We start from the raw sequence: 72,089 nt of genomic DNA, 5'->3' as shown, positions 1-72,089 counted from the left end.
TTTTTTTTGACTTCCAAGCTAAGTGTTCCTGCTCCCTTTTGGCTGCTGTTTTCATGGGCTGGAGAGGCTCTGAATGAATAGGAACAGTTTTTGATTAATTAGATTTTTGTTGCCAAGGAATTAATTTGTCCCCCCCCCCACCACCACCCAAGCCTTTCCTTTCTTGCTTAAAAAGCACACGAGAAAATGATTTTAGCAGCAGGGATAATTACAGAAAATGCGGTGTTAACTCGAACGGAATGCAAATATTTTAGGGTTTTTTATTGTTCTCCAGGACCACCAGAGTGGAAAGAAAGGAGCGAGATAATCCTCAGAAACATGAGGAGAAAGCAGATACCAGGCTGGGAATCTCAGTCACTTTCTGTGCCTGTCTCTCGGACAAGACAATTGTAAAGAGAAGCCTGGGTTATAGCGGGAGGGCTGGGGCTCACTGCAATCCCTGGGCTAGAATCATGTGGGTAAGAAAAGCCCAGCAAAGCAAGGGAAAGGCCAAGGCTCTCCCTTTCTGGCACTTTTCGTGCCTGGTTGTCATAGTGTCTCTGATGGGTGCACTTACACATCAGACCTGTTGCAGCGATACACCGATGCGTTTAAACTTGGGGAAGTTCCAAGGATACCTCCTCAAAGACATGGATGAGGGTGGCTTTGCACCAGGCCAATCTCTCATCAGCGGTCCAGGTTAGAATGGAGAGGCTGGAGGATGCTATTGTTAGTTTCCTCCGACTCTGGACTCTTCTTTTTCTTTCCTTCCTTCCTTCCTTTCTTCCTCCCTTCGTCTTTTTAGGGCACACCGGCAGCATATGGAGGTTCCCAGGCTAGGGGTCAAATCAGAGCTGTAGCCATTGGCCTATGCCACAGCCATAACAACATGGGATCTGAGCTCAGTCTGTGACCTACACCACAGCTCATGGCAATGCTGGATCCTTAACCCACTGAGTGAGGCCAGGGATCGAACCTGTGTCCTCATGGATTCTAGTCTGGTTCATTGCCAATGAACCACGACAGGAAGTCCTCTCTTACACTTTTTTAAATTTACTCCTTCATTCTGCTTGAACACTTCTTAGTACTTCCTGGGAAGGGAGTCAAGAAGATAAATTGTCTTCATTTTTGTACGTCTCAACATTCCATTATTCTGCTCTTATCACGATTAATATTTTGGAGATAGAATTCTGGGCTGAGAAGTCTTGAATGCATTTCTTCTACCACATTGCTATTTATTTTTTTATTTTATTTTTATTTTTTTGGTCTTTTTGCCTTTTCTAGGGCTGCTCCTGTGGCATATGGAGATTACCAGGCTAGGGGTTGAATCGGCGCTGTAGCCGATGGCCTACGCCACAGCCACATCAAAGCAGGATCTGAGCTGCGTCTGCAACCTACACCACAGCTCACGGCAATGCTGGATCCTTAACCCACTGAGTGAGGCCAAGGATCAAATCTGCAACCTCATGGTTCCTAGTCGGATTCGTTAACCACTGCGCCACGATGGGAACTCCCCACATTGCTATTTAAAGTGGGGTCCATGGACCAGTGTCAGCCTGCAAAATTTGTCATTCATCTGGGTGAAATAAGTGCAGAAACTGAGAGGTAGCATTTCAAAAATTTTATATTAATTTGACTGTGTTATTATATGTTTATTGAAGCTGATAATAACATGTTGGCGGCTTTTAACTTGCATAACTTTTTTTTTTTTTGGTCTTTTTGGATCATGGCGTATGGAATTTCCTGGGCTAGGGATTGTGAATGGGAACTGCAGCTGCTGGCCTATCCCACAGCCACAGCTTGTGGCAACACCGGATCCTTAACCTATTGAGCAAGGCCAGGGAGTGAACTGCATCCTCATGGATACTAGTCAGATTCTTAATCTGCAGAGCCACACCGGGAACTCCCTGCATATCTTTTCTGAATGTTGTTTTTCCCAGTAATTCTTTTCTATTTTTATAAAAGCAGCAGTCAGATTGAAGGCAAAAATCCTTCACCACATAGTTTGAGAAGCACTGTCCTAGTATATTCTTGAGAAGTCCTTGGTCAGTCTGATGTTGGTATTTTCTAAGTAGCCCCTTTTTCTCTCTGAAGCGTTTTGGGTTTTCTCTTTATCCTTAGGGTTCAGAATTTCACTAAGAGAAGTCTTAATGAGGGCCTTTTGTCACTCATTGTACTGGGCTCACAGTGGGTCCTTCAACCTAGAGAGTCATTCATTCATTCATTCATATTAATTCCTTCCCTCTCTTTTTCTCTGTTCTCTTTTCCTAAAATCCTCAGTAAATGATTCTGGGCCTCCTGCTTTGTACATTGAATCTTTATATTTTGCCCCCATGTTTTTGGTCCCTTTTTATTTTTACTTTCCTTCTTATAAGATTCTTCAATTTCATCTTCCAAGTTATTTATTTATGTAGATGATCATTTTTTTACTGTGTACTCTCGTATTTTTAATTTCAAAATCTTATTATTTGATTACCTCTTTTTCATGATCTCTTCTCGGCTTTTTGTGTGCAAGGTCAGTTTTTTTTGAGGAAACTGACTAGATGTACTTCCCTCTTTTTTTTTCTAAGCCTTTTCTTCTTGCGTTATATCTGTTTGTTTCCTTTTTTCTGTTTCCCTCTGTTCCTTTTTTCTGTTCCCTCACATTGATGACTCTTGTCAAAGATCCTGGTAGTTTGTTCATTCCTATGTACAAATGGATTAAAAAGCTGATGGATAGTTCTGTGTATGAGTATGGACATGGCAGTTTGTTGATGGGGAGAATTCACTCTTGGATGATGCGGTTGGAGGCCGGCACTTGGGGGGAACAAATATCAGCAACGTGACAGTCTTTAAAATTTTTTTAACAGCTTTATTGAGATATAATTCACATACCATACACGTCTCCCATTTATTTATTTATTTATTTATTTATTTATTTATTTATTTATTTATTTATTTATGTCTTTTTGCCTTTTCTGGGGCCGCTCCCAAGGCATATGGAGGTTCCCAGGCTAGGGGTCTAATCGGAGCTGTAGCTGCTGGCCTACACCACAGCCACAGCAACGCAGGATCCGAACCGCGTCTGTGACCTACACCATAGCTCACAGCAACACCAAATCGAATCGTTAACCCACTGAGCAAGGCCAGGGATCGAAGCCACAACCTCATGGTTCCTGGTCATATTCGTTTCTGCTGCGTCACGATGGGAACTCTGTGTTTTCTAATTCAAAGATTATTGTCTTTGACAGACCTAAAGAAGATAAGCAATTTTTTTTTTTAATACCCATACCTGCAGCATATGAAAGTTCCTAGGACAAAGATTAAATCTTAGCTGCAGCTGGGACTTACACTGCCAATACAGCAATGCTGGATCCTTCAACCCACTGTGCCAGGCTAAGCAATGTACCCACACCCCCACAGTGACCTGAGCCACTGCAGTCAGATTCTTATTAGCCCATTGTGCCACAGAGGGAACTTGAGAAGTTCAGTTGCTTTTTCTTTTTTCTTTTGAACATGGCTTTGAAGCACCCAGGCAGTAATTTCCTTTTTCATCTTGGTCTGAGGATTAATTTCAAGAAAAGGGGTTGCCAAAAATGCCACTTGATCAGCTTCAAAATTTTATTGCAACCTAAATTTACTTTAATCTGCCTTCTGTTGGTTCCAGTGAAATTAGATGTGTTTTCCTTGGTGGGGGAACCTGTTCCATCTAGGACTTTTAGAACGGCCCCAGGACTAGCCATGCCTGAGGGATACAGGGAAATTAAGGAAGGTCCAGGGCCTGGGAGTCCCCCTGTAAGGTTACAGTGAGAGCCAGGACTGCTGGATAGTGGCAAGATGAGGTCAAGGAGAGACCCTGTGGCTCGGAAGACTGCTTTCCTTGACCCTTGATTACCTCTTCAGCCTCATATCAAACCGTCCTCTCCTTTTTCATCATGTTTGGTCTAGACAGCCCTTTCTCTTTCTCAAACCCACGAAGGCTGTTCCTGCCACTGGGCCCTTGGTGTTTGCCATCACTCTATCTGATAACCTGCCTGCTCTTTGCCCAGGTCTATGCATTTACAGCTCCCTCTCTTCATTCCAAAGTGAGCTCAAAACACCTTCCTTAGGGAGTTCCCAGCGTGGCTTAGCGGTTAATGAATCTGACTAGGATCCATGAGGATGCAAGTTCGATCCCTGGCCTTGCTCAGTGGGTTAAGGATCCAGCATTTGCTGTGAGTTGTGGTGTAGGTCACAGACTCGGCTTGGATCTTGCGTGGCTGTGGCTGTGGTGTAGGCCAGTGGCTCCAGCTCTGATTCAGCCCCTAGCCTGGGAACCTCCATATGCTGCAGATCTGGCCCTAAAAAGACGAAAAAAAAAAATGGTGTAACACTGTAAATCAAGTAAAAAAAAAAAAAACCTTTATTTGTCATCTTTTATCACTCGTCATTACCAGAAAGTTTCATGCTTATTTGTTTACTGGCTTAGGATGTCCTCCTCTGTCAACTGTTAATCCTGGGGACTTTATTTGTTTTTCTACTTCTAATTCACAAGGCTTCAGCCAGGGCCTGGCTCACAAAAGGAATGCAGTACATGTGTGTCGAATTAATGAATTTGAGAACAGCTTTAGCAACTTGATAGTTCTTCTGAGTGTAATCTTTGACTATTGCTGACACACTTGAGGATCTTCAGCCTCCACTTCAGAGCAAGGGTCTGCAAACTACGGCCCCTGGGTCAAGCCTAGCCCACCACCTGTGTTTATAAATAAAGTTTTATTGGAACATGGCCATGCTCTTTCCTTATTATCTACGGCTGCTTTCATCCTATAAGAGTAGAGTAGTTGAGACAAAGACCATGTGGCCTGCAAAGCTGAACCACTTTTATGATCCTGCCCTTTACAGAAAAGATTGCTAACTGCTGCTCCAAAGGGAAGATTCCCCGGATTATGCCAGATCTTTCTTTCACATGAATTGATGCCACGATGGCAAGAGGCTTTGTTGCTTTCCAGCTTAGAGGCTTCTTTCAAGCCAGTGCCTTTAGATATGGGACTAAATCTTCCTGTTCATGAAATTGTTGGCCTTAGCAACAATTTCAGGTGGAAAACTACTTTGACCCGAATTATCTGGAGAACAGACATCCGTGTGTTTTGTCTAATTGTTAATTATCAGGGTGATGCATGGTCTGAGCCACTCTGCCTGTCTGATTTTTTTTTTATCTAGAGGAAAGGTTTAGCAACGCGCCTTGGTGGCATGAAAGATAGACTTCAACTGTAAGATTTTATTATTTTTATTATTTCCCTTTGCTTAGATCTCTATAAGAATCATGATGTTTCCAAGGCAACACATGGCTTGGGGAAATTGGAGAGAATACTCTCGAAGCAAAGGGATAACATCACAGCTAGCACAACAATGCTACCCAGCGCGCGGATGTCGGGTGTTCTGAGGGACCAAGTCATCTTGATTAGAATCTAGGCAGCGTGAGTTTCAAAGTGGAATAATCACGCAATGTTCAATAAATGGGCATTCCTCCCCCCCCCCCCCCGCCCGCCCCATAATGCAGTGGAGAAGGGAACAGGCTTAAAGCAATGCATGGGACTTGGCTCCTGGGCTTTTTTTGGGGTGCGGGATGATGGTCAGGGAAAATTTTACTACCTCTCCAGGATGAAGTAGATGCTTTTGAATTTCTTTTCTATTGTACGTGTCTATTGGGACCACAAGTTTCTTTTTCTTATCCACCCAAAATATTAGGGAGCTTTTCAAATCAAAGGATCATTTTCACTGAAATGACATTCATTTCTTAATTTAAAAAAAACCTTAAAATATTTTTTACAAAAAGAACATGTAAGTAGAAAAAGTAGAATGTATGGATATTTTAAAAATAAGCAAAAAAATCAAACCACCATTCTGAAATTAACCACTGTGTATATTTCATTATAAACCCATTCAGTCAGTCCCTTAGGGAATGGCGTACATAGTATTTTGCTGTAGTATTTAGTGTGTACATATACAACAAAATACTGTCCACACTGGTCCACGTAACCTGCTTTCTTTTTACTGAACAGGCTGTTAGGAAGATTTTTATACTCTGCTGGGGTCAGAATAGTGTGGTATCAACATCATGTGCTCTGCAGCTTGACTGCATTGTTTCAAATACTGCCTCAATCAATTGCTAGCTATATGACCTTGAATATGTTCTATAATTTCTCTGGCGCCTCAGTCTCCTCATCTGTAAAATGGACAGGATAACGATGCAATCTACTACATTGGGTTGTTCTGAGGATTAAATATGGTGACACCAAAAAAGCCCATAATACAGTGTCCAGCTCATGGGAAGCTCTGATTACATGTTAACCGTTATTATCTTTCCATGTCAATATGTGTATTTCCACATTGTAATTTTATTGTCTGCATATTGTACGATGGCACTGGAATTTGAGTGCTCTTTTCTGCCTTTCCTTTGGTTTCGTGGTTGTGTGTATGTGCTTCAATACTGCGTATGTTTTAATATGGGGCTTTAATATGCCATGGCCTTGGATCTGCACAGTGCATCTGAGCAGAGAGTACTGAGGACTCTGTTAGCCCTTGTGCTGGAGGAGCTCCTGACCATCTTATGGAAGGGGAAGAGGAAGTGGAAGACTGTGTAGTTACGGTGGTAGATAAGAGGGGATGCAGGGACCACACACGAGCTCTATGGTGCCTGGTTGCAGATCTATTACTTCTTGAGTGTGACAAGCAAGCTACTTAGCTTCTCTAAACCTTGATCTCCATATCTTTAAAATATGGAAATGAATACTTTCTTGGTATCTACATCCTTGTGTTTTGGGGAGTACTGAATTAGACCTCTGATGTGGAGAGTTTAGCATTTGCCTCATAGGAGGCAAACTCCTGGGGACTATTAGATACTATTACTAGAAATAGGGAGCCACCATCACACATGACATATCATATTCAGAGATTCTTATTACACCCATACAATCACATAGAATATCTATGGAATAGTCATTCAATAGATTATAAATTTATATTTCTTGGACTGTTGTGACTCAGCACATTAAGAACGTGACTTGTATCCACGAAGTTGCATGTTGTATCCCTGGCCTCGCTCAGTGGGTTAAGGATCTGGCATTGCTGTGAGCTGTGGTGTAGGTCACAAACTGGGCTCAGTCCCTGGTTGCTGCGGCTGTGGTGTAGGCCAGCAGCAGCAGCTCTGATTCGACCCCTAACCTGGGAACATCCATATACTGCAGGTGTGGCTGTAAAAGACAAGAAAGAAAAGAAAGAAAGAAAGAAAGAAAGAAAATCCCCCACCCTCCAAACAAACAAAACGGGGCGGTGGGGTGGCGGGGGAGAGGTGCTGGATTTTTTGCTGTGGTGAGCAGGGTTATGAATCCAACTGCAGTGACTCCCATCGATTGTCATGGTCCGAGTTCGATCCTGGGCCCAGAGAAATGGGTTAAGGGATCTGGCGTAGGTTGGGGGCTGTGGCTTGGATTCAATCCCTGGCCCAGGAATTTCCCTATGCCACAGCTGCAGCTGTAAACAACAACAACAAAATTTCTTCTTCCTTCTGTCATTATACTATTGAGTCTCAAGTGCACACCTGCTTTGTTTACTTGCTTTGCAATGTTGGAACTGGGACTCTGCAAACCCCTGTCTCCTTTGCCGGCTGGATGGACTTAAGGCTCTGCCAGTAGGGGGTGCTACATGGAGACTGGAAGGCAGGAGGAGGGAAAGGAGATGTTTTGGCTTACAGTTCCTGCCAGCCTCACCCAACTGAGCCTTGGCAGTAGCAGTTGATTTCAATATGGCAGCTGACTCTGGTTTTCATTTCTTTCTCACCCTCTCAAAACCAATCGCATTGTCCTTCCTTGGAGATCCCAGCCCCTAGCCTGTTGGCATGCTTTCCTCAGAGGTCTGGGTTCCATCTCTCCATGCTTTTAGGTCCTAGCAGCCCCAAACTTTCACCTTCCATCCTCCAGCTGTGGCAGCAATAGCTGTTTCCTGTATGCAGGAACCTCAGTATTCAGTCTTGGCTTTTTAGTTCTGGAATTCCTGGTGAACAGGACATACAACGTTGTGTCAGCCTAAGGTGTACAATGTAACAATTCAATATATGTATACATTGCAAATTGAGTACTGCAACGAGTTATGAATAATTCTTTATGCTACACTGCCTGTCAAAATTACTGATGTGGGTTCTGCTTCTTGACCAGACCCTGCCTGATACCACACACAACTCTGATTTCTCTAAAGGAATCAGTTGAGAAGGACATCTTCATTTTTTGAGTGAAGGTATTGGCTTCTCTCTGGAATGAAGGATGCTGGGATGTCGTTCTTTATCCAGACGCCCTGTGTGGACGCTGCAGGAGCACCTGGGTGGTAAGACCACGTTTGCCTGGATTGTGCCTCGTGGGCGGGGCTATCCCAGGGGGCGGGGCTAAGACTTCCAGGTGAGCGGCCCCGCTTGTGAAGCAGAGTAATCCTTGAAGACAGGCCAGGAGGAGAAGGACAGGGAAAGGAGAAGAATCTTGCAGAGAAAGGAGCTCTACGTGTGGGGGGCCGGGGGGAGGGAGCGGGGGGAGCCGAGGGCAGAAGGCCAGGTGGAAAAGTGGTCACAGAGGCTGGGGGTGGGGAGAGCAGGGAACAGCAGAGATTCTTAGTCCTCAGGAGGACGGGTCAGCCTTTCATTTATTTACACCTAGTGAAAAGGGCCTGCGCAATAGATTGGTCAACACCACTTTCCTGCTTCACTGGTTTCCAAAAGGACTCGCTGCTCCCCTGCTGAGAGGTTCTTTCCAGGAGCCGGTTTCAGGTCACTCATCCTAACCTCCTCCTCCACACGCGGTTCAGTCTGTCTGTCACTCGTTCTTACACAGACACACATTCGCACACTTGGTTCACAGGGAGCCCTGAAATCCCCCTGGCCTCAGAGGGAACCCTCCCCCACCCAGCAGTGGTCCTGCTCAGAGCCCATCTGACCAGTGGGGCTTCAAGAGAGCAGCAGAGGAAGCTGCCCTTGCCCTCTGACCCTGGGCTGTCTGGAAGAACACATGACCAGGATGTCTTTAGGGGTTTCAAACTGCCCTGGTGCTGCCGATGGGGGGCGGGGGGTGGGGGAGGGATGGGGGAGTGTGGGGGGAGAGCCTGAGGGACTCTGGTGGGGGGAACAGTCAGATGATTAACCCCCCCGCCACCAGACTGCCTGGTGTCAGGTGTTGTGAGTCAAAGCAGCGAAGCTCCTGCCCTTGACGTGGAAATGAATTCTTGGCTAAAAAATGAAATATGCTCTTCCCTGCTTTTGAAAAGATTTAAGAGGACGAAGAAAAGCATCTAGGGCCTCTTCTAAGATTCTTTGAAATACCCTTTTTATTTTGGAATGATTTGGGGGTTACAGAGAAGTTGCCAGGATGGTTCAAAGTGTTCTCAGCATCTCCTCTCTTACTTGCCCCTATTGTTAACTTTTCTTTCTTTTCTTTTTCTTTTTCTTTTTTTTTTTTTTTTGTCTTTTTGCCGTTTCTTGGGCTGCTCCCGCGGCATATGGAGGTTCCCAGGCTAGGGGTCGAATCGGAGCTGTAGCTGCCAGCCTATGCCAGAGCCACAGCAACGCGGGATCCGAGGGATCCGAGCCGTGTTTGCGACCTACACCACAGCTCACGGCAACGCCGGATTGTTAACCCACTGAGCAAGGGCAGGGACCGAACCCGAAACCTCATGGTTCCTAGTCGGATTCGTTAACCACTGAGCCACGACGGGAACTCCTGTTGTTAACATTTCATGTCACTCTGGTACATTCACCAGAACTAAGGCATCAGCACCGGCACATCACTATCACTGAACTTCAGAATTTATGCAGATTTCACTAGTTTTTCCACTAATGTCTCTTTTCTGTTCCAGAATCTCATTCAGGACACCATAATACATTTGGTCATTGTGCCTCTCTAGTCTCCTCTGGCCTGTGACGATTTCTCAGTCTTGCCTTGTTCTGGATGACCTTGGCTGTTTTGAGGTATTTAATAGAACGTTCCTCAATCTGGCCTTGTCTGATGTTTTTCTCATGACTGGGGTTATGGGTGTGGGAGGGGGTGGGTGACCATCAAGATGAAGTGTCCTTCTCATCACATCTACTGACCCTCCGAATCCCCTCATGCCCCTTTGCCCTCAACCTTTTCCCTATCCCAGCCCCTGGCAACTATTGATCTTTTTTTTTTTTTTTTAACCTCTATTTTGCCTTTTCCAGAATATCATATAAATTGAATCATATGATATGTGGCTTTATATATGTCTTTTGTCCTTTTAGGGCCACACCCGCAGCATATGGAGGTTCCCAGGCTAGGAGTCTAATCAGAGCTATTGCCGCTGGTCTACGCCAGAGCCACAGCAACACCAGATCTGAGCTGCATCTGCGATCTACACCACAGCTCATGGCAACACCAGATCCTTAATCCGTTGAGCGAGGTCAGGGATCGAACCCGAAATCTCATGGTTCTTAGGTGGATTTGTTTCCACTACACCATGACGGGAACTCCAAGACTTTACTTTTTTTTTCAGTTTAAAAAGCAGCACTATAATGGAGTTCCTGCCGTGGCTCAGTGGTTAGCGAATCTGACTAGGAACCATGAGGTTGCGGGTTTGATCCCTGGCCTTGCTCAGTGGGTTAAGGATCTGGCGATGCCGTGAGCTGTGGTGTAGGTCGCAGATGTGGCTTGGATCCCACGTTGCTGTGGCTCTGGCGTAGGCCAGCAGCTACAGCTCCGATTAGACCCCTAGGCTGGGAACCTCTATATGCTGCGGGAGTGACCCTTGAAAAGGCAAAAAGATGACAAAAAAAAAAAGGCAGCACTATTAAGGTATAATTGACAAATAATATACTGTACCTTCTTAGAGTACACAATTTGATGTTTTGATATATATATATATACACTGATGATATCACCACAATCAAGATAGGACAGATGTCACCCTAAAAGTATCCTCATGTACCCTCATAATCTTTCCCTTCCTTCTTTGATCCTAATAGATTTATATATTATCTTATATATAATCTTTCCCAATATCTTTGTTATTTACTTGGACAATAATATTTATATCTTACTGTCCTAAAGTGAGGTGGCCCAGTGGCCCAGCATGGTCTCTGGGTTGGATACCTGGGTTCGTATTTTAACCTTAGGCTCTTTCATCAGATCGCTGTGCCTCATCTTTCTTGCCTATGAGATTGGGAAGATCATAGGACCTGCCACATAGGGCGGCTATGAGGATTAGTTGGGTTTATCCAACATAAAGCACAATCTTGTTATACAATAAGCACTTAATAAATGTCAGCTCTCATCATCAGCATCACTATTATTGAGAGCCCCCGAAGGGCAGAAACTGTAGCTCTTACTGGACTTTTTATGACCTGGTGCCCAGCACCATGGTAGACCTACGGAAGGGGCTTGGATAGTTGCTGGATTTTTGACTCAGTGACCCCTTCTCTGAGTAAAAAGTCCCTGTGACTACTTAACATACTGGCTTGTGTTTTGCAGTCAGACCAAACAAAATCAAAACAAACCCGACTCCCCCTACTAAAAAGCTGTGACACTTCTGTCTGGGTAAATATAGCCATGACATGTCTGTTTCCATGGTTTAGAATATCACCAGTGGAAATCTACAGTGGAAAATTGAGTACAAGATTTTCATCACATGATAGGCTTTGCTCATATTCGGATATGCCCCTGGCTTAGAAGCTGGGCAGCTGAACCCCACATGGTGAGGAGGAGCTTGTCATAATGGAGTTTGCACAGAAGGCAGGAAAGGATTCAGATCTTTAATGAGCATCTACTTCAGTGGTGTGCTAGAGGTGGCTTGATTGGTCTGTTTGCAGGAATTTTGCAAGCTTGTTAGTAAATGCAACCATTCTAAAAATTTAACTTACATAGAATTTCAACTAAATAAATTGTGTTAAAAACAAAGGTAATAAATACTCAGTTGTACTCAGTGGAGAATATGTTTTCATCTATTATTTTACTACTATCTCTGCTCTTGCGGTTATTACATTTATTGCATCTGTGTGGTGAATATTCTATATAATGGTGTGCTATTCCCCTCTCTTGCCATCTGTGTCCAGTGATGTCACATTGGTAGTTTGAAAATGGCTCTGGCAGGATTATTTACATCACATATATTGGCAAGCACTTCAAATCAGGGCCTTTTAATCTCAGAGAGTTGATTGTTAAGCATTTACCAGCCCACCACTGGTATTTCTTACTAGGCATGAAAGTTGAATAGTTTTGGTCCCAAGAAGCAGGAGCTCCCTCAAACTAAAGAGAGCAAAGATTTATGCTAAGAGTATTTATTGTGACAGAATGGAGACACAATATCATGGAGATTTAGGAATTCCTGTGTAAAGTAAGTTAGACAGAGAAAGGCAAATACTTCATTACATCACTACATGTGGAATCTAAAAAAAAAAAGGTCAAACTCATAGAAATTGAGAATAGAAAAGTGGTTGCCTGGGGCTAGGGGTTGGGGGAAATAGGGAGAGGTTGGTAAAAGGGTACCAACTTTCACTTCTAAGATGAACTAGATCTAATGTATACTGTGGTTATAACACTGTGGTTGATAACACTGTGTTGCATGATTGAAATTGGCTTAGAGAGTGGAAAAGTTCTCACCAAAGGAAAAAAAAAATGTATGTGAAGTGATGGATGTATTCACTCCATGAAGGGAATCCTTTCAAAATGAGTGTGTGTGTGTGTGATTTTGAATATCTTACCATTATATGTGTCAATTATACTTCAGTAAAGAAGAAAATGAATGAATTAGCTGTTACCACAATGACAAAAATAAAGCAAGACTGACAAAGTTTGGTGATGATGTGGTGCTCCAAATTTCATGCATTGCTGGAGTAACTGAAAATTTTTACAACTGCTTAGAGAACGATTCAACAGTATCTCCTAAAGCTTGTTCTATACATATCCCTGTGATCCAGAAGTTCCAGTCCTGTAAATACCCAACAGAAATGAGTGCTTTTTTTCCATGGCAGGGCAGGTACAAGAGTCTTCCCGGCAGCGATAGTTGTAATGGTTCCAAACTGGAAACTCCCTAGGGTCCATTCACAATAATGTAGATAGCTAAGTTGTGATAATGTCACACAACAGAAAAGAATGTATTGCTGCCACACACTGCAGTGTGAATAAATCTCAAAAATATTATGCTCCGTGAGAGAGGCCTTATTTGAAAGAGTGTATGCTATATGCTATCCAAGAGCGGGCAAAACTTGGGATTTGCCGTTGTGGCTCAGTGGAAATGAATCCAGCTAGTATCCTTGAAGATGAGGGTTCAATCCCTGGCCTCCATCAGTGGGTTAAGGATCTGGCATTGCTGTGGCTGTGGCTCTGGTATAGGCTGGGAGCTGCCGCTCCAATTCTACCCCTAGCCTGGGAACTTCCCCATGCCTCAAGGTAAGGCCCTAAAAAGAAAAAAAAAAAAACCAAAACAAAAACAAAACAAAACAAAACAAAAAACCCTTCAAAACCAAAAAAAACCCCCCAAAAAACAAACAAAAAAAACAAACCAAAAAACAGCCTAAACTAAACTATGGTTAGAAGTCAGAATAGTAGCTGGGAAGGTGTTGACTGGGAAGTGGTGTACGAAAGCCTTATGGGACTGAGATGCTTCCTTTCTTGATTTGGGTGGCGGCTACCCAGATCTAAACATTTATAAACATTCTTTGAACATAAGACATGGACACTTTCGGAGTTCCCGTTGTGGCTCAGTGGTTAACGAATCCAGCTAGGAACCATGAGGTTGCGGGTTCGATCCCTGGCCTTGCTCAGTGGGTTAAGGATCCGGCGTTGCCGTGAGCTGTGGTGTAGGTCACAGACGTGGCTCGGATCCCGTGTTGCTGTGGTTCTGGTGTAGGCCAGCGGCTACAGCTCCGATTCGACCCCTAGCCTGGGAACCTCCATGCACCACAGGAGCAGCCCAAGAAATGGCAAAAAGACAAAACAAAACAAAACAAAACAAGAAAAAGATATGGACACTTTACTGTGTGTAAACCTCAACAAAAAGTAAAGAAAAAGAAAAAGAGAAAAAAAAAAAAAGAATGAGGTGTGATCATTGCCCTGAGAAGTTCATAGCCCATTGGTAGGGGGTAGGGAGTGACTGATCAAAAACACGGAGGTGTAGTTGAGAAAGGTAAGTGCTAATTAAAATATGTATGAGGTGCCATCGGCACTTCAAAGGAAGGGGCAGCAGATTCTGCTGGGGGAAAAGAAAGGAATTCACATGCCAAAGTAGCTAGTCTGGGCCAGGTGCTTTAACTAAGTCACTTCACTTAGTCCAGCATATGCTCTCCCCACATCTTTGAATGGGCTTTTGAGTGATATGTAGGTATTTCACCACAAAGTAATGAAAATAATTACATCAGGACTGTGGGACTGTTTATAACAAAACCCTTTTGTAATGGTGTGTTAGTGTCCAGAGGCTGCTGTCACAAATTAACACAAACATGGGGGCTTAATGTAACAGAAATGTATTCTGTAACAGTTTTGGAGGCCAGAAGTTTGGAATCTGGTGGTTTTTGTGAAAAATCCAATTCCTTACCTCTACCAGCTTCTGGCAGCTGCCTTGACACTCCTGGGCTTGTGGACGCATTGTTGCCTTCTCTGCCTCTGTGGTCACGCTGCTTTCTCCTCCGTGTCTCCTTCACAAGGATACTTGCGATGGCATTTAGGGCCCACAAGGTAATCCAGGACTAGCTCCTCATCTCAAGATCCTTAATTTAATCACATTGGCAAGGACTCTTTTTCCAAATAAGGCAACATTGACAGGTTCCGAGGATTTGACATTGGCCTCCCACAAATGGCTAAATTGAATTAATAATATATACCAGTTTATTAAAAATGAGGAGGTATTTGTTTGCCCAACATAGGGCGAAGGGAAGACTGTGTCTATAGGGAAATCCTGGAATGTGTTTGATAAGGATTCCAACATCTATCTCTGCATACCTGCCCTGGACCCCAAGCCCCTTGGTAGGAAGAGCACAGGTACCCATACATACGGACAACTATTTTTTCAGTTGCACAGTGGCTTAGTCTAGGAACCTCTGGACATCTGGAGCCACCTACACCCCGCCATTCACAGGCCACACTGTGCTTCTCCAAAGGGAAATTATTTTATTTTATTTTGCTTTATAGGCACATAGAAATTCCCAGGCTAGGGGTCAGATAGGAGCTACAGCTGCCGGTCTATGCCACAGCCACAGCAACGCAGGACCCGAGCCACATCTGCAGTCTACACCACAGCTCATGGCAATGCCAGATCCTTAACCCACTGAGCGAGGCCAGGGATCAGACCCGCAAGCTCATGGTTCCTTCAGATTCTTTTCTGCTGTGCCACCACCGGAACTCCAAAGGGAAAGTATTTTAAACTATCATATGTATCCTGAACTTTTTTTTAAGCCACATTCCTTTTCTTCAAACTCAAGCACATTGTGTATAATTGATAAAGAGTGAAAGCCTAGAGTCCCATTCTTCTTGATGTTCTTTGTCTCCTCTCCAAAGAGTCTATTTGAATATTATTATTGTCTCAGATCAGGGGTTGGCAAACTTTCCCACTAATGAGCCAGATCGTAAGTATTTAGGGCTTTCCAGTTCTTATGGTCTCTGTTGCAATGACTCAGCTCTGCCATGGTAGCCTCAAAGCAGCTGTAAACAATACAAAACAAATGACATTTAACTATAATAAAAAACAAAAAGAAACAAACAATCCTTCCCCCCAAAACCAAGACATAAGAAACGAATGGCATGGTTGGGCTCCTATCACATTTTGTGGACCCTGAACTTTGAATTTCATATAATTTTCAAATCATGAGTCATTATTCTTCTAGTTAAAAGATGTAAAAACTGTTCTTAGCTCATGGGCTGTGCAAAAAAGGTAACGGGCTGGATTTAGCCTGAAGGCTATAGTTTGCTAACCCCTATCTTGGGTAATAGCATCCGACCTGGGGACGTTTTCTTGAGATTTCAAATCCCAGAACCTCAGGATGGGAAAGGACTGCAGAGGCGAAAGGGCCTTAAATTCTGACCATAATATCCAGTCGCCATCCGATGCCTCCCTGAGTTATCAGCCAGTGCCTTCTTGAACTCCTGCAGCTGCGGGGAACACCGCCTCCTGGGCCAGCTCATTCTGCCTCCCAGACAGCGCTGATTGCTAGAGTTCTTCCCCACACAGAGCCACACCTGTCTCCAGTGAGAACCTCTACAGGATACAGTTGAAACTGTGAAGCACAGTATTAACACATCAGGTTAATTTCATGCTCTACTTGTCTTAGGCTGATATTAACGAAAATTAAATTTTGTGCTAATCAGCCTTAGCGTTCAGTGTGCATGACGCAAATTTGTGACTTCTGGCAAGGGTGGTTAAATCATATTTATGCTATTTGTGTGGTGCCTGAATAACAGGGAAATGCTATTACCAACAATTAAACCTCTAGGTTGACAGATGTCACCATGAGCAGACATAGCCCAGTGCACGTGGAGATTCTCCTTAGCAAGTTACAGGCGGAAAGGATACAGTCGAAGGAGTCAAAGCTAACTTTCACTTTCCTCCTTTCTTTTGGGTGGCTGATTTTCTACATTTGACCAATGCAGGTGATTTTACTATACATCTTTCTTTGTCTCCTTCTCCGCCTTTACTTGGCTTTGAAAAGTAAAATTTTACAGACAAGCAAGAAGGAATGTTTTCTTCTTTCCTGGGTACCGCAGCTAGAGTTCTTTTGAGCACCTGCAAAATATTCTTGTGAGTTGCAGCTGGCTTATTGGGTGAGAGCCTGTGAGAACTTAGGGCGTGGTCTCATTTTGATCTGTGGGGCTGGAGAAAGGCGTGGATGAGAGAAACTGGCTTGACTTGTTGGAGAGTGTCTTCCCTCTGAAGGGAAAATATGCTTGCCCAGCCGGTGTCCAGGGCATCTGGCATTTGACCTGTGTGTCCTCTGTGGCAAGCCAGTGACTAGCAGAAGCGCTGTGTGGACGCTGTCTCACCAGTCTGTCTTATCCCCTGGAGAAGGTAAGAGCCACTAAGCACAATGGCTCCAGATAGATCTCTTGTCTTCAACGAGAAAGCATCAGGGGAATTGAAAGTCCTTAGGATCTTGGGTAAATGTTTCACCTAGAAGTCACTGAGTGTGCTCAGAGATTCTTCAAGGGGTTCCACACATTCTCTGTCTAAAGACGAGTGTTTGCTCCTGGTTATTAAGCTGTAAGATCAGCCTTGGGCCAGGGTGAGGGTGGGAATGGGGGCAGTAAGGCTTACACATCTCCTGTGGGTAGGGTGACCAGACTTTGTGGTTTTCTTGGTTTTCATGGGACGTGGACCTTTGAGTGCTCCAACTAGAACAGTCGCAGCTCAGCTGGCATGGTTGGTCACCAGTGGTCAGGTCAACTCATTGGTAAGGTCAGACTGGCAGTGAAAAGAGCGAAAGGTTTTAACATTGGTTGGTTAAAGAGCCAGTCTCCTGTGGCCCTGGAGGGGTGTGGAGGTCCCCACTTCTACCCTACCTTCTGCCTTGGCCACCTGCTTTTTTATGCCAGGACCTCCAGGTCCTTTTCACAATCCAGCAACTGGAGGGATCATGCCTGGTGCAGAGATGCCTCCAGGACTGTTTGATTGGGTCTGATTTGAAATATCCGCATTTTCCAGTATCAGCTAATGTGCTGTTCCCAAAGCCCTAGCTGTAACCTCATCCTTTCTCGTCCACCTGGGAAGGCACATCCGAATACCTGTGACAAATATTACATGTTGGTAATTTGTATATGGAGACTTGTACCACTTACCCCTTTCCTAGTAGTAGCACATGATAATATGAACAAACACATTTATAGTGTTCTGGCTATTTAATATCTGTTTACTCATTTAGTTGTCACCGCAACCCCATGAGGAATGTGCTTTTGTTATCCCCATTTTACAGATGAGAAAACTGAGCCCTGGAGAGGTTACATAATTGATGCACTTTGCCTAGTTATGCTGCATGTGAGTAAGTGGAAGTGGTCAGAGACAGCCTCCTGGGGTCCTCAGACTCGCCCAAAGCATGGAGGGATGTGGACTGTACCCCAGGCATAGAGAACCAGTGGGCTTTGGGCTAGAGCCCCTGGAGTGGATATTCACGTGAACAGATGCCCAGGGACAGCCCAGTGGGGAGAGGTGATGACTGTGATCAGACCCCTCTTTCCCCTAATCCCTGGTACCCCCAACAAAATGAAGTAAAACAAAACAAATGAAGAATATAAAGGAGAAGGGAAACCGCAGATGAAATAAAATTTCCATGACATTAGATTTTTGCCACTTGGGACTAGAAGAACTCAGGTTGTATTTCTTGGAACAATTTCTCCTTAATCTTCCCTGCCCTGCAGGGTCCCTTGGGAAGGGAAACACAGGTTTACCCAGAACTGGGCCCTGGGGTCTCTGCTCTCAGATGCTTGACCTATCCTGTCTGGGGCCTGGCCTGGGTCACAGGTCAGGCGGGGGGGTAGACGGGGGATGGGCCCCCTTCTCAGGGGTCTCCGCACATTGGAACCCTTTCCTTCTCCCTCCTCTCACAACAGTGTGTGAAATTATCTAGTCAGGGGTGTGGTAAGGAGAGGCTCAGACCTGTCACAGTTTCTTTCAGATCTGTCATTTCCAAAATAAATTTACACCCTCACTCTTTCAGGACTCAGGCTTCTGACACTCAAAAGCCCCGGTCTTATAACTCAAGAGCCTTGAAAGCTTTTGCAGCCTTGAGCATCTTAGATCTGGCTCTATGGTTCTTCGTTGTGCTGTCATCACCCAACCAAGAGGCGACAGGGGCCGTGTGGTCCAGTTTAGCTGCTCCAAGGAAGTAACCAGAAATACTGGGGGGAGGAAATCAGTTAATATCATTCACATGCCACTTATTTGCTATTTCCAGGCTCAGTAGTGCTTTTAGGTATCAACTTTCGGGTACTTTACCTTTAGTAAATTTCCTAAATGAAATATCGAATACATTTCAAGGACAGAAACCCAGTGCTGCACTATTGCAACTGCGATGTGCTCAGACCACTTGGAAAAAGCTGATGTAGGGCAGGCACAGAGCAGGAATTCTGGCCCGCATCTTCTTGACTGCAGGGCCAAGCTCTTGAGCTCCAAACCCCAAGATGTAAAACAGGTTTCATCTTGTGCACCAGCTCTTATCAACAACTAGGACTGGCTACATGGTGTGCAGCTGTGTTAAAAAGGATGCTGAGGCCGAGTCTGTGCTCAGGAGTGAAGAAATGAAATGATTGGTTGATAACGTCTGAGAATGGAAGGAAGGGCAACACTCCTGCCATGTTCATTGTAGGCCTTGTTCAAAACCAGTCTCTCTGGAAAATGTAGTGAGGATTCCCCAAATGTGTAAAGCACAGCCTGGTTTCCCAGTTATGTCAAAGCCTCAGAATACAGGGGCACTTGAGCCATTAACATCCCAAAGCAGCAAGCACGGGCAGGGCAGGACTGGCTCTGAGACTGCTGTCTGCAGATCTCCAGAGCTTTTTTGTTAGTTAATTTTGCCTTAAAAAAAAAAAAAGGGAGTTCCCGTTGTGGCTCAGTGGTTAACGAATCCGACTAGGAACCATGAGGTTGCAGGTTCAATTCCTGGCCTCGCTCAGTGGGTTAAGGATCCGGCATTGCCATGAGCTGTTGTGTAGGTTACAGACGCAGCTCGGATCCCATGTTGCTGTGGCTCTGGCGTAGGCCGGTGGCTACAGCTCTCATTCGACCCCTAGCCTGGGATCCTCCATATGCCGCGGGAGCAGCCCAAGAAATGGCAAAAAGACAAAAAAAAAAAAAAGTTTGGAGTTGCCTTTCGTCTCCATAAAAGTGTGTGTAGCCCTCTGGGCCAAGTGGGCAACTGGCTCTTCAGGCTCTGAACCAACAGGGGGCAGCAGAGAGCAGAGACAAGCCTGTCTGTCTTGGGCAGCCCCTGACCCATCAGAACTCCTCGGATCGTCTCTTCCCCTGGTAAGCGAATCCTGTGGACTCACACAAAGATTGGTATCCACACACGTGGTGTGGCCCAAGAGCAGAACAAGAAAGGCCAGAGGGTGGGAGACTTTGTGGGGTTCAGATGGAGAAAAGCCTTTGCTGGATGCCAAGCTCTGCTGAGCATAGGAAGAATGAGAAAGAATGAAAGAGACAGTTACCACTTACCCAGTCCCCGTAGGGTCCTAGGCTCCCTGTGAAGGCTCATTCCTTTCATTCTATCAAAGACTACTTGAGGTAGACAGACCTCTCCTTAGAGATGAGAAAACAGGGGCCCAGAGGGGCTAAGTGACTTGTCTAGGATCACATGGTTAAGGAGGGGCTGAGCTAAAATTTGGACTCTTTCTTGTCTGCTGAGGCCCCCATGTTATGGTGCCCTTCCAGGAAGATGTCTCTGGTGTTAGGATGTCTGTGGATCCAAGAGAAGACAAGGGGTTCTCCTGGTACAGCTTCCCCTCTCCTGATGACTGTGGATGCTCCACCACATTTTGCCAACTCATTGGCTCATGGTTCCATGAACCATCCCAGGCAGGGCCAGGGTGAGAAGGTGGACCCCTCTGAGACGGCCTATGAATGGTGGTGATGGAGCAAAGTCACTCAGGGCGATGGCGTCGTCATGGAGTCTGGTGAGTTGCACATCTACCCAGAGAAGCCCTCCAGCTGGGTGAGTGAGGGAGCAGAGCGCCAGCTTGTATGCAGGCTCAAGGCAGCACTTGGCCCTGGGCCAGCCATCTCTTAGAATTTTTCCAGGTCAGTAGATTCTTCAAAAGCATCATTTTAAATGGCTAGATGATAATTTCTGGTGTGGACATTTAAGCATGTGTTGACTATGGCTATGGTTTTGGACATTGAGGGATTATACAGATTCATGTGATGGTCCATTTATCAAGCAATGAGGGTTCTTGATTCCTTGTTACTGGCTGAATGAGCAGCTATGAATGTCTAGTGTCTTGTGGAGAATTCTTGTCATTGCCCTCTTAGGTCTGAACATAGCACCATGGCACCTCTCTCTAAATTTCTGGGTGAGAAGCCAACTGGGGAGGGCACCCAAGGTAAGCAGAAGGGACAACTGTTCTCATGGTAGCCACCTGTGTGGCCTCCTGCAGGGAACTTTATCTGTATTCCTGTCCTCCTCTGTAAGATGCTGGTTACCCGGCCCATGGATTTCCCAGGAGCAAATGAGAAAGCTGTACACAGAAACACTTTAAAAGTGATTCCAAAATCTATCACCCCATCCTCTTTCCCCTCCAGTTCCTATTCCAGAACAGTCCTAGATGAGAACAAAGAATTAAGTACTGAAGTTGAAAATATTTTATTTTTTGCTTTTTAGGGCCATACCTCCAGCATATGGAAGTTCCCAGGCTAGGGGTCAAATCAGAGCTACAGTTGCAGGTCTACACCACAGCCATGGCAATGTGGGATCCAAGCCACATCTGTTACCTACACTGCAGCTCATGGCAACACCGGATCCTTAACCCAGAGAGCGAGGCCAGGGATCAAACCCACATCATCATGGATACTAGTTGGCTTCATTACCACTGAGTCATAGGAGGAACTCCTAAAGTTGAAAACATTTTAGACTGGCCTCAAAGACTGAATTTTGGGGCCAGTTCAATATTACCAGCACCTTAGAGCTTATTGAGTAAGTAAATTGAAAAGAGCACGGGGACTTGATTCCCAGCAGCATCTCCCAACTATCGATCTTTGCTCAGGCTTTTCCCTGGATCCTCTTCCCCTCTGCGTTGGCCTTTAGGACCCAGTTTCCAAGAAGCTTTTTGGGAACCTTCATCAAGATGGAATTCAATTTTTTTTTCAGGCATTGTATGTGGCTGTGGCCTTCACCACCAGCTGCTTTCCATTGAGGCTCTGGGGCTCTTTTGGTCTTTGAGCCACACAGCTTGTTTGCCCAGTGTTTGCGTTGTGGTTCTCAGCCCTGGCTGTACGCTGGGCTCAGCTGGCGGTGTGGAAACCAAGGTCAGTGTAATTGACAAGCTCACCAGGGGATGTAAATGCACAGCCAGGGGTGGGAGGCATGGGGGGGTTCTCTTCCGGCCCCTCACGTAGTTTTTCTTGCAGTCTGTTCTTGTAACCCACAGGCCCCCTTCACTCACAACCCCAAGGGAGAGGTGAGTTTCCACTAAGATACGACCTTTGCTCTGACTTGATGGCTTCAGCAGGATGTGGCAAACCTAATGCACAGGGTTCTCCGGCTCCTGAATTTCTGTTCCAACCTTTATGCCAAATGGCAGCTTGGGCTGGAGTGAGTGACAGATGTGTCCTGACATCTGTAAGCACAGGATGAGTCCTCGAGCTGCCCAGAGGAGCAAGGAGCATCTTGCATCCAAAGTGCCCTGTGGCCAGTGTTTGCTGTCAAACTCTATGAGATGTGGTTATTTAGCTGCTGCTGTCCTGGGGTCAACAAGACCCCTCTCTTGGGATCCCAGGGCCATGGGGTCACTTCCAATCAACAGCAAAGAAATCTGGTTTCCACAGCAAATGGGCATCATTTGCCTGCTGTGGTTAGTACATCAAGTTTGCTTTGTCCTGGGGCCTTGGTGAAGAAGACACAGAACTTGGATCAGTGGGTACTTTGAGCCCCTCATTCTTGGGGTGTTACCCTCCTCGCTTTCTGAGTGCTTGATCCTAAAGCCTGTTCGAGGCTGGCATTCAAGGCCTTCTACTAAAGAACCTCAACTTACTTCATCGAGACCGAAAATGCTCCTTAGAGATCTCCTAGCCGAGTGGTTGTTGCCTAGGGTCCTTTGGGGTAGGGTGGATGGTGCCAGAACCACCCCTGATATTTTATGCCAAAATACATGTTTTTCTCCCCCTGAGGAACAAGTCCATAACCATTAGGCTATCCGAGGGACCATAACCCTCGATGGTTAAAGAACCATGGGTATCAATTCCTTTATTTTCCAGAGAAAGAGATTAAAGCCCAGAGAGGTGGTGACTTGCCCAGGGTCACACAGAGCTGGTCCTCAGTGCCCGGCCCCCAGGCTCCTGGGTGCCCCTGCCAGACAGTCCTGGCTCAGCCCCCAAAGTTCACAGCCCCCTCAGTGATTTCTGCTTGCTGATTGGAGTGGGGCCTTTTCTGAGCTGATCTTCTCAGTGGTTCTGGTCAGCGCTGGTGGAAGCCTCCACAGGCCCCTGGCCCCTGCGGCCTGGGCTGGCTGACACGGCTGTCCTGGTGCTTTCTCTCGCTTTGTTCTTCTTGGACTCCTGAGGTCTGGTCACGCAGTGGTCCGTGAGGGTGGCGGACGGTGCTCCTGTGAGGGCCTTTTCATCCAACTGTCATGTGTGTCTCATGCAAATATTTTCTTTTTTTTCTTTTTACAAGCTGCACCTTCGGCATATGGGAGTTCCCGGGCTAGGGGTCCAATTGGGGCTGCAGCTGGAGCCTACACCACAGCCACAGGAACGCGGGATCTGAGCCACATCTGTGACCTATGCTGCAGCTTGTGGCAATGATGGATCCTTAACCCACTGAGTGGGGCCAGGTATTGAACCCACATCCTCATGGACACTATGTCAGGTTCTTAACCTGCTGAGCCACACTGGGAATTCCTCATGCATGTATTTTCTTACTAAGATGCTGTTTCCCGTCTCTGTCTCTTGGCCTCTAATTTAGGGAGTTAGCTAGGGCTTCAAGGTATTTGTAATTTTCAAATTATTTTTTATTTTAATTTTTTCATGTTTTGGTCAGATGCCTCTCTCTTGATCACTAAGGCGCTTAGCATGTTGATGCTTCGTTTAATTTACGACTCTAATACCAGCTGAACTGTATCTAGTCACATTACAGCAGGAACACTCAGGGATAAAGTACCAGTTCTTGGCTATATTATTTTGATGGTTAAATAATATAATATATACGAATGTGCAATCGATGAGCTCTGACTGAATAGTAACTATTTTTATTGTTGCTAGTGTTGTGGCTTTATTCTTACAAAGACTGCAAGTTCCTTGAGGGCAGGCATTAAGTCTTAAGCTGTCATCTCCCCAGCAGCGCAGTGCTGGGTGTTTCAAAGCTGTCTCGTGAATTCCTGTGCGTTGATCTTAAATGTACTTTATGCCAGGTGAAGACTAGAGGAGGAGAGGCCTGGGAGCACATGGTTACATGAAAGCTTCAGCTGGTCAGACTGTACATGGTGTCTGCTTTGAGAAGAGTGTGAGAGTGTGACTTCCCTCGTGAAGCATGTAGATCAGTTTTTCTCAGTCCCTGGGGCACAGCTGACTTGGCTCAAGGCCACGCTGCTCACTGTGACTGTGATTCCAGTAGAGAAGGAGCCAAAGTCTTAGCTAAGGCTCCACTGGCAGGGTCTTCACTGTGGTCACCGTGATGGAGCTTTTGAATAGACTCTGAGTTACGGGGCGTACACTCTGGCCAGGCTGAACGCTTGGACACCTGGCAACTTCTGACCTTGAACCCAAGACCTGGGAGGCCCTTCCTCCACGGAGCACAAAGGTGGGAACTCTGGCCAGTGGCGCTGACCCCTCTCTTGCCCCCAGGACCAGACCCTCTAGCTATGTATTTACGGCTCTAAAACAAGGGTCTCTTGGGTCCTTTCTTCCCTGCTCATGTTCCTCAGGTGGACGGCCTGGGGAAACCCCACATACACAACACTCTCCTGCAAACTCTGTGCCCTCCTCCCCCCTGGCCCAGTCCCCAGTGCCAGCTGTCATCATTTCCTGCTCCTTGCTTGGGACTTTCCTTCTCACTCCTCTCTGAGCCAAGTCCGACCCCCTCCCAGATCTTCCCACCGGCTCTTTCATAGACTTGCCAGCAGGGAGCCAGGTCTGCAGAGACACATCCTGGGGGTGCAGGCAAACTTGAGGCCAAACTTCTTGGTCAGGATGATGGATTTTGGCATTAGATACATCTGGGATCAAAATCCAGTTCTGCTCACTGGCTGAATGAACTTGGGCAGAAACTTCTTCTTTTCCAGCCCTTCTTTCTTCTGTAAAATGGGCGTGTGTGGGGGTAATACCTGTCTCCTGGGATCGTGGAGAGACTTCATAGATGTCAGATGAGAAGAGTGTCTCGGGCCCATAGACAACCCATAGTAAATGGAAGCATTTTCATGCCAAGTCTTTAGATCAATGGTACTTCTCATCATCTATGTGCTCAGGCCCCCATCTGTATAGGACTCCCAAGGATGCAGGGATGTCATTGGTACCCTGACTTTCCTGGCATCATTCCATGGAAAGCATGCGGGGATTATGGTGTGAGGATCAGCCAAGAGGCTACCCTCCTTACCCCCATTTCAGGGAGGCTGGGGATGGAGGCATGTGGGTTTAGAAGTCAAGCAGACCGGGAGTTCTGTCATGGCTCAGTGGAAACAAATCTGACTAGTATCCATGAGGATGTAAGTTCAATCTCTGGCCTCGCTCCGTGGGTTAAGGGTCTGGTGTTGCCATGAGCTGTGGTGTAGGTCACAGACGTGGCTTGGATCTGGCATTGCTATGGCTGTGGTGTAGGCCAGCAACTGTAGCTCTGATTCAGCCCATAGCCTGGGAACCTCCAGGTGCAGTAGGTGTGGCCCTAAAAAGACAAAAAAAAAAAAAAAAAAAAAGTCAAGCAGACCTGGCTTCCTACCCTGTGCCAGTGTCTAAGCTCAGTCCCCTGTAAGTGCAGGTGGAATGCTGTGTGAGCCTCAGTCCCCCGATCTATACAATGGGGAATAGTGCCTATCGGGGTGACATGGACTCTAAATGAATGAGCTGATACGTCCGAGTGAGCAGAAGCCAAGCTAGATCCTAGAAGCAGACTGCCTGGGTTCACATCCCAGCTCTGTCACTTACCAGTTGTGTAGTTTGAAATAAATCACATCTTGGTTTGAGTTACTCTAATGGAAAAGTAGGGATATGTTCATCTCTATCTCCTATCACTTCAATATGTTTTCATATGTAAAATATTCGAAATATTGTTTGGCAAGAAGTAAATACTCAGTACCTATTACCTCCTGTTTTATGATGCTGGGACCACTGGGACAGTGCCTGGCATAGGTTAGGTTGCTCAATAGTGAACTTCTATTCATTCCCCGTCCTGAGGAGGGATTATGGTACCTAAGAGCCCACCCTCAGCAGTTTCGATTGCTTAGAGTCTGAGAATCATATGGAACTACCCTAATTTGGGGGTAATAACACCCAGTGGATTGTTCAGTTCAGTTATATATTTGCTGTTCTGTGCCAGATGCCGCTCTTACCAGCGATGCGAATTGAATGAGATGTGATCATTGCCTTAGGCTCACAGCTTAGTGGGGATTCATTTGGTTGTGCATTTTGTCACTTACACGTGTGTTTAAAGCCCACCACAAGCCTGAGACAATTGTGCACAGAACACAATATGTATTGTGATTGAAGCTATGGAGGCCCAGGGGAAGGCGCAGAGAAGTTTTCCTTTGAGGTGCTATCTGGGCTGAGCCTTGAAGGCTGAACCCAGACTGGTCGAGCCTGGGCAAGGCAGTGAGTCACAGCAAGGGTAGAAAGGACGTGCCAAAAAAGCAGGACAACTAGAACAAAAGCCTGTGGGCTTGGAAGTGTAAGTCCTTCATTTGATGTCACTAATCGAGCAGTCACTATGTGCCAGTGCTGTGCCAGGTACTGGACGTTGGAGGGAGGTCAGAGCCCATCTCTGCTCTCCAAGGGCTCACCGTCTATTGGGGGACACACTCAGTTGTCCAGGCGAGGAGGCCATGCATCTCTCCCTGTGACCTCCCTGCTCCCTCCCAAGCCTATCCATCGTCAAATGAGTTGGATGGCTTGTTCAGTGTTGACTGGCCCTCAATCACCAAGGATGGATGTGGGGGCATCTATGAAATTCAGGGAAAGCACTAGGTGTGGGGAGGAGCAATCAAGAATGTCATGATGCAGAAAGAGGGATCAAGTGAAAGGCTGTGGAGGTTTGAGCCAGCCTTGCACAGAGAAGCTGGCCGCAGCCTTTATCCCCAGGTGGCACAAGGTGTGCACTCTATTGTTTGGTGGGGGTCGTTGATGCCATTCATGGGTCCAAAAGGGTCGTCTGTCCACGAGCCTACACTCAGCCTGTGGACCAAAGAAGGCCCCACCTCGAACCCATCCCTTCTAACTCAACAGACCTGGCTATGGAGAGGAGCTCAGGTAGTGAGCTCTAGGGTAATGGACAAACCCCCTGTCAGCCACCAGTCCCAACCAGCGTAGGTCTTCATTTGGAGTTAGCAAAAGACAAACAGCACATCAGAATGACAAGGAGAATCAGCAGCTCAAAGGAGGGGGGTCAGGCTGAGGATTCAGAGCCAGTGTTTCTGATTGAAATGATTGATGTAGGAAACAAGAAAAAAAATGTTCATGTCTAATGAAAGTCTCAGAAGTATGTTTACATTTTTAAAAATGTTATTTTTAGGTCTTTTTAGAGGTATTTAAAAGGTACTGAATCGATAAGTTAAGGCTGACAAAAATAGAGGGAAACAGCTCATAGGAAAGGGTTCCAAGGAAAAAAAATAAATAAGAAAAAAATCAACAGTGACTGGTAGAAGGGGCTGTAGCTGAAAATAGGATTAGTGAGTTAGAAGACAACTTGGAGAAATTTTCCAGGATGCAGAGCACAAAGACGAGGGATGGAAATGATGAGGGTAAATGATAAAAACCATATAAAACAGAGCTAGCAGGTCCAAGATCCACAAATGCGAATATTAAAGTCAAGAGCAGAGTGGATAAAGAAGAAACAATATTCCAGGAAACAAAACAGTTCTTCTAATAGAAGCAATACATGAATCTAGATTTTAAAAAATCTCAGTTTCTTCAAGGCATAAACGCGCATTCATCTGAAAGTTCAGATTTCTAAACAAGAGGAAAATCCTTCAGCCTTTTAAACAGGAAAAGTAAATCAGCTACAAAGGAGAAAGGGTCCCGCTATTACTGGATTTCTCAGTGGCAGCACTAAATGCCAGAATGTGAGTTAGAGGAGACAAGATGGAGACTCTACATATAACCCTTCAAATGATCAAATTATTATTCTTATGTGAAGGATAAGAAAGGGGTACACTAGACAGTCTCAGAAAGTACACCACCCACACGACCTTTAAAAAACAATTCCTTGGAGTTCCTGTTGTGGCTCAGTGGTTAACAAATCCGACCAGGAACCATGAGGCTGCGGGTTCGATCCCTGGCCTTGCTCAGTGGGTTAAGGATCCGGTGTTGCCGTGACCTGTGGTGTAGGTCGCAGACACAGCTCAGATCCCGTGTCACTGTGGCTCTGGCATAGGCTACCTACAGCTCCATTTCAACCCCTAGCCTGGGAACCTCCATATTGCCACGGGAGCGGCCCAAGAGATGGCAAAAAAGACCAAAAACAAACAAACAAAAAAACTCCTTAAGGAAGCTCTTCGGCCAACTGAAAAAAGAATTAGCACAAGACACTCAACAAAGAGAAGGATGAATGTCTGTGACACAACAGTGCATGATGACACCCACAGGTAGAGCTAGGGTCTAACGCAGCGGCTGAGAAAGCAGGCCCCGGTGGGCGACAGGCCTGGGTTCAAGTCCTGACTCTTGTCCTGTTGTGGTTGGAGATGTTTGGTCCTTGTGGTGACCGGAGAGTCAGACATGGCCAGGCCCTGTCCCCTGCTACCCAGACACAGAGGACTGGGAGTCAAAGCCTAACCTTGTGAATATTTGTTCAAGGGCCCTGCACAGGCAGGCAGAGAGAACCTTCTGGCAAAAGCTGAATTGTGTTTATATACAATTATATATTGGCAAGGGAGAGGAAGAGCGAGAAATCTGCTGCATGGACCATATCCTAACTGTTTAGAAAGTACAAAGATGATAGAGAAAAAGAAAGCCATGCTGAGATTTTCCTGAGGATGGAAAGCTCCCATCAGAGGCAAGAAGCAGAAGCGAGAACTCTCTAATATCTATTGACCTCTATAGAGCAGTGACTGCAGCAAAACCTTTCCCGTGGAAGATTCTGTACTTTGCCCCATCAGGTCACCAATTCACAGTCCCCTTGGTGGGCACGAGGCTGACAAGGGAGTGGGCAGAGCTTGGATCCATGGGTACAGGGGGCCAAAGTGTCCCCTGGCTCTGGATTCCCCTCTTTTCATTCTGTTTGTTTGTTTGGTTGGTTTTTTAATTATGTCTTAATTCACTGGTCTCAACAGCCAAGTGCAGGGTCAGCCAAAGCTGTCCTCACCAGGAGGGCCCTGGGCTCACCTTTGGGGGCTGTTTACCTGAAATTTACCTCTGTTCCTTTCTATCTTCCTGGGACCAGATGGGCAGGGCAGCTTCTAAAATAGGTCATGGCTGAGCATTCCTTAACTGGGGGTCGCTCTTTCTCAGGAGCACTTCAGGTAATTGTACATTATCCCCAAATTTGCTCTTATCTTCTCTTTTCCATTGTGGATTATGCCTGGCTATGTCATTTACTCTAGTGCAAAAAGACATATATATGCAAATTATATATCTAGTGCAAAGATATATAATTTGACATGTATATCAAATTAATATAATACAAAACATTTCAAATTTGAACATGAATTTTTCCATCATTAAGATCCCTTTGAGAAGTTCGATTTCAGAATGAAATTCCTGTTGCAGGTAAAATCCCAAAGGAAAAACGTCCATCATTTCTTCTTCTGCAATTTCTTTTTCTGCCCATTCTCATCCAGATAGGTTCCCTCTCAGGACCTCAGATACCATCTAGGTTTCTTATTTTCTCACTTTAGCCTCTCATTATTATTTTTTACTGCAACCACTGAACACCTCTGCTGTACCTCCAAAGTAAAATTCAAATTTCTCCCATGTTCCAGTTTTCTTTTCTAGTCCTAGAGGTTCAGCAGGGTAGCTCCTTTAAAGTGAGAGAGTAGACTGACTTGGCAGAGGGCTTAACCATCAGTCTCAGATATGCCTACTAATTCTGTTACTTTCTACTATAATCCTTTTAACAAACCACCAAATTCGTGAGGTCCTATACTATCCTGTTTTTTAACATTTAAAGAACTGGCCTCCAATAACTCCATATTACTACAAATGGAGATGCAAATCGTTCTATATAGAACAGGAGCAAATCAGATCCAGAAAAGTATTAAAAGTACAACATACCATGATCGAGTAAGGTTTTGGTCCAGGAAAGCCAATATGGCTCAGCATTAGGAGATATGTTAATGAATTCATTTTACTAATAGATGAGAAAAACCACATGACTTCCTCCACGAGCACTGGAATACATTTCAGAAAATTGAACATTTTTGCCTAGTTACAACTTTTAGTAAGCTCTGAAGAGGAGGAAAGTTTTGAAAGAGTATAAAAAGTAAACAGCACATTTAGTGGTAGAATAATAGGGGTCTCTCTCCTAATGACAAGGACTGAACAAGGATCAGACTAATCATTCTTGGATTAGTCAAGATGGTATTGGAGTCTTAGCCAAAGCAAAAGGATAAGAGAAATGAAGGCTACAAATAATGGAGGAAAAGAGACAAAATTATAATTATTTGAACATGCTAAGATTGGGTGGCTAAACTATTAAGAAGATTGACTATTAAGAATTTTTTAGTTGAGGAGTTCCCTTTGTGGCCCAGTGGTAACGAACCTGACTAGTATCCATGAGGGTGCAGGTTTGATCCCTGGCCTTACTCAGTGGGTTAAGGATCCGGTGTTGCCGTGAGCTGTGGTATAGGTCGCAGACACAGCTTGGATCCCGAGTTGGCTGTGGCTGTGGCTTAGGCCAGCAGCTGCAGCTCTGATTTGACCCAGAGCCTGGGAACTTCCATATGTCACATGTATGGCCCTAAAAAAAAAAAGTAAAAAATAAATAAATAAATAAAAGGATTTTTTAGTTGAGCTGCCAGATACAAGAGAAATGTATAAAATACCAGTAACTGTCATGTGTGTTAGTAATATCTAATTAGGCAGCACAATGGGTAAAAATTGTCATATATGACAATAAAATATCTATAAAGCACATAGGAATCGAAATAGCTGGAAAATTTCAAGACCAGTATGAAGAAAATCATAAATCTTCACTTGTGTACGCAAGAGAAGATGCAAATAAATGGCAGACTACTTTTCAGCATGGGAAAGCTCAACATTATGAAGATAATAACTTTCAAATTAGTGCACACATTTAACATAATATAAAGAAACCAGTGGCATATTTTTGATGAAATCAGATACTTTTTTTCTAGAATTAATCTGGAATAATAAATATAAAAAGACAGCTGAGGAGTTCCCCTGTGGCTCAGTGGGTTAAGGATCTGAAATTGTCAGGGTAGCAGCCCGGGTTTGCTCCCTGACCTGGGAAATTTCATATGCCATAGGTGCAGTCTCCTCCCCTGCCCCAAAATAGACAGCTGAGAAATACTGAGAAAGAAAAGCATTATGTGGGAATACTTACTGTACTACATACTAACACAAACTATGAGGGTCCAGAGATTAAGACAGTAAAATACTGGTGCAAGTGGAAATTTATGAGGACAGAGTAGGGAATACATTGGACTTCAGCAAATAATGAAAGTGGCATTTTAAATCAGTGGTGACAGTAGGTAAATTAAATATTATTGTGATAGTCAATTACCCATTTAGAAAAAAATAAGAAAAAACCAGGAGGGAATTTGGAGAGAGATTTTTTTTTTTTGTCTTTTTGCCATTTCCGGGCCATTCCCGTGGCATATGGAGGTTCCCAGGCAAGGGGTCCAATCGGAGCTGTAGCCACCAGCCTACGCCAGAGCCACAGCAACACGGGATCCGAGCTGCGTCTGCGACCTACACCACAGCTCACGGCAATGCCGGATCGTTAACCCACTGAGCAAGAGCAGGGATCGAACCTGCAACCTCATGGTTGCTAGTTAGATTCGTTAACCACTAAGCCACGACGGGAACTCCTGGAGAGTGATTTTTTTTATACTATGGATGAGGGGAAACTTCTTTAGCTTATAACAAAGTCCCTAAGCTGATGTAAAATACTGACAGAGTTGATAACATAAAAAATTAGAATGTACAAAAAAAAGACAACATAAACAAAGGTAAAAGATGAGTGACAGACCACAAGAAATATATTTGTGAGTATAACAAAGAATCTCCAGGCAGGATATCAAAGATTCCTGCTAATCAGTTAGAAAACTGCTAACGACCTGTTGGAAAATTGCCCAAAGATATTCGATCAGTTAAGGAAATGTTTACTGATGTAACAGATACACCCTCACATCTCGTGGGAAATCCAAAATGATTATTCACATTTGCCTGGCAACTTTCCTCTAAGCAGAGAAACTTGGGAAGTTACATGGAGCTTCCAAGGCCAAAAAAAAAAAAAAAAAATGTCTACCGCTGATAAGACAAGTTCCTTGCTCAAAATGGACCTTTTATTTCGGTAGGAGGAGATAGACTAAGGAAAAAACAAGGAAATACCTTTAAAAGCAAGGTCATTTCAAAGAGTGGCAAGTTCTCAAGATGGGGAACCCTAAGGTGATTAGTCAAAGTCTCTGAGGATGTGACATTTGAGTTGTGACATACATGAAGACTAAGAGCCACCCATGTGAGAATCTGAGGGAAAAGCATTTCAGGCAGAGGTACAGCAAGAAAAACTGTGAGGTGGGAATGCGCTTGGCTTACTTGAGTTGTACAAAGAAGATTGGTTTGGAGAAATGAGAGAGGAGAAAGTAGTGGAATCACAACTGCGGGACGGCCGAGTTGTGTAGGGCCCTACAGACAAAGGAAAGGAGTTTGGCTATTGTCCTATGTTTGATGAGAATTCAAGATGTCACAGTTTCAGTGGTATCTGCACAATACTACCACTTCCTTCACTGTATTCAAAGAAAAGGAGGCAATGCAAATAGATTTTCCCCAGTTTTACTGAGATATTATTGACATAGAGCATTGTGTAAGTTTGAGATGTATGGTAGAATGATTTAATTTGTATATGTTGTGAAATGATTTAATTAGCACCCATCATCTCAGATAGATATAAAAAAAAAAAAAGAAAAAAAGATTTTTTTCCCCTTGTGATGAGAACTCTTTAAGTATTTCATATATACCCTACAGCAGTGTTGACTGGTCATTATGTTGTCTATGGGGAAGGACTTACTTGTCTTATAACTGGAAGCTCGTACCTTTGACCACCTTCCTCTGAATCCCCATCTCCCACACTCTGCCTCATTTTATCTCTTTTTTCTAGGGGTTTTTGTTTTTTAGATTCCATAAGTAAGTGAGATTATGCAGTATCTATCTTTCTCTGAGAATGCCCTCCAGGTCTATCCATGTTGTCACAAATGGCAGAATTTCCTTCTCTTTATTATGACTGAATAGCATGCCATTGCTTAAGTGTGTGCATGTATATTTACACACACACACACACACACACACACACTCACTCACTCTGCATTTTCTTTATCCCTTCATCTCTTCATGGAAACACTTACATTGTTTCCACGACTTGGCTACTGTAAATAATGCTGCTATGAATGCAGGACTTGTCATTTCCTTAAGGTAAGGAACCAACATATACACACGACTGAATAGCACAGGGAAATCTACTCAATAGTTTGTAATAACCTATATGGGAAAAAGAATGGATAGATTTATACATATGACTGATTCACTTCGCTGTATACCTGAAACTAATACAACATTGCAAATCAAATATATTTCAATAAAATACAATTTAAAAAGAGTTAAGTACCCAGAAGTGGAATTGCTGGTTCCTATAGTAGTTCTATTTTTAAAATTTTTGAGGCGCTTCCATGTGACTGCACCAGTTTACATTCCCACCAACTGTTCCCTTTTCTCCACATTCCTGGCAGCCTTTCTTTCTTTTCTTTTCTTTTTTTTTAAATACTAGCCATTCTAACAGGCATGAGGTGATATTTGTGTTTCCCTAATGATTTGTGATATTTAGCCCCTCTTCATGTACCTGTTGGCCATTCATATATCTTTGGAAAAAATTAACAGATTTTGAAAATGCTCTCTAAGGACCTTTCTGAACCAAATCTGTGTTCATTCTCCATCTCCTCTTTAGGCTGAGCTTTGCTGACTAAAGTCATTTCATGAGATTTTAGTGGAGTGGAGTGTGTAAATGTTATGCAGCATGAATTACGGGTCTGTAGACATTCATTATATTACCTTAGATTCTATTAGCAAAGTTCCCTTTATGAGCAGCCCCCAAATGATTTATCCTATGTTAGCTTCTTAAGAAGTCTTTCAAATCCTGTGACCTATCAGTGGCTGTTGAAATTGCCACTGATAGGTCACAGAGATGTCCATTTTGGTGACCAGGAGGTCTGGTCGTGGTTACAGAATGTGCCTTTGATTTGTCATTAAGATGCAAACCAGGACATTTGACAGAGCACCTAATACAGTGCCTGGCACACAGCCCATGCTCAGTGCTGGCTGAGGGAAGCAAGTATCTGTTCTCCAAGTGGCCTTTCTTCCCGGGCATGATGTGGATATGCTCCTGGAGGATGGGCTGTATCCTGATACCTGTAACAACGCTGGGCCTGTGGTAGGAAACTTGGTCAATATCTCTGAATGGGTGAATGGTGAGATTTTCTGGACTTGAACCACATTTTCACATGGAATAGACCATCCTTCTATGTGGGCTCTTGGTGTGACAACATTTCTTTAGAAAAGTGTAATTCCCTGGGACGGACCAAGGATAAGGGCTGGTGACCTGGCACACAGGTGCCTGGCCGATCTGGTGCCATCCAACCTCATCTCTGACCTCCAGCTGCACCCTCTCCCACTCCAGCCCCAGTGCTGCCACCACTCGTGGCTTCTCCTAGGCCTTCTCCTCAAGGCTTGTGCTAGAGCTATTCCTCTGCATGAGAAAGGCCTTACCTGTACCCCAACCTCACCTCACTGAAGGGTCTCATGAACTGCTACTTACCCTTCGAACCCTGACTCAGATGTCACTTCTTCCAGGAAGTTCCTCTGTCTCCTCTCCCCCCACTACTGTATCAGTTTCCCCTGTCCTGTACTCTTGTGTGCTGTTTTTCAGTGATTATCAATGTTTATAGTATTAATTAAATTAATCTGTTATTTATTTATTTATTTTTGCTTTTTAGGGCTGCACCTGTGGCATATGGAAGTTCCCAGGCTAGGGGTCAAATCAGAGCTACAGCTGCCAGACTATGCCACAGCCACAGGTGTGGCCCTAAAAAAAATGCTACAGGTATGACCCTAAAAAAAAATAATTTTTTTTTAAAGAAAAGACCAAAAAAAAAAAATTTGGCATTTCTAGCAAGTCTTAGGAACAGCTGAACCTGCTGGCCTTGGGTCTACATATTGAGAACCACTAAAATCAGGGCATATTCTCTACATGGCAGGGGAGACGGGTTGATGGAATTTGATTGTTGGGGGTGGTCAAGGAGGTTATGATATTTGTACAGGGTCTTGAAGGGGGAGCAGGGTTTTTCAGGATGGAGGAGGGGCTTCCATGCAGGAAGAAGAGCATGAGCAGAGGTGTGGACAGGCAACTGTGTGCATTGGCCACGAGCCTCTGTGGAAAGGGTTGGGAGTTGGGAGTGCTGGGGCTGCCATGTAGCAAGCCTCCTGCTTCTTCATCCTTTGTTCTTGATCCATATGGGGAGAGGCAGCCTGGGGAGGAGAAGACAGACCAGAAGAAGCTCTCCAGTTTGAATCTTGGCCTCACTGCATACGACCTATAGGACTTTCAACAAGTAATTTCCTTTTCTCAGCCTCAGTTTCTTCATCTGTGAAAGGGGACTGCTGATAATAGGAACTGCTTAATTGAGTTCTTATGGATGGGAAGAGTCTAGCTTCATGTTGGCTCATGGTGGATACTGAGGAGTGGGTGCTACCCTCCCTCTGTGGGTCAGGCTGGTGCAGAAGAGGCAGGTCTGGGGCCCGCACTAGAGCAGTTTGTGTATCTGCCTCCCTCACCAGGCTGGGTCCCCCTGGTGACACTTCATCTGGGTCCTCCCATCCCCTCGCAGGGCCAGAGCCTGGATGGAGCCCAGACACTCAGGACATGGGACCTGGGCAGGGCTCTCTGCTTCCATGTGGGGCTCTGGTGACCTGGGAGGCTGTAAGACACTTGGAAGGGGAGCAGGATGAGGAAGGCAGATAAGCTGGAGGCAGCCTCTTCCTGTGCCCTAGCATGATTTCAAGCAGGTGTCCCAGCTTCAGCCTTCAGGCTGTATGTCCCTCTCTCATAGGACACTGAAGGGAGGAGAGTTGCCATGATGTCCTTGTAAGAGCTTCTCCAGACCAAAAGGGCCATGACCTGGGTGCTTGCGACCTGTGATCCTAAGAGGGCAGGGGTCACACCATGAGCACTGTCCTTGGAGTCAGAAGGTTTGGGTATGAGTCTCTTCTATTGCCATTCCTTGGGACCTTGGTTGTGTGACCTTGGGCCGGTTGCTTAGCCTCTCTGGGCTTGTGGCGTCATATGTTAGGTGAAGATGGTGATGTCTTTTCTCTTTATCTCTTTTTGTATGTGTCTTTTTAGGGCCACACCCATGGCACATGGAGGTTCCCAGGCTAGGGGCTGAATTGGAGCGGTAGCCGCATCTGTGACCTACACCACAGCTCAGAGCAATGCAGAATCCTTGACCCATGGAGTGAGGTTAGGGATCGAACCCACATCCTCATAGATACTAGTTGGCTATGTTTCTGCTGCTCCACAGCAGGAACTCCATGCCTTCTCTCTTTGAATGCTGAAGGCTGGGTCACATGTTGTCCTTAGGGGAGAGGACCATCCCTGGGAAGGAGGCTTAGAAAGAAGACGTCATCTTCCTTCTTCCCTCCCACTGCCACTATTTATTGTTCCAGGTACTGTGCTTGGTGCAGAGGACACATCGGTCAGCAGGACAGACTAGGGCCTGTGTTCATAGTGCTTAATCTAGGTGGAGTTAGAGGTCAAGAAAGTTACACTAGGTGAGAGATCAGTTCCATGTTCAAGGAGACCGTAGGTAATTATACCATGACTTTCCAAAGTCCATGAGTCTACAAAATTAGAGATGGCCACAGCCTGGGCACAGTGCAGCCTAAGAATACAGTGTTTCTTTGAAGATGCGAGTAAAGACTCCTCTGCCCGTTCATTTATTCCACAACTATTTAGTGAGTGCCTGCTGTGTACCAGGCATGGTGCTAGACTCTGGAGTTTCAGGGTGCAGTCGTAAGCAAAGCAAAGAGCTGCCCTCCTGACGTCTACATTTAGTGCGGGAAGACAGCAAATAAAAACTCCAATGTGGAGTTCCCGTCGTGGCGCAGTGGTTAACGAATCTGACTAGGAACCATGAGGTTGCGGGTTCAGTCCCTGCCCTTGCTCAGTGGGTTAATGATCCAGCATTGCCGTGAGCTGTGGTGTAGGTTGCAGACGCGGCTCGGATCCAGCGTTGCTGTGGCTCTGGCGTAGGCCGGTGGCTGTAGCTCCGATTCGACCCCTCGCCTGGGAACCTCCATATGCCATGGGAGCAGCCCAAGAAATGGCAAAAAGACCAAAAAAAACCAAAAACAAAAACAAAAACTCCAGTGTAATTCATCAGGTGGTGATAAGAACTATGAAAAAAACTAAGGTAGGTGGGAGGATGGAAGCCACATCTTCCTTTCTCCTGTCTGTCCCATGTTGGGGGAACACCTGCCCTTGTGTGGAATATTCCTCCAGGGAGGAGGGGCTGCTTCAGTGTCGGGGATTTGGGAATGAAGAGTAGGGCGTGTGAGGTCCTGCTCATTCTCCCTTCCTTCCTGTGGGGCATGAGCCTGCTCTCAGTAAGCACCAGTCCACTCTGCTCCTCCAGCCTTACCTTTTAGGGTCCCAGCTGTCTGGTGCAGCAAAGCCAGCTGGGTGGGTCTATCTGGCTTGTCTGTAGGTTGATACCCAGAGGCCCACTTGCCCATGGGTATAAGCTTCCTTTTCTTTCTTTCTTTTTTCTTTTTCATTTTTGGCCGCCCCAAAATGCGGCATATAGAGTTCCCAGGCCAGGGATCAGGTCTGAGCTGCATTTGTGGCAACACTGGATCCTTAACCCACTGTGCCAGGCTGGGGATCAAACCCAAGTCCCAGCACTCCCAAGATGCTGCTGATCCCATTGTGGCACAGCAGGAGCTCCTAAGCTTCCTTTCCTTTTTTTTTTTTTTTTTTGGTCTTTTTGCTATTTCTTGGGCCACTTCCATGGCATATGGAGGTTCCCAGTCTAGGGGTCGAATCGGAGCTACAGCCACTGGCCTACGCCAGAGCCACAGCAACGCTGGATCCGAGCCGCGTCTGCAACCTACACCACAGCTCACGGCAACGCCGGATCGTTAACCCACTGAGCAAGGGCAGGGACCAAACCTGCAACCTCATGGTTCCTAGTCGGATTCGTTAACCACTGCACCACGACAGGAACTCCATAAGCTTCCTTTCCTAATGTCAGTTCTAATGGAAATAAAGGTGACATTTTGTTCTCCCATCTGCCTTGCCTTTTTTTTCTTTTTTTCTTATTTCACTATTAGATTAGAACTAACATGGAATAGAAAGATGCTTTTTAATGTCTCCTCAAACTTCCAGCAAAGAGCGTCAAAGAGTGATAAAAGGGGTGAGGAGGACCTCTCTGAGGAAGTGAGAGAGAAAGCCGTGTGGGAGAAGAGCATTCCAGGGAGGTGAGACAGCTTGTGCAAAGGCCCTGAGGCAGGCATTTTCTTGGTGTGTGTGGAATAGCAAGGGAGCCAATATGGCTGGAGCGTAGTGAAAACTGAAGAGACAGAAATTAAAGAATCCTGGGCTTTTTGCCTCAGACAGTCATTTTCTGGATTGGATAAAACCAGCAGCCAAAGGGCCTGGTATAGCTCAAATAAGGAATCAGTGCTTCATCCTGAAAGCCCAGAGGCTATTGTTCTGACCAACCTGCAAGTCTCTTCCATCCCTGCTTAGTGCCAGGATTCCTCTTCGAGTGTCAAGGGCTGGAGAGGTGTGCCAGGGACCAGCCTGGAAGATGCATAATGTCTCTTGGGAGAGACAGGCTGGAAGGCAGGATTCACAAGACAGAAAACAGAGGTGACCCTCAAGTTGAAAGGCTTGAACCTAGCTGGGTGATTGATTACCAGGAGGCTGCCCTGATTTTGTTCTCTAATTACGGTGTTTATTCGATGCATCATATTGGGCCTGAAACCCTTAATACCAGCCGGTGCTGTTCATTGTTACAATGTCCTAAGTAAGCTTTGATTTATATGCTAATTTTATTCCAAGTGTGTTCAAAAGGGGGAAAGTTATTAGACTTTAGTTTGAGATTACATTTTAATCCTGGGTCTGCCGGGCGAGCACCATGTTTATTCTGTCGCCTTTTGTTTCCAGGATGTTGGTGGCAATTGTGATTATTTCCTTGGAGGGGAAAGATGATGAAGTGGTAAGGAGCTGTTTAGAGTCGGCGGGGCTTCTGCTAATTGGAATTATGTAACCTCTTGCCTTTGCCTTGACAGCTTTGCAACGAGGCTTGCTTGCTTTGACTGCCCAGATGGTTAGGAGGGACAACTGGGGTCTGCCTTGGGGATGTCACAGAATGGTAAACATTTGGGAAGGAGTCCATTACATGAGGGAGTGATTGAATTTTGGAATGTGAGTGGAAATTGGGCCTTACGACACGAGTCCCTGAAATTTGTAAGGGTCACGCAAAAACTCTGGGAAGGGGAGCAGCTGGTCTTTGCTATAGAAAGAACACATTTTGTGTGTGTGTGTGTGTGTGTGTGTGTGTGTTTATCATTTATCCTAAATAGATGTCACTTGAATTTTTTTGTTCAAGGATTAAAAAGTCTTGCCGTGAACTGTGGGTCTATTTCTAGACCTTGGGAAGTTTATGCAGCTTCATAAATACCCAGAAATAATGTGTAAAATAGTAAATGTGTCTACACATGTGCATTTTTCTGGGGAAGGGTCCAAAGTCTTCATTGAATTATCTGGAGAACTGACACTCCAAAATGTCAAGAATCACAGTTTGGGGAAGCATTAGGCTTAGATGTAGAAGTAATTTTCCTGAGATTGGCTGAGTGGCCTAAAGAAACCAGTTACCCAGAATAACTGATAAAATATATATAAAATAGATAAATGGTAAAGTCCTACTGTATAACACAGGGAACTATATTCAATATCTTGTGATAACCTATAATGGAAAAGAATCTGAAAAAATAAAACAATCCATCTGGTCTATGTTTAACTAACTAATACTGTAAATTGGCTATACTTCAATTTAAAAAAGCACATCTACCTAGTGGCCCCCTCTCCCTGCCTATCCAAATCCTATCTGCCTAGGTATGGATGGTACCCAAGGTGAGAGAGCCACAGGGTCATGCTGAATTGGGAGGGATGTTGACCTGAGCTTGTCCTTTGCTGAGTGGCACGGGCGAGGACCCAGAGTCTTTGCTCTGAGTGACCCGAAAGTCCTTTTTGTCTCAACTCTAGAGGAAAGAGTTGCTTATACATTGGAGGAGGGCTTCTGAGTGAACATTCAGAGATACTCATTATTCAGAACTCTTTGTGACCTGGAGCTTGCGTGTTTCCTGTGGTTCTTCAGTAAATGGTCCTTTGCTCGGTCTTCTGTCCTTCTGATTGAGTTTTATGGTTGTTTTCATTCCCCTTCCCCACCTCCCACCCTGCCAGCCAACAGTGACCATCAGGAACCTTTAACTGGAGCATGTTTATTTCACATTCTTCCACAGTGTCTAGCACATTGTCTGTGGCTCATTTGACTTTATTCTAAAAAATTAAACTTAGGGCTTCTGAATTCAAAAGTAATTATATGAGTTCCTGTCATGGCTCCGTGGTTAATGAATCTGACGTTCATCCATGAGGACGCGGGTTTGATCCCTGGCCTTGCTCCATGGGTTAAGGATCTGGCATGGCTATGAGCTATGGTGTATGCTGCAGATGTGGCTAGGACTGATGTTGCTGTGGCTGTGGTGTAGGCTGACAGCTACTGCTCCAATTGGACCCCTAGCCTGAGAACCTCTATAGGCTGCAGGTTTGGCCCTAAAAAGACACACATACACACACACAAAGTAATTATAGCCACTAACATTGATCGAGCACTTATGTGCTAAGCATTTTATCAGCCTCATCTCAGCTCCTACTCCCTCAGATCCTCTGGGTAGGTCCTCTTATTATCTCCATATATAGATGGAGTGACTGAGTCGTCTCAGAGAGGTTAAGAGCTATCTTGGGGTCACATATCTAGTATATGGTTAGCTGGCATCAAACCTGGGTCTGGTAGTTCCCATTGTGGCTCAGTGGTTAACAAATCCGACTAGGAACCATGAGGTTGCGGGTTCAATCCCTGCCCTTGCTCAGTGGGTTAAGGATCTGGCGTTGCCGTGAGCTGTGGTGTAGGTCACAGACGCAGCTCGGATCCAGCGTTGCTGTGGCTCTGGTGTAGGCCGGTGGCTACAGCTCCGATTCAACCCCTAGCCTGGGAACCTCCATATGCCGCAGGAGCGGCCCAAGAAATAGCAAAAAAAGACCAAAAAAACAAAAAAAAAACAAACAAAAAAACCCCCAAAAAACCTGGGTCTGCCAGGCTCCAAGTTCGTGGTCAGGATCGCTATACTGAACTACCCCTGTTGGGCCATATTACTTTTTTAGTGTCTCCATTTCAAAGTTTTCTGCAGAGACCATTCCTCCATCCCTGCGGATCTGAGGACATGGAGTATGATCAGCTCCTCTACCCCAGGATTGTACCTTTTAAGTGGACACCAAGGACTGGTTTGTGTGAGAGCCAGGCTATGCTTTTAACCTCAGTGGGAGATGACCCCCAGGTTGGACAAACCTGCCCCCATAGTCTCTGGATGCCTGGGCTCTGCACCCTGTTCAGCTCTGTATAATCAAAGCCTTCTGTGCGACCTAGTTTAATTATGATGTGGCTTTAAGAAGGTCCTAACACTAGCTTCTGATGTGTGAATCTTAGCACCTCTGCCATTCTTTGCTGCTTGCCTGTATTTTTAACTTTACACCTTGGGTTCTGTCAGCTTTGTCTAGAGTGAAAATGCCCCCATTCACCTCGTGCTGCTCCAGAGGAAGAATCTTACCACTTTCCACAGATGTTGACTCTGGGATGGAGGATATACCTGGTTTATTAAGGCTTCCAGGTAACCCTTATGAATTTTCTTTGAAAATAGATCACCTAGATTTTTTAAACAGTCACATATTATCTCTCCACCCCATCGTAAGGAATTCATTTTTCCTATTCCTTTCCTTGTCTTTATCTACTTGTATATAAATTTTACTTAGTCATGGTGATGGCATGCATTCATTTCATGTTTATACCTAATGTAATGAGTAGGATTTTTACAAATTACATAAAAATATGCAAAGATGATCATCTTATTTTTCTATAACTTAAACTCTATTCTGTGTGCCCTTTATATCTGATGGCTAAAATGAAGAAACAAAAATCCTATGTAATTTAATCAATACTACAGAAACTTAATCATCCAGAGTTTTCCTAAAGCCCTTTATGGGTAAATTCAGTTAATTTAGGATCTTCGACTTCCCTCCGTCCCCCTGGGGTGGTGATACGTTTCCAGGGGTCTCATATTGCATCAAGACCTCAGTTGTGGGTGAGGGAGACTTCTGATACTGATTATTCAAAGTTCAGTTACGACAGCATAAACCACATGTAATATAAGAAATTGTATACATCAACTATGGAAGGACTGAGAAGTCAAACAAGGGACAGTGATTAGCTGCAAGGAAGCTACTATCACTTTTAGGGCTGGGGGTGGCGGGGGATACATTGAGATGGCAGTGCTGCTGAGCCCAGGAGCCAGGACCCTCTAGCTAGAACCGTGGCGAAGGCTTCCATAGGACTGTACGGGAGAGGCCATTTGAAGGGAGCTAGAGTCAAAGGAGATAGCCCACAGAGGAGGTGAAGCTTCACCTGAGGCAGGCAGACAGAGAGGAAGAAATACCTTGGCTTGGCTCTTGCTCCGGCCCTTTGCTTTCCCGGTGCTTCTCATTGGCCAAACCAGTTGACAAAGGAGCCTGGGAAATGTAGTTCCCTGTGACAGCAGAGATGGGTACTCCTAGGGTGGGAAATGGATCTGAGAATACACAGGTAAATGACCAGGCCTGACATCATCTGGTCTATGTTGGCATCAGCTGAGGAAGAAGCAAGCTCTTTCTGCTTTTTGGTGGCTGGCCTCCATTCATGCTGCCCTCCTCTAAGTTGTCCATGGACCAGCTGCAGCCTCCGGTCATTGCTGAACAGACTCTTTACTTCCTTGTCAGCTTCCACCCCCCTGAGACCTCATCAGATCCATTGGACCCCCTCTCAACACTTGTCCATCCCTCTTGGAGTTTATGGAAAAATTTGGAGACATTATCGTGGGGGCAGGGTCAGAGTATACTCAGGGGGTCACCCAATCTTGTTTTGTCCAGTACTGTTCTGCTGCCATTCCTGCTCCATGGTGTGAAACCATTGAGGTGGGCTTGGTGGGCGCAATCTCTCTGAGGTTCCCTAAGGAAGTGAGGCGTGGGTCTCCTCACCTCTCAAATTTCTCCAACCCTATTTTATTTTATAATGATTTTTATTTTTTTCCAATACAGCTGGTTTACAATGTTCTGTCAGATTTCTACTGTACAGCAAGGTGACCCAGTCACACATACAAGTAAACATTCCTTTTTCTCACGTTATCATGCTCTATCATAAGTGACTATACAGCAGGATCTCATTGCTTATACATTGCAAAGGCAATCATTTTCATCTATTAACCCCAAATTCCCAGTCCAGTGCACTCCCTCCCCCTTGGCAGCCACAGGTCTATTCTCCAAGTCCATGATTTTCTTTTCTGTGGAAAGTTTAATTTGTGCCATATATTAGATTCCAGATATGTGATGTCATATAGTATTTGTTTTTCTCTTTCTGACTTACTTCACTCTGTATGAGAGTCTCTAGTTCCATCCATGTTGCTGCAAATGGCATGATTTTGTTCTTTTTTATGGCTGAGTAGTATTCCATTATGTATATATATCATATCTTCTTAATCCAATCATCTGTCTATGGACATTTAGGTTGTTTCCATGTCTTGGCTATTGTCCAACCTTATTTTAAAAAATTATTTCTACTGCTTCCAAGGCTTGGTCTTGGGGGCGAAAGGAGGGGAGGGGTAGTATAGGTAAGGGCATGGCTCTTCTTTCTCAGAATACCCATCATTTCTTACCGCAGTTCCAAGTCTCTAAGGAATTGTAAAGGAAAAAAACCCAAAAATTTAGTTAACATCTCAACATGTTATTTGGCCACATTTATATGGATAAGTATTAAAAGAACCTTAATTTATATAACCATTCCCTTATTGGGCATCTGGATGGTTTTCAGTGTTTACTACTGATCCAATCAATGGCGGCTCTCTTTTAAGAAGTTGGTAGAAGATGCCCACTTGAGCCTGAGGCTTTATCTGCTGCTGACCCCCTAATGCACCTTGGAGCAGGTAGGCAGAGGGGCTTGAGGCTCTTCAGCCCTATTCATGGCAAAAAGTGGGCCTTCTGCTCCTTGGCTTCCTTTCTGTGCTTGCCCTTCCTACCTCTGGGTCTTGGCTTGGATCCTAAATCCTGGCTAGAAATGTGACATCTTCTTTTGCAACTCCGGTTCTTGTCTCACACTGTCTCTTTGGTTCTTGCCCTCTGATTGTACCCCTCTTGGTCATCCTGGGTTACTTCCTCAGAGGAAGGAAGAACATAAGAGGTGGGCTTTAATTTCTAAGGTCCATGTTCCAACCCCAAGCTACAGATAATCTCTCCAAAGTTTATTATTACAACTATGTTTAATGTCAAAGTAATTTTAAAAAGGAATATCTGGGAGTCCTCTGGTGGTCTAGTGGTTAGGATTTGGGCTTTAACCATTGCAGCCTGGGTTCAATCCCTGGTCTAGGAACTGAGATCCCACATCAAGCCATGGTTCACAGCAGCCACAAACAAACAAACAAACAAAAAGGAATATCTGATCATTTTAGAAGACATGGAAAACACAAGAACAGATGGAAAAAAATTAAAGTTACCCCAAAGTTTATCACTCAAAGATAAGCATCACAGAGTCCATAAGGGAAAGGACTTGGCTGATCTTGTTCACTTCTATAACCTCAGGGCCCGGGCACTTAGTAACGGCTCAATAAATAATGCTAAATTAAGTGATAACCTTTCACATAATTTTTTCCATCTGTTTTATACAAATGGATTTATATATCACCTACAGTTTTGTAACATGTTTTGTGTAACAATACACCATTAACAATTTCCCAAATCAATAAATGTTCTTTTACATTATTTTAATAGTAGTATGGTATTCAGTTGTGAAAGTAAACTATAATGAATTTAGCTAGTTACCTAATGTTGTGTATTTAGTATGTGTTTGGTTTTTTTTCTCTAACTTTTTTATTCTTCCAAACAGCTTTTTTGTCTTATACATACTTAGGGACACAATTGTCCCAAAGAGCATGTATACACCTTTTTAAGGCTTTTCATGCATTCTGCCTCTAGGAGGCTTGCACATTTCCAGCACAATGAATTGCACTAGAATATACATTCCATGAAGCAAGGATTTTGTCCATTAATTTATTATGCCACATCGACTCTAGCCTAGAGCAATGCCTAGAACAGATTATGATCTTAACCATTTGTTGAATTTGTTTCCCTGTGTCCTTATCAACAGTGTTTACTATTATTTTAACAAGTGTCTTTCAGTCTGATGGCAAACACAGGAATTCCCACATTTAAAAATCATAAACTGATCCCACCTTCTATCCCCAAATGCTTAGTTAAGTCTGCTGGAGTTGGACCTAAATATTTAAACACTGTTCTCAGAACAAAAGCTAATCAGAAATAAGGTCTTACAGAGCTGAAATCTCTGGGTTTAGACTCTCTGAAGCTCAGGGTACCATTACCTGGACCTGCTTACAAGTCACGTAGAGCCAAGCATCCGTGCCCAGGGGAGGTTTCTGCAGGTAAAGGAAAGTGAAGAGATTCATGGCAGCAGCATGCATGCTGATATATTTCTCCATGAAGGATACATTTTTTTTTTTTAACACAAAGCTAACCTGCTGACCCAGAAAGAAGGGAGTTTTTTATTTTCTTTGAGGATTTGGAATATGTGGGTTTCTATCACTCAACCCCAGGGAGGAAGACGATGACAGAGAGTGGTGCCATCACCAGGTTTCAAAGATGCCTTGAAGAAGGATTTACGTGAGCAAGTGGGCCCTGGGGGCTCAGTGTGCTTGCGTGTGTATATGAGTGTGAGCTCCAGTTAGGAGGCAGCCAGGAACTCATACAACAGAATATAAGCGGGGCTTTCCCTCTGTATATCCTTGCTCAGCCTGCTGGGCTCTGAGTAGTTAGACCACTGGACACATCGTGAGATGAAAGGAATTTGCATTGATTTCCAGACCACTTTCATCTGATGCCACAGGCCAAAAAAAAAAAAAAAAAAAAAATCTAATGGGGCCCCCTTTCAATGGAGAAACAAGAATCTGGAAATGCAAATATTCCCAATGTGCTATGCAAAGTAGCCAAGCCGGGGGCCCCACACCTGCCTTGGAAAGGTCGCCATCCTCGCACAGGAAGCGAGGGCGGGAAGCCTCATCATCAAAGCCAAGTGCCTTCCCTTTGAAGAATTTAGAGAAACAAAGTGTCAATGGAGAGTCACACACCCATGAAACAAACACTATTCAGATAGAGGGTAACTGAAACTCTTTTTTCCAAATACAAGAGGGCACACCCATTCTCTTTTAGGTAGTAGAATCTCTAGATTTGAATGTAGTGGCATCTGGGACTCCCCACCTTCTCCTGGTGGCAGGGCTGTGTGTTTCCACCGTTGCCTGATCCCGTGTCCTCACCCCTTCTTGCTTGCTTTACTGCAGCCACCTCCTGTCTGCATTCTTCCCTGCCCCAGTTCACTCTTCACCCTGGTCACCAGAGACATCTCTCTCAACAGCTCGCCTGGCCACAGCGTTCCTGCTTTTTCTGCTTCAAATCCTTCAGTGGCTCCCTATGGGTTCTGGGAGACCATCACTTCCATACCACTGGCTGGTCCCTTTACTTTACGTCTCCTTCCTGGACCCTCTAGATCTCTTTTTCCTTGATTTGTCCTTGCTCTTGGCTTCCAGAGAATCTCCTTCTTTTTTCTTTTTTCTTTTGTGTTTACTAGGGCATAGTAGATTTACAGTGTTGTATCAACTTCTGCTGTATAGCATAGTGACCCAGTCACACACACCACACACACACACACATTCTCTTTCTCATACTATCTTCCATCATGTTCTGTCTCAAGAGACTGGATATAGTTCCCTGTGCTGTACACAGGACCTTGTCATTTATCCATTCTAAGTGTATTAGTTTGCATCTATTAACCCTAGACTCCCCATCCATCCGATTTCCTCCCCCCTTGACAACCACAAGTCTGTTCTCTATGTCCATAAATCTGTTTCTGTTTTGTAGGTAGGTTCACGTGTGCCGTATTTTATTTTATTTCAATTTTTTTTGGTCTTTTGTCTATTTAGGGCTACACCTGCAGCATGTGGAGGTTCCCAGGCTAGGGGTCTAATCGGAGCTATAGCCGCCAGCCTACGCCAGAGCCACAGCAACGCGGGATCCAAGGGATCCGAGCCGCGTCTGCGACCTACACCACAGCTCACGGCAACGCCAGATCCTTAACCCACTGAGCGAGGCCAGGGATCGAACCCTCAACCTCATTGTTCCTAGTCGGATTTGTTAACCACTGAGCCACGACGGGAACTCCTTATTTTATTTCAATTTTTTAAATGATTTTTATTTTTTTCCATTATAGCTGGATTAGTGCTCTGTCAATTTTTTACAGCAAAGTGACCCAGTCACACGTACATATATACATTCTCATATTTTAGATTCCACTTCTAATTTATTGGCACACCTTTCCCATTAGCATAAGAATTGTTTTACAAACAACGCCTGTGAAACAACTAACATCGATGTTATTCACTGTTTTTTAGATGAGAAGAAAGCCTCAAAGCAATTATAGTTCTTTCCCCAGATCACAGAAGTGGTAAACGGAAGATCTGGAGCTGAAGTCAGGCAGTGCAGTGCGTTTTCTCTGGGCTTCACTAGATAAAATGTCAGTGTCAGCATCAGCAGCTACAGGAATATCTACTCCCATTTTTCAACATCCGAGTTCAAGATTCCTTCTCAATAATGTCTGACCTAAAACCCAGGAAGGATTTCAACAGGGGTTCACATCTGGGCTTCGAGGGCCAGACTACCTGAGGTTGAGTCCCAACTCCCCACCTTACCAGCTGTGTGATCTTGGAAAACACATCTACCCTCTCTGTGCCTGTGTCCTTTGCTGCAAAATATTGATAATAATAGTATTGATTTTATGGTATAGGTGGGGATTCAGTGAGTTCTTATATAAAACTTAGAGTAGTGCCTGGAACAATACATGATGTGGCAGTGCTGGCCAAGATCATCGCTGGCCCTGCTCCTTGTTGGCTATTGCATGCAGCACCTTCTGAGAAAGATGGACCCACCACAGCCCTCTGCTGTGGCACCAGGTGGCCCTGACTTAATGAAATGTGCCCACTCCCCCTAACCTGCCCAGCATGAGGAGATGAGCTGGGCCCATCACATCCTTATCCTGCCACCTGAACTAGACTGACTCAGTTAGTGGCGGGCGCTGGGGCTGTAGGGAGCCTGAGTCTGTGTGAGATGGCAGGTGAGCCGAGGTCCAAGGAAACTCCAAGGGTGAATAAAGGGTCTCACTGGAAGAGAGGAGAGTGGAGCAATGTTCAAGGAGAAGCTTGCACCATGAGAGATTCAGAAGGGGAGTGTTTCCTAAAGCCACAAGGCTTCTGCTGACTCTCCTGCCCCCTTGATGCCTCCCTTCCAAATATATTCTAAATCTGTCCTCTTATCTCCATCTCCACCCTAAGCCACTGTCAGGTCTTACCTTCTAACTGCCTGCTCAGCTTCCTCTCTCACCCCATGCCATCCAGTCTTGATAAGCAACCTTGTGAAAACATATTCTCTTAAAACCCACCTGGGTCTTCCTGTTGCCTGTAGAACAAACTTCTCTGACGGAACCTCTTAACACTCTCCTCATCGTTTGCCACCCTCTAGCCACACTGGTTTCTTGAATACATCTAACTCATCGTGGCCTCAGGGCCTTTGCACTTGCCATTTGCTCTGTCTCTGAGGTACTTCACTTGGCTGGTTCCTTTAGGTCTCATTTGAATGGTCCTCTGCTCAGAGAGGCTTCCCCTGGGTACCTTGAGAAATGCCTCTCTCCCCAGCCTCTGTCACTGTTCATCATGTCATCCTGTTTTACTTCTTCTGTTGCACTCAACCCTATCTAAAATTATCCAGATTATTCATTTGTTTCTCTGTTTAATGACTGGCTCCCCTGCTAGAATATAAATTCTTTGATGAAAGAACCCTATCTGTCATGTTCACTGTGGTATTTCCAGTAGTGGGGATGGGATGTTGCATCAGTACAACACAGCTATTCAAGGAATAGTCAGATTTGTTTTAAAATTTTACTTTCAACTCCATTTCTAGTACATATATGGCCCTCTTCCTTCAGAGAGCTGGAAAACCAACACTACTAAAATCAGCTTATAGCTTGGATCTTGTTACCCATTCTAACTTCCCCAGAATGTTCCATTCCCAGCCCCTTTCTCTATGTTTGCCTCCTCCACAGCCCAACTGATGTGCTCCTGGCTCCTGTGGGTGTTTCTCGGCAGGCCTGTTTTTATGAAGTCCTCCCATGCTCGCAGAAGTGCCAGCCCCTTAGGGCTGGAGAACCACAGCCAACGCACCCACTGCTTCCACCTCTTGCCAGCTGACAGTAAACTCCCTCCCCAGCTCTCATCTATTTCAGACAATGCGGCATTGTGTTGACTCATTCCCAGTTGGATAAACAGGCTCCTGCCATCTACTCTAACTGCTCAAACGTGGTGGTGCTGAGCCAAGGATGATGAGGGAAGAGTTTGAGGAGAACCTGCAGGGGGCAGGAGGGAGCGAGATCTAGAAGGTCACAGCCCATCCATCTCTCCCGCCCCCGCCACCCCTGCCATGACCATGCTGCGGATGAGGATGCTGAAGTGTGTCCACTGAGGGAGGAGGTTGCAAAAGGGACAACACAAAATGAGCACTGTAGGCTGTCTGGGGAGTGGGAATGGTAGAGATGAGGGGTCATGAATTTTCTTTACACCTAAACCTCTACGTTTACTATAATCTGGCATTTATTTGTTTCAAGAGTGAAATTTCAGCTGCTTCCAAAAGATCTAGGACGTGTTACATTTAATAGGATCAGCAAATTGATTGTTTTCAAAACGGTGGAAGAGACTCATCAGTTCTTCGTGCTGCACTGCCCTGTGGACAGGGTCCGTGCATGGCCTGGCCTTCACTGTATCTCCAGATGCTGGCACAATTCTGGAACAGATTTCTCGGATGAATGAGCCCTGGGCCCCTACTTTGAGAACTTACTATAGCCTCAGATCTACGTTACATGTTAAGAAGAAGAAGAAGAAGAAATAAATATTGTCTATTCTCTCTTTCAACTTTTGATTTGGTCATAAAAGATCTGCCACTAACCAACCACCTTGGTGACTGAAGGCAGGATGATTAACCCCTCTGAGCCTGTTTTCTCTTCTTCCTACCTTCAGAAAACAGGGATAATAACAGTTCCTACTTTGTAGAATTCTTGTGGGACTTGAATGAAGTCAAGTGTTTAAAGCAATGAGCACATCTTAGAGTTGCTCAATAAATTGTAATTCACAGTTCAATCAGCATAAAATATTGGCTGCCTAGATCAGAGTCATTTTCGACGATTGAACATTTTTAGTAGCCCTGGGTTTGTCCATTCGATTCCATTTAGCCGATTTGTATGAAAGCTTTCTAGCATACTAAAACCTTCCCTGCCTTATTAGATCTCTGTTGGATTCAGAGTCAGCATTACGAGGAATCTGAGTAGTTTAATGAATGGATGAGATGCGTAAGATGGATTGCCCATTCACTAAATGGTCCCAGATTGCCAGGGCCTTTGTTTTGGTTTTCATAGTTTATTGGGCTCCTCTCTTGCTGACAGATTGTTCTCTGTCCTTCTTAGAGTTGTCAGTTTGTAGGGATCAGCACCTTGCTCTGATTTGCTGTGGGCTGGGGAACGAAATAAGCAGCCCCATTAACAGTGTGAGTCAACCAAGAGCACAGAGGCTTTGTAGGAGGACTGGAGAATTTGGCTCCTTTCTCACAGACCCTTGTGTCCTCTCTTTTGACTTCTCAGAGACCTTCTGATGCTTCATGTGTTCTCATGAATGAGATCATAGGGCCCAGGCATCTAAGTTCTTGGCATGCCTGGGCTCTTCAATACAATTTATCAACCAAATGAATGATGGAGCAAGAAAATAGCATCATGGTATAAGATATAATATACCAAACTTAAGGGATGTGCATGGAGGGATGAGGTGAGGGAGCCAAGAGTGAGTTTAGATTGCCCTGTTGGAGGAGACAGATTGAGCTAAGTCTTAGAAGAGGAAATGTGGCAGGTAAGGATGAAGCTGGTATCACACAGGGATATGGAAAAGAGGGGCATACACTCCCCAGTCCCTGCTGTCTCCATAGGCTTGTTTTTGCCCCAGACAGATATGAACATTACGCTGCAATCACACTGACCTTTTTGCTCCACAAGCGCGCCGAGCTTCATTGTTCTTGCCCTCTGCCTCATAGCCTTTGCTCTAGAAGCTGCCTCTGCCTGGTGTGTTCTTCCTCTTGACCCTTGTGTGGTTGTAGCCTCCTTATGATTCTGACCTCAGTTGACTTTTCTTCTCAAAGAAGTTACCCATAGCTACCCACCTAGTCATTCTCTGTCACCCCCAGGGAGTTCCCACTGTGGCTCAGAGGGTTAAAAACCTGACTAGTGCCCATGAGGATGCGGGTTCGATGCCGGCCTCCTTCAGTGGGTTCTGGATCTGGTGTTGCTATGAGCTGTCGTGTGGATCACAGATGTGGCTTGGATCTGTTGTTGCTGTGGCTGTGGTGTAGGCTGGCAGCTGCATCTCTAATTCGACCCCTAGCCGCCTGGGAACTTCCATGTGCGGCAGGTGCAGCCCTAAAGAGAAAAAAAAAAAAAAAGGAGTTCCTGTTGTGGCGCAGTGGTTAACGAATCCGACTAGGAACCATGAGGTTGCGGGTTCGATCCCTGCCCTTGCTCAGTGGGTTGATGATCCAGCGTTGCCGTGAGCTGCGGTGTAGTTTGCAGACACGGCTCGGATCCCGTGTTGCTGTGGCCCTGGTGTAGGCCAGTGGCTACAGCTCCAATTCGACCCCTAGCCTGGGAATCTCCATATGCCGTGGGAGCAGCCCAAGAGATAGCAAAAAAAAAAAAAAAAAAAAAAGTCAGCCCTGGCTACCCGTGTAGTCATTATCTATCACCTCATTCTATTTTCTGTCCTTGCAGAGCCCTAATTATTCTCTCAAACTATCTGGACTAAACGTTTTTTAAATTTTCCATCTTCCTCACTCTCACCATGAGAGCAGGGACCTTTCCTACCTTGTTCACTGCTGTGGCTCAGAATCTTTTTTTAAAATAAATTTTATTAGAGTATAGTTAACAGACTTACAATGTATTAGTTTCAGGAGTACAACAAAGTAAATCAGCTATATATATGTGTGTGTATATATACATATGTATATATATACATACATCCATTCTTTTTTCCCACATAGATACAGAATAGTGATTAGATTTCCCTGTGCTATACAGTAGGTCCTTGTTAGTTGCCCTGTTTTATATAGAGTAGAGTATCTGTGTTAATCCCAACCTCCTAACTTATCCCTACCCCCCATTGTTTCCCCTTTGGAAACTTTATGTTTAATTTCAAAGTCTGTGAGTTTGCTTCTGTTTTATAAATAAGTTCTTTCGTATCATTTTATTAGATTCCACATATTAGTGATAGCATTTGGTTTCTGTCTTTCTCCATCTGACTTATTTCACCTAGAGTATGATAATCTCCAGGTTCATCATGCTGCTGCAAATGACATTATTTTGTTCTTTTTTATGGCTGAGTAATATTCTCAGAATGTTTCATGGCAATAAAATCTGTGGCAGGGTTGAGTGAATGATAAAGGAATGAATGATTAGTCAGGGAGAGAAACCTGAAAAGAGATGGCTATGCTGTCACAGATGCTAGAAAAGAGAAGAGTACACAATGCTATGGGATGCCAGAAAAGAGAACAACCAATTCTGATCAGGATTTTGGGGGAAAATTCTTAGAGTTGGGTCCCCAAAGATAATGAAAATTCACCAGTCCAAAAAGAAAAAGTGGAAAGGGACAGTTCTCATTTTCTTTCCTGCTCTGCTGGCCAAATGGCCCTAAGTTCAATTCACAGACAACTAAAGATGAGAGAGAAGAATCTTTTTTGCACTTACAGTGCCACCTCTCTGATGTCCCCCATGTGTAAGACACTGTCTCGCTGAATCTACCAGAACTGCCTGCTGCCCAGAGCCTAAGTCCAGAAACTTTGCCCTCTAGCCTTCTCAAGACTGGATGAAAGAAGTTCCTTAATTATAGAAAAATAGAACATGCTTTAAAGTGTTTCACAATTCACTTGCTTCGGGGATCCCGTAGCTCTGAATGAGGGCAACATGGGCCCTGTAGAAAACAAGAAAACTGGGGTGCAGGAGGATCAGTATTAGGACTCAAGCTGTTATGTAAGTACCTTTGCATGGCTTCGCTTCACTGTGTGCTACGAATGTCTGACGTTGCCCTACCATGGAAAGGTATCTTTAGTATTTGCTACTGCTGATAGATCCCTGATCTGACCCTAAGGTCAGTGACCAATCAGAATCCTTCATGAGAATTTGAACTACGTCCCAGAGGGTATTATTGGGTATTTGCAGCCATGCTAGGCCACGAAGGCGAGTGAGCAGAAAGGGAGGTAAGAGCAGGTGCAGCCCGTCCTGACAGGACAGAGGGAACAGCTGCAGTCCCTAGGCTTAGAGTTCTAGTCCCTGGGATTCCTGGCTATATTCTGTTTCCTGCTTTTATATATTGGTAAAATAGAAATAACCCTTTCTTCAGGTGATGGAGAAGATTAGGGGTTGAGAACCTAACTGGATGATTGGATATGATATTTAAAAATTTGTGCATTCTTAATTGAGGCAAAAATGGTCTTGCAGATGGCAGTAGGTGTTAAGGCCTTTGCTGTTGCAACTCTCATTTGGGATTCCTCTGTGTGTGTGTGTGTGTGTTTGTGTGTGTATGAGAGAGAGAGAGATCAGAACTTCTCTGTCTTTGGATCCTAGTGTATAGGTGGGAACTGGGGCAGGAGGCATAGTGGCAGGAGAGTAAGGGAACTATTGTAGGAAATGTTCCCTGTGAAGCCCACCTCCAGCAGGTGAGAAAGACTGTTGTGTAGAGCGGTGGATCAAAAACACCTGTGAAAATAAGTCAACATCCACTTGGCCCAGACTTGGGAAAACAAACACACATACATCAACAATGTGTAGGCTCATAATCAGGCTACAAATACAGCCACCTGGTTGCTTCCTCTCTTTGGATTTGCCTGGCAAATCATCATTCTAGGAAGGGGCAGCATTAGTCACTGTTCTCTAGGGAAACAAAGGATAGGATAAGTATCTATATACTGGTATATCTTCATCTATATAGCTCTTTCTCTTATCCTCTCCCATAGATAGATAGATAGATAGGGATTTATTTGAAGGAATTGGCTCATGTGCTTGTGGGGTCTGGCAAGTCCAAAATCTGGAGGGTAGGATGGCAGGCTCGAGATCCAGGGAAGACTGATGTTTCAGTCATGAGCCCAAAGGTAGCCTGGGGGCAGGAACCTTCTTCCTGAGTTGGGGGTGATAGTGGTGGTGGTTAGGGGGAATTTCAATCTTTTCATTTAAGGCCTCCCACTAAATGGATAAGACCCATCCACGTTATGGAAGGTGATCTGTTTTATTCAAAGACTACTGATTTAAATGTTAATAACCTCTAAAAAATGGTTTTGTAGCAATATCTAGATTAGTATTTGACCCAAACCGGGTACCATAGCCTAGTCAAGTTGACACATAAAACTCACCATTACAGGGGCAAACTGGATTTATTGTAAAAGCCCTTCTCTGCAAGGTCCTTCTTGCTTACGAAGCATATTCTCACCTGTGATCACATCTGATCCTCAGAACATCTCTGTCGGGGGGACTATTAGCTTCCCTATTTTAGAGCAGAGGGAATGGAGGCTCAGAGATAAGATCATACCGCTGAGAAAAAGCAGAGAGGAGATTCCAGCCCACATTGTGTGGCTCAGGTCTGTGTGTTGTTCTAATTCTATCACACTCTCTACAACTGGGTACATGATGTTACTCTCCTACTGGTCTCCTGCTGGTTGTATTCCTTGCACGACCTCAGAGAGACTTGCAAGAATTGGCTACGGAAGTGGTATGGTTTTCATTTTTCAGTTCTGTCTCGTGGCCAGTCTCAATGGGCTCCTGTGGGACAGGAACCAGGAGTGTAACATGTGCCTATGTATTGGAGTGAGCACTGAGCACACTTCACACATAGGTACCCTTCCAACCCAACTGCAGTTGCCTCACCCCTGCCATCCTGCAGCTGAGTCTTCTTACCGCAGTAAGAGGAGGCTCCTGCTCCCTCGCCATCACCAGACCTGGGAATTGCACCTCTCTTCCTGAGCTTGAATCTCCTCCCGGCCCTCCACCAGGGACCCAGCACCAGGACTGGCCTTCTCTTTTGGTCTGTGTCTTGAGCTCCTGGGTCCACAGAACTCTGACAATGCTGGGTGCATTTGGTCCTAATCAGGTGGTGCTGAGACTTGCCTGTGGCTATGGACAGATCCTACAGCCTGGTGGCATCTGTAGGCTTTGGAAAGGCCAGGCCACCCTCCTGCCAGAACCAGTAAGACTCCTTGCCTTCTCGCTTTGGATGCCCCATGTGATGGAGCAAATTTTGATTGAAGGATGAAATAGGAAGGGTCCACCCTAGTGTCTCTCCAGACATGCCTGTTTCCCGTTTTACTCCATTTTGGGGGGACTGACCTCAGTTGAAGAGATGAGAAAATATTTTGTTTTTACCAGTTCAGCTCTTATACGCAAATAGTGCTGGGATCCTGAGGTTCTTCCCACCTGGGCACTTGTATACCAGACTGACACCTGGCAGAGGGGTAAAGGGGCACAGCTGAGCACAATCCTCTAGGATTTCAAAATGGCCCTGGGGAAAGACAGAAGATGAATGCAGAACATCCTGAAGAAGGGTCACCAGGGGAATAGAATGTGTGGCCTTCTAGTTTCTGAAGGCCTGCCTATTAGTTAGCTGTGGAGCCTTGCTCTGTGTGCCCAAGAGAGCCGAAATGGGTCTTGGTTTGGAGGCAGGATCAGTTCCATGTTGGAAAGAACTCTGCAAGAGAGAAGGCACACTGAGCATTGCCTTGGGAGATTGCAAGTGGTCCATGGAGAGATGTGTTCAAGGCTGGACAGCTCCCCGTCCGAAGGATTTCTGGTTCTAGTGGAAGGCTGAAGTAGGTGCCAGGGGGCATTTTCCGACTCAGGTTTTCCAGCGATGTGCGATTCCCTTAAAGTATCAGTTACATCTGTCCCGCAGAAGAATGGTCCTGACAAAGGGGCCAGATGATTCTCTCCGGCCCCCGGGACCACATCTTTCAGTAGCAGCAGCTCCAGAGATCCCTGAGTCCTCGTCCGGTCCCTTAGCCTGGGAAGAGGCTCCGGACCCGGGAAGGGGACCGGAATGGCGAGGCCGCCCATTGGCTGTGAGGCGCCATGTGAACGGTGCTGGTTGGTTGGTGGGAGGGAGGAGGAGGCGGTTTCCTGGGTAACGGGAGGGCAAGGAGCGGCTGCAGCGGCGCCGGCCGAGGCTGAGCAGCGCGGGCCGGAGCGCGGGTGCGAGACCGGCTGTAGGCGGCGGCTCCGCTAAGCCGCGTGGGCTCAGGTAGGAGCTTCCCACGCCGTTGCCCCCGGGCAGGGCTGGGCCTGGCTGCCGGGCGTCTGAACCCGCCGGGGGAAAGTTTGCCGCGCCACGGGACGAGCAGGGAGGAGAGGACTTGGGGATGCTCTGTGCTGGCCTCCGGGGGCCGGGCTGGGCGGGGACTGCTGGCTGGGAGAGGACTGGCCCCGCGCGGAGCGGCTCGGGGGCCACACCTCCGCTCCGGGACCCTGCCGGAGGGCCCGGGCCTCCTTGGATGCGTGGCTGCAGCACAGAAACCTGGCGGGAGGACGCATAGCGACCAATGCACGCCGACGGCCGGCGGGCCCTTGTTCAGAGATACGCTGGGAAAGTCTTCTCCGGCAGATGCGGGCTGGGGCGCGCGGCGCGGTGCTCCGAGGCGGTTCCTCCAGCTCCGGGGCTCACTTTCTCCTACACTGCACACGCCCCCATGCAGAGTGGGTGTGTGTCTCTCTGGGTGTGCGTGCCCGAGGCTGAGTATATCTTGTGCGTGTTGTGTTTCTGTTGTCTTCTGTTTGTGTGTCTCTGTGGCTGATTCCTCCTCTGCGTGATTGGATCTCTGGGTGTAGCCTCACGTCTGGGCCCCTCAGTGTTTGCTGTTGGCGTGGGTGTCTGTGAACGCCTCTCCGAGTGCTTGTGTCTGAGTATCGCTGTTTGTGGATCCTTCTGTCGGCTTCTCCGTGTATTTTCGGGTTTGTGTCTCTTTTCTCTGCATGCCTGTCTGTGTATCTAAGTATGTGCATGTGTGTTTGTGCCTCTGCTTTATAGAACCTCTGTCTCTGAATGTAAATCTGGTACCTGTCTGCGCGTGTCCCGTCCCTCTCTGGGTGGGTGTGCATCCTCGTGTGTGATCTCAGCTTCTGTAGGTATGTGTGTGTGTGCATAAGTCTGCGTGTATGGACCTTTGCGAGTATCTACTATGCCTGTGTCATCTGTGTTTGTCTCTTCACTGTCCATTTCAGTGTGTGTGGGTGGGTGTGTGTGTGTGTGTGTAGGTGGATCAGAGCCAGGAGCAACTAGGCCGGGCTTCGCTCTCTCCCACGCTCCGGGTAGCCGCGGGTGGCGAGGCGAGGGCGAGGGCGAGGGCGGCGGGCGGGGAGGGGGCGCCCAAGCGCTCGGAGCCACGGCGCCTCCAGGGTGTGCGCTCCGCTGAGCCGGCTCCTTTCTTGCCGGTAAAGGGACTCCAGCGGCGGCGGCAGCAGCAGCTCGCGCCGCCCAGCTGGGGCCCTAGTGACTTATTTTTGTGTGTAATCCTTTCTTTTCTTCAGGGAGGAGGCGGGAGCACGTTCCGCTCGCTCGCGGTGCGCAAATAAAGGCGCCCGGGTTGGCGGATGGGTCAGCCCTCTCTGGCAGCTTAAGCAGGAGTGGCTGACTTGGCCGGCTCCCTTTGGGAGCAAAAAAGCCCCCAGATTAGAAAAAACAAAAACAAAAACAAAAACCCGGCCCGGAAACCGCCATGCCTCCCTGGCGCTGTTTCTTACATAACTTATTTATTGATTGATTAATGAAAGGCTTCATTTCCGAGAAGCTCCTCTTTTCCCCTATTGGCACTGAAGACTAATTAAAAATGCTGTGTTGGTGATGAGTGTTAATTAGACCATTCCATAGACGGATACACCCTGGTTTCCGAAGCTTAACTCCAGTTATAAGATGAAACAGGTGGGGCTGCCCTTTCTCACCCCGCTAACCTTTAATTCAGGTTTGAAACCAGTTTCCCCAGTCTTGGAGCCACCTGGGGGGCAGAAGCTGTGTGTGTGTGGCGGGGGGGGGGGGGGGGGGGGGGGGAGTGAGGGGGAGGCCAAAGGGATTCTGCCCAGTTTTGCAAACTTCGGAGAATTTGAGGAGGTTTCACCAAAACAAATGAAATGGGTTCACAATTCCAACCCCCAGGCAGAAGGAAGGAATTTATTGTACCTGGGAAGGACTGGCCTGTGGCTTGCTTGGCACCTGGGATCCCAAATTGGCACTTACTGGGGAATGGTGTTTTATCTTGGAAAGGGACCACAATGGGCCTTTCCAAAGGATGCGTCTGCATCTGAGACTAAACCCTTGACTGGCTCTCCATGTTCTGGGCTGTTCCTCCAAACCAGGCTTTAAATTTTTTTTTTTTCCCTCTGGGAATTGCCCAGAAGGCAGGAAGGATTTGGGCCAATGTGGAACAGGAAGTTGAAGGCTTAGTTGTTGGACTAAGCAGGAGGAAGCCCCAGCAGTGTGTTCAGGATGGCTTCAATATGGCTGGACTTGCCTTCTGGGCTTTGAGGACACGCTGGGCTTGCCTACTGTGCTCACCCACCCATCTTAGGGTGCAGTCTGGCCCGGCCTTTCTCCCCATTTCCTTGCACTGCTCCTGGCTGACTTGGGGCACCGGGAAGAGAAGCTGCTGCTAAGTGGCTGCATATAGGGATCAATCCAGCAAGCATATTGACTTTTCAACTATCTGGAAAATATTCTCTTCGTCCTGCCTCTCAGCTCTTATTTTTTAAATTAAAGTGTGTTTAAAACTTCCTGAGATTTCTCTGGGCAGTGAGAAATCAGAGCTCTTACATCAGGATTTGCTCTCATGAAGTCTGCTCGCTCCAGTCAGGAAATGGATTGGATATGGCAGCAAGCTGAGAGGAACATCTTTGCTTCTGCTCTTTTCGCGGGTACCCCTCTTACCCTGGATCCAGCACAAGGACAGTGACAGCCCCAGAACTGGTGGAGACTGGCTCCCTGAAAAAAACAAAAGGCTCCCCACTGATGGGGAGGTATTTCCGTGGCGACAACGTCTGTCCCCGTGTGCACTTGGGGCGTGTGCACCCGCTGGCGTGATGGGATGTGACAGGGTCTCACCCAGGAGAGCTAGGGCCTGGTGCAGACTGCAGAGCTGCTCTCAGAGCTGAGAATGAAGCAGCCCCTCTGGAGAAGGCCCTTCCAAGTAGGAGACCCTTTTGGCAGTGGCTGTTTTTCTTTAATTATTATTCATGAGGAAAGCCAGGGGCTGTAAAAAGTGTGGACTCTGGACTCAGGCTGCTTGTGAAAATCCAAATAACAGTGATCCTGCCAAAGAGGTGTGGCTCAGAGCAAGGACTTTGCGGTCAGATGTGGGTTCAAATCCCAGCCCCACAACTTCCTAGCTGTGCGACTTGAGGCAAGTTGCTTGACCTCCCTCATCATCAGTTGTCTCATCTCTAACACAAGGTTAAAAATCCCTCATTGGAGCAAGATAGTTAACACATAGCAAGCCCTTGATAGAGACTTGTTGAATGAATGAATATGTAAAGCAGTAGACAGAGCCCGGCACAGAGCAAGCATTCCATACATGTTAGCAATTGTTACCTTCTGATCACCTACTCTTTGTCACTGAGTCATCTGGATCTTTCCACTCCTATGTGCTCTCATTATCCCCACTTTATAGATGAAAACACCGAGGCTCAGAGAGGGTAAGCTCCTTGCTCAAGGTCTCACAGTGAGTTAAGTTGCAGAGTTGAGGTTCAAACCTAGATCTGTCTGAGTCTTTGAGTTTGAAGTCTCAGTTTCAATTCAGAAAAAGGTAATACTTGGAGCCAGTTGGCCAGAGTTTATTCGCATTGAGATCTGGAGCTATATAGAATAGGTCTGAGAGGTTTTACCTTTGCCAGGAATCTCTGGATGGGGCTGTGGAGACAGTGTGGTGGGCAACCAGAGCACTTTCTCTGGAAGCTCGGCTATTTCCTGGGCCAGCAGAGGGCTTCACCGATGCTGCCTCTTAGGTCTGCCACCCGTGGGTGTACCAGATGCTTCTCTTCTGGACATTCTGCTCTCTGAATTCTTGGCAAATTCAGAACATTCATGACTTGGCCATTCACTTGAAGAAGTCCCCTCTGGCCGAGTGTTTCATGTGGTGCAGGACAAGCCTTCAGCCTTTCTGTAGCTTCTCTCCCAGGAGAGGCTGTTCTCTTCCTCCTCGCAAGCCCTTGATGGCTGAATCCCTCATCTGCCTTTTAACCTGCTTTGGCATTGAGCCGTGCGGAAGCCTTTTGTGATAGGGGATGGCTTCGGCCTCCTTCCAGAGTAGCCACCGGTCAGGACAGCTGCAAGGGAGGGTCTGAGGGCTTCTGTCTGATGCCCGCTGCGGCCGGATCTGGCCACAGCTCTCCCGGAGGCTGGCGCGGCCTGAATTGTGGAATGGCTAGTGTGTTGATTAGAAACGCTGGCAAGAGACTAGTGCCTTTTAATAAAAGAGCTTCCACCCCTCCTTCTTTTTTCTTTCTTTCCTGGTGGTGCTAGTGTTATGAGAAAAGGCATTCATAATTATTTATTGATGCATCTCCATGGGGATAGTCTAATATGTTCCCACCCCTCGGACGGTTCCCGGAAGGGTGCATCCCATGCAAGATGTTTTCCTTGGTGCAGAGGTCCCTCCTCCCTCCCCGTCCCCCATCCCTCTGAGCTTCTGTGACGTCAGCCTGGAGGTGACTGGGTGCCTTCTCTGCCTGCAGGTTCCAGGGCAGAGAATGCAGCTCTGTCGCAAAGTCGCCTTCTAGCCTTCCGATGATCGAGGCTGCTCTTTTCACTTCCCCAGTGGACCTTGCTGTCTCTCCTGCCACATGCTGCCTCTGCAGCTATAATTGGGGGGGGGGGAATGTTGATGCGTTTTTGCTTCATAGGCCATTGCTTGCTTGTCTTATTATACCTGGGCGCCTTATTGCTGTGATGATGATGATGCAGCCCACAGAGGTGTAAGAGAGAGCTCATTTCTATCTCTCGTGTGCTTATTTCAAGAACAGGCTCCTCTGTGTGTCTCTCCCCAGCAGGAGTGGGGAGCCCACGCGGCCCCAGGGTGCCTGTCCATGGATGCGCTCGGAGGATGGAGAGGCTTGGAGGAAGATTGCTGCCCTGCTGCTCGGTTTGGGCTCCAGATGGTGGGCAAGGAAGCTCAAACCTGTCCTTCTCCTCCACACAAGGCAGTTCTGACTGTTGACCATTTTCTCCTCAGGTATGGGTCTTACTCTGTGGAAGAAGATGACAGCCCTGGAAGGGAGCAGCCTCGGTGATGAACGCTCACAGGAACTGTGAGAGGTGGCTTTGCGAGCAGCTTTGCGGTGATTTATGGGAGTCAGGGGCTGCCGGAGAGGGATGTGGATGCTATCAGCTCGGTGGATTAAATGCCCATTTTCATCGTTATTGACATATAAATTATCAGTGCCAAGGAGACAGTGAGGGAAAGGATTGCTGGGGCAGTGATGTGGCACGTGCCCCAGGATATGGACTCATCTCTGCCCCAATCTGTCCTCTGGGCTCTCAGGAAGCCAGTCTTGGAACTGAAGTAAAACCCCAGGTCCCAGCTCTCACGATGCTGGCAGCAGCCGCTCTCATTGCTAAGGCAGTGATGGTGAGAGAGTGGATTTTAAGAAGCCGGGAAGATCTTTGAAAAGGCAGCGTGGATTTCCTCAGCTAGCAGGAGCCGTGTCTAGCCGTGTGCATGCATCCCTCTTGCCTGGGTTATTTCATTCCTCTGTGGATCTGGAAGCATCGCTGACGGAGAGAGGGGATTTTATTCCTGGGAAATGGAATCGGTTTCTGAGTCCAGCCAACAGCAGAAGAGAAAACTGGTTACCCACGGGTTGGAAGATCAAAAGAGGGTAAGTGAGAACTTTGTTGCTTGGCTTCTGGCGCCCGGAATTGCTAGGCACCCAGGTGGTCGCCAGCGTGTTGATGTTGTTGTCATTAATTGTGCTTGTTTGTCTTTCTCTGGTTAAGGAGGCAAGGTGGTGGCTCTTGATTTGCCCGGTCCTAGTCCTGGACTTGAAGCCTTGACTTGTTGGTGTTCAAGGTGGGAGAGAAAGTAGGGGAAAAAAAAATCAACCCTGGGAGTTAGAAAGGCAAAGATTTATATGCCTTAACAAAGTGTGTTTGTGTTCTCTTGGTCAAATATGAGCTTATTTGTCCTGAAGCCCCCTTTGGGATTCATACACTGTTAGCACCTTTTGGAAACCGTACTCTTGACAGCAGTGGTTTCGTTTGACTTATTCTCCGTGTGGTCTGCTGGCTCTTGTGTTTATGGATCAAAAACATATTCTGCTCCACTCTTTGGCCCCATCTGTGTGAATGTCAAAACCATTTAAAAAGGCCCGTTGAGTGTAGGTCATTTGCTGTCATCGGTCTGAAAGCCGAAGTCACCCAGGACCCACATCTACCAGTTAAAGTTCAACTTGTCTTCAAAAGGCAAACACATGGAGAGTAGCTCTGAGTGGCTGGTTGTCCAAGAAGAAAGTTAAAACGATGTTTCCTTCCTCTCAAGGGAATTGCTAGGCACCCCCTGCCCCCGCCCCAGGGGGGTGGGTGACTGAAGTGAAATACAGCTCAAGGGGAGCCAGAGTCTGTGTCAATCTGAAAATAATTTCTGGTAATTCCATTGAAATATGGTGGATGGTTGAAAAAACTTGGGGTATCCGTTCTGTGTGAGGTGGAATATTCCCTCTCGAGTCTCAAAGATCATCTCTTCTTAGTGTGAAATACCTATGGAGGCGAAGACTAGCCTTATAACTCTTCCCTATAATTTTCGATGGTTATGTGTGTGAGTGTGTGTGTGTGTGAGAGAGAGAGAGAGAGAGAGAGAGAGGATTTTGTATGGGGCTTTGCTCTGACCTTCAAAATATAAAAATAAATGGAAATAAACTATATTTAAAAAACACAGATGTTGACTCTATTCTTAAATGTTTCTGCTCCTGAAGCTGCACTTACTGTAATACAGGAAGACTGCCCCACTATCTGAGGCACCCAGAGGAGTGAAATTTTTTTTGTGGTGTTTGATTTTTTCTGTGTATATCCTCCTAGACCTGTCTGCTCCTGTTTCTACAGGAGCTGTCTGAGTGATGGGAAAGAAACCAATAATTGATGTGAGCAGATCCTGGGATGGACTGCCTTTTACTAAGTGTGAGCCAAGGTTGATATCAGACACTTAGCGGAGGAACATTTGGGACCTCTGACACTGTAGAAAATTTTAATTGGGCTGGTACACCGAGATAATGTGCAATTATGACGGCCTCTCCTTGGCTAGGTGTGGATGTCTGCATTTCCCATCTGTTCTTGGCTCTGGCTGTGTTGGGTCCACATGTACTATGGAGCCTCTGGAAGTAGAATATAACCCCAAGTGAGGCTCTGTGGCAGCTGGGGTAACATCAATTGGTCATGCTCAGCTGACATTCATTTTAACTTGAACTCTAGCCGTCATGGTGATTATTAAATTTATAATGATATATGTAAGATCCATTTTAATGACTCTCCATGCTTGAGTGAGCCCTCACTTGTGCTGGCAAAATAAGGCTTAATAGAGTATTACATTTCATCTCCTACTGAATTTTCTGGGCAGTGGTTGAAACTTTGCTCAGGAGGAATTAGATTGCTTTTTCTGATAGGCATTGTGATATAGCTCCGTATTGCTCAAGTACTGTTGGGGACAGGGGCGGGTGGGGGGTCAGGTGGGGGCTTCTAGAAATACCGCCACTGCAACAGCTTCTGTTGGCGGCCACAGCTTCTGTTGGTGCATGCATGTGTGTGTTTGTGGGTAAACACACACCCCATTGGTGTCAAGTGTGAAGCTAAACAAGCCTCCCGGCATGCAGCCTGGAATGTCTTGTCCACGGAGCTGAAAGGCGACTCTGCAGTGTTTTGGCTCAGATACCTTGGGTGAGCTGAAAACCCCTCTTCAGGGGGATTGGCTGGAAATCCAACAAAGGCACAATCGAGGCATCTGCTGGGGAGCAGGGAAGTCTCCACCAGCATGCTTAAGTTACCACGTGTTGGTTGGCATCAGATTCTTGTGGCGTTGCTGTGTGTGTGTGTGTGTGTGTGTGTGTGTGTGTGTGTGTGTGTTATTCAGGGAAGGACAATTGTGGTGGTGGTGGGGGCACTAGGGAGACGAGGCAGGGGAGAGCAGCCAACTTCATTTTGCTGTATTTCCTACCATTCTGATCAGCAAAAGTCGTTTTCTCTCAGGTTTGGAAGATTTCAGGCACCTTGTTGTAACTTGTCCCTTTTCTTCATTTTCATGCAGATGGAGTGCCTTGTTGGGGGCTGCTGTGGGATCTGGCTCTTGGGGGGTATTTGCCTGTCTCTGCCAGGGAGAATGTCATGAGCTGGGAGCCAGAGAGCTGGGTTCAAATTCCAGTTGTGCTGTGTGTTAGCTGTGTGGCCCCGAGAAAGCTACTTAAACTCTCAGATGATTAGATTACACATTTTCAACCAGGGACCGTGGTATTTAATTATAGGGACATTGTTAAGATGAATTGAAGTAAAGCTGGTAAGGAAGTTGGCACTTGGTAATTATTTGAGAAATGTTCTAGAGATTCCTGGGACAGCTTGCAATGTGGGATTTCTTATTTTTCTTTTGTTCTTAGAGGGCTGCATGTGATTTTGTTTTAAATATTTAAAAAATATTCCAGGAATACATACTCATTATACATTCAAACATTACAGAAGAATTTAGAGTGTAAATTCCTCTTTTCTCTAATTCTGTCTCGCAGTGACTGCTATTAACATTTGCTATATTGCATTCCTGACTACTCTTGGTTTGTGTTTCTTAATAAGATGAAATCTCACTGTATGTATTTTTAAGAACCTTGTTTTTTTCATTTAATTGTGGATATCTGTCTGAGTCATTACATAGACACCTACCTCAAGCCCTTTAATGACTAGAGCGAATTCCCCTATAGAATGTACCAAATTTATTTAACTAATTTCTTATAGATATACAGTTAGGATGCGTCCAGGTTTTGGTTTTTGTGCTTGTGATTTTTTTTTTTGGTATTACAAAATTCCTTTGTTTATCTTTTCAACAAGTATTTACAAAGTGCCTTCTATGTGCCAAGCACTACTCTTGGACTAGGTATCAATGAGGCAAGATCTCTTTCCTTCTGAAGCTTATATTCTAGACCAGTGCTGTCCAATGCAACTTTTTGCAATGATGCAAATGTTCCATTCATGAACCGTACATGTCAGTAGCCACCAGCCATATCTGTTAGTGCCGTGGAGCACCTGAAATGTGGCCAGTGTGACTGAAGACCTTAATTTTAAATCTCATTGACTTTAAATTAATTTAAACTTAAATAGATGTATGACTAGTTGGCTGCAGTGTTGGACAGTGCCTTTCTCGGCAGCTACATCATCTATTTGCAGACAATGGCTTATGTGCTAAAGGAAATAAATTGGGCTAGGTAGTGTCATGGGCTCAGGAAGGGTGCATTTCATACTCATAATTGTTTTTTAATTTCCTTTTAAATTGAGGTGTAACTTGCATTCAATAAAACCCATGCTGTGAGTTCCCGTTGCGGCTTAGTGGGTTACGAACCCGATTAGTATTCCATGAGGATATGGATTCGATCGCTGGCCTCACTCAGTGGGTTAAGGATCTGGTGTTGCTGCAAGCTGTGGTGTAGGTCGAAGATGTGGCTTGGGTCCCACATTGCTGTGGCTGTGGTGTAGGCCAGCTGCTGCAGCTCTGATTCAACCCCTAGCCTGGGAACTTCCATGTGTCACAGGTACAGCTCCTAAAAATAAAAAAAGTCTATGCTTCTTACATTTACATCTCAATGATTTTTTTTTAACCTCTTTTACATTTGTGCAGCTACCACACAGTTCAAGATATAGACCATTTCTTGTTCCTAAGAGGGTGCGTTGTAGTAGCTGGGGATAAGGGCTCCCTGCCCCCCAGGAAAGTGCCTTTTGAGCAGAGACCTCATTGATGAGAAGCCACCTGGCCATGGGAAGATCAGATGGGTGACTTCAGTGTGAACATGCCTGTTCTCACCCTGCAGCAGGGAGGGAGTGCCATTCAGAACCCCCTCTGGGGGACTTCTCTTGGTGTCACTTATGGATGGTAGCTCCCCCTGCATCCCTAGCACTTGTCACATTCAAATTCTGTGCTGAAGTCAGGAGAAACTCAAGAGAGGCATATGGGGCTGCAAATTGCCACAGAGAGAAATTCAGCAAGGTGAGGATCTCGCAGTGCTATAAGAACCCCCTTAACTAGGGTAGATGGAAGAGGTAAAATTTCCCTGACAGACACCTATTGATCAGTCAAGGGAATGACTTGTTGATTGATTTTTTTTTTCTCTACTCCTCCTAAGAAGTTTGTCCTTCACAGGCAGCGCTTTCCCACAGAGGATGAACACTGTAAAATAAGAATTGTTCAGGGCTTTTTAAGATACTTGATGACTGAGTGGTGACAAAGATGGTATAGTTTGAATATTCTCCTGGCTGTCAGCTTCTCAGCATGAAAGCCTGCTGGAGACAGTTTTTTAAAAATGACTTTGGAAAGGGTGAATTTAGGCTTTCTGTAATTAAAATTTCCAGGGTTGCCTGAACTGCTCTGGATGGCCAAATGCTGCCCTGTATGGGAAAGGATTATCATACTTGCCCAGTCAGCCTCTCCTCTTCATTTTTATTGCTGGCATCCTCATCTTCCTGGTCACGTGGTTGCAGCGAAGAATCATTTGACCTTCTCCCCTACCCCCTAAGTCCATTACCTGTTCATCCTGTGCCACAGTGTGGCTGCAGGCTTGCTCTTCTTTCTGGTCCACTGCCATCGCCTTTGTTTCAGGTCCAGGAATTCTTGCTTGGCTGGTGGCAGAGCCTCCTGGCTGGCTCTCTTGCCATTTCTCCTTTACCCCATCCTCCACTCCCAGCCAGATTACTCTTCTTGGAGTCTTCCTGCAGGGTTACCATCCTATTCAGTGATTTCCTGCTGTGTCCTCACCCTCCCCAGCCCCTGGCACTTTATGCCGTGCTCAACTTCTCGAGTAGAACCGGTAAAAGCTCGTATCTCACTGGAGTCTTGTAGACTTTGGCTTCACCCCTGCAAGAGTTCTGTAACCTCCCTGAGCTACCTTTTCAGTGGTATTTATTCATAGCTTATAAGATGCCTAGCCCTTGCCTGGAACATGGTGAATAATCCCTAAGTGGGAATTGCTGTGATGAAGGAGTAAAAGCAATGGAAGATTCTCCCTTACCCAAATCTTCTCTTCTTGACAAACTCTGATTTCTGTTCCAAGAACAACCCTCACATTTCCCCCCACCTCTGATCCTTTGCTTATGCATGTGTCTGCCTGTCCACCTTGAGACCGCTCATCCATTCTCATTAGAGGGTGCATCCTCTTCATGTTTCTAATACTTTGTTCAAGCACAGCTGGGGTAGCAGTTTACTGCACTCTCCTCGTCTCTTCTCGTGGCCCAGGTGCCTTTCCACACGTCACACCCTGTACCAGATTGTTGGCCCAATGAAGAAGGAGCTGGTCTTGTCCATCTCTTCATTCCCTGGCAAACAGTAGGCACCCATAAATATTGTTTGAATGATAAGGTTTTTTTAAGTGAATGAATAAATGAATGAATGCTACTTGTTGCCTTGAGATCCCTCTTTTCCTGTGGTTCTGAAGCTGAATCTGATCTTTCAAAAGGACTGGTTTAGTATGTTGTTCACTCTTGGAGAAGAGGGAGAAATAGGATTCAAGGAGATGGTTAGGAGTTCTCTGCCATGATTGAACACATTTGATTAGGAAGGCTAGTTTGGGCCTGATGAATTATATAGAAGGAAGGAGCATATTGAAGCAATATTTTAAAGGAAGGAGCAGGAGAATTTGGGTTAGTGACTAGCCTAGTCCCTAGACTGACAGAGAGGGTTGAATGTAGGATGTTGCCAACCATTGACACATCGGTGGCTGGAGGGGACCTGCAATCCTTTGGATGGAGCCACTTGAGGTAATGACACCTTCTACTGCTTCTCACAGCAGAAGTGCTCTTTCACTTGATTTGTACAGTGGAAGCAGAGCAGATGTTATTTCTTTTCAGACAAGGAAGGCAAACATGACACTCATATTAAAAGATAATTTTCTCAAGCACATATGACTTTGATTTAGTGACTCTTTCAGGAAGGGTTAAGGAAGAGACTAAGGGGGAGTTCCTGTCATGGCACAGCAGAAACGAATCTGACTAGGAACCATAAGGTTGTGGGTTCGATCCCTGGCCTCGCTCAGTGGGTTAAGTATCCAGTGTTGCCATGAGCTGTGGTGTAGGTCGCAGATGCGGCTCGGATCCTAAAAAAGAAATAGGCTAAGGATAGGGAAGGTAACTAACATATTGAACAACTAGAGAGCAGTACTAGGCACTCATTTTATCTTAGATCTCCTCCAGGCTCTTGATGTATGTTGTATTAACCCATTTCACAGATGCAAAGGCTGTGATTTCTCTAAGTTGCACAATTTATTTTGTCTACTAGACTCTAGCACCTCACTGTAATTTCACCTCACCATTAGGATTATATCTCTAAAATCTTTAAACTGGATTTTACCTTAAAAGCAGTATCTTCCAACTGCCTTTTAGTTGTTCACTGGTATACACAAGGATACACACACACACACACACACACACACACACACACACACAGATGCACATGTGCATATGTACTCCATAGTGAGATTGCCTTGTGTGACATCTTACAGGTATTTGTTCATTTGGGAACTATGTCCATATCATTCCTCACATGAACACTCCCTGCCACCACCCTCCACCTCCCCGAGGTCAGTCACTGGCCGTGGCGAGGCTGAGCTGCTTTAGAAGAATCATCCTCCTAGTGAGCTGAGCTCTGAGATGCTAACAGTGTGGTTAGGGCTCTGGACGGATGGATATTCACACATCAGTACAGATGCAGCTCCAGCCCCAGCTCCCCAAGCTCTTTCCAGATGAGCTGAGATGCTTGCTCTTCGGCCTGGGCCCATGGGCTGCTGGTGCCCCTTTGCACCTGGAGGTAGCAGCAGTTACAAGGTGATCTGCCTCCTGACAGTTCTCTGCCTGGATGGCCCTCCTGTCTGCCTGGCATGAATGGAGGGGGTGTTAACCAAATGCTCAGGGGATGCACACTGAGGACCTACCACAGCACATTTCACGTGTCACTGAAGGATGGAAAAAAGAGACTGTAGCCCGATGCTACTCAGTTCAGTAAGTTTTGAGCCCTGGTTCAGGTATAGGGAGAGAGGGGTTAGCAAAGGGGCCAGGCCAATGCCCTGGCCTCATTTCAATGTGAGAATGTGAGACAGTACAAGAGCAGTCTCACTTATGTCTTCATTCATCTTACAGTTATTTATTGAGCCCCTACTCTATGCAGCCAGCCACAGAGTGAGGCACTGGGGTCATAACAGTGAGCTTAGATACTGTCCTGGCTCTCTTGGCACTTCCACTGTCTTGGAGGAGTCAGTTCAATCAGCGGTGACCGTGACATTAGCTAAGTGTCTGGTTTGAAGAGGTTGGCAGGGGCGGGAGGGTGGGGAGAGAGAGCTTCCCTGGAGAAGGAAGAACTTGAGCTCTGTCTCTAAGAGGCTGAGTGAGGAGCACAGCAGAAGGAGGGCTACCTAAGTGGCTCCAGTGTGGACTGCCTTGTGTCCCCCTGCCCCACATTCCCGTGTTGCAGTCCTAGCCCCAGTATATCTCAGAATGTATCTGTATTTGGAGATAGGCCTGCCAAGGAGATAATTACGGTTGAGCGTGTAAGGGTGGGGCCTTCATCTGATATGACTGGCATACTTATGAGAAGAGGAGGGGGCCTCAGGGGTGCATGTGCACAGAGGAAGGTCCATGTGGGGACACAGTGGGAAGGCAGCCCTCTGCAAGCCAAGGAGAGGTGCCTCGGGAGAAGCCATGCCTGCCAACACCTTTTGACACACTGTGGACTTCACGTCTCCAGAACTGTGAGAGGATACATTTCTATGGTTTAAGCTAGCTAGCCCATGGTATTTTGCTCTGGTGGCCCCAGCAGATGAAGACACTGGCCCCCAGTGAGAGAGAGCGTGGCTTAAGGCATTTTACCTACAACAACCCAGACAGAAAGCTGCCTGAGGGCAGACCTAGGTCAGTTCCCCAGCATCCAACACACTGCCAGATGCCTGGTAGGTCTGCAGCAAGTATTTGATGACTGAGAAGATCCATGAAGGCAAATGATGAGGGCAGTGGATGGAGAAACTGGGCAGCCCATGTGAACAAGTTGGGATTTTGTCCTTTAGGCATAGAGAAGCCATTGGAGGCATCAGAATTAGGGACTTCCCTGAAAATGGTGCTTGGGAAGATCTCGGAATAAATTGGGATGGATGGGAAGGGGTGACGGTGGCAGTACAGGCAATAGAGCCTAATCAGAGACTGGGTGGGAGGCCACAGTAGCCATGTAGGCCTTCGTGATAAGCTTCTATTCTAGCGCTAAGACAAAGGGAAGGCGGAAATGAGCACAGATACAAGAATCCAAGGAAGAGAAGCTGGCCAACAGCTGCATGTGGTTGACTCATGGCCCAGGTGGCACGAATGCCAGGAGTCTCCCAGTTCACAGCCTCTCCCATGTGCCTGGTAGAATGGCATCTAATGGCCCAGTGGCACCTTGGATCATGACCAGGGGACCCCAGAAACACCATGATCTCCTGCACAGTCATAATAGAGCAGCTGACGTGTTTCCATTTGGTGCATGAGATAAGGAAGGCGTGGGCAGGCAAAGTGACCTGAACAACATCACACAACTTACCAGTAACTAGATGGGGGTGAAGATCCCTAGTCTTTTTTCTCCTCTAGTTTAGGGTCACTTTCCAGGGACTAAAACTGCCTTCCTCAATCAGCAGAAACAAATGGTGATGTTTTGTTATTTTAGCTTAATTTTCAATGAGAAAGAAGATGACATTTTTTTGGATCCTACTTTAAAGATACTGGAAAAGTTAGTTATTTGCAGTCCAAAAGGTGCAAGATGTTGAATGATAATTCAGATACCTCAGAGGTGGCCTCCCCCCATGTATTTGAAAGATACACATAAATCACATGAGGATAGGTCTGAAATAAGTAAAATGAATTTATTTTGGCCCTCTAGCCTTGTTCCAGCCAGCTTCCAGGAACCAAATTACTGAGGCCTCAGCACAAAGGAAGGCTAAGATTTAATAAGAAGTAATAAACAGTGCCAACTCTCCAGCTGGCATCTTCTGTAGGGGTGAGCATATTTGCTAGGGTCTTTTCTTTACCAGATCTCTTTAGGCCTTCATTTTTCCTCTCGGTTTGTACTGTTTCATCATTCATTCATTTCTTTTTTTTTGGGGGGGGGTCTTTTTTTGTCTTTTTAGGGCTGCACTCACGACATATGGAGGTTCCCAAGGTAGGGGTCCAATCAGAGCTGTAGCCGCTGGCCTACACAACAGCAGCTACAAGAACTCGGGATCCAAGCTGCGTCTGTGACCTACACCACAGCTCAGAGCAATGCCTGATCTTTA

The sequence above is a fragment of the Phacochoerus africanus genome, chromosome 4 (assembly GCF_016906955.1).
Source record: "Phacochoerus africanus isolate WHEZ1 chromosome 4, ROS_Pafr_v1, whole genome shotgun sequence".
NCBI lineage: Eukaryota > Metazoa > Chordata > Mammalia > Artiodactyla > Suidae > Phacochoerus > Phacochoerus africanus.
Note: the sequence above shows the minus strand (reverse complement) of the source record.